We start from the raw sequence: 64,824 nt of genomic DNA, 5'->3' as shown, positions 1-64,824 counted from the left end.
TTTTCAGTTTCTGAAAGCTCTAAATGTCCTCCTTATATGTAAAATTCATTTTCAACCTGAGTCGACATGACTGACGAGTGACTCATTGCCCTTGATCATGCCACATGTACAGCTAACAGATACGTTCAAACTAGATTGCATATTTTACAAACTTCCTCTGAACACCCCAGGTATACAATTATATACAACTGCTCCATGATTACATAATGATTGGATGCTGATATACATCTCATATTAGAACTGCAAAAACTGATATATAATATCAAACTGCAAAGTTTATATGATAAATAATGGGTTAAAGACATACCAATGATGAAGAAACCAGAGGACAGATTTACCTATACAGAGTCGCATACAACAAACCGTATGTACATTTTTTTTTTTGGTCAATGGTGTGACATGGAACACAATGGCCTACATAGCTTCTGCAGGTCTGTGTCCCAGGGTCTGTGTATACCCATGGATGGTGATATTTGTACAGTTTTATCATCAGTGGCATCATTAATACAAGTTTTCATTTGTAATGTACACTAAGTTGATACTAATGCAGTGCCATGACTTACCAATACATAACAATTATTATACATTTCATTGCACGCCATCTTATATTGGAGTAAGTCATGATACTATAAAGATATCAAGTACATTGGATTTTAAGTACAAATATGAAAACATGTCAGCATATACAACTTGAGATATATCATTTATACACATAACTGATGAAACAAAGTCTACTTTGACTACATTATTCACATATAGTTACATAGCATTTCCTAATTCGATGGTTAAAAGATATTGGTAGTGATGTGATTTCCTTATTGGCCAAATAAACTGTTTTTGGTAATTGCCAAAAGCCATTTGCAAATTTAACTGTGAATACATCATCGGTGGTGCATAAATCATCATGCCAAACTCTTGACCAGTGACAATATGTGTATCGACAATGACAATTTTTTCAATTAAATATGCATTTTGGGGTATACCAAAAAGGGTGAATTAAATGACATTGAAACAGATTAGCTTTAAAGAGTAAGGCATGAACAATTTTTATTGAACATACTCAGCTTCCAATATACCTTACAGTGTTACTCTGTCTAACTACATATTGGGTTATTCCAGTTAAAATCCATACACCTCAAGGAAGACATGACCTTAATCTTGCACACAGGGAGTGTGAATTTCAAATGGGGTTCCCTGAATGGGTGATTCCATTTGAAATTCACACCCCCTGCAAGGGAGATTATGATCATGTCTCCCATAGGGGGTGTATGGATTTCAACTGGAATAGTCCGTTTTGCCTCAAGTTTACCCCTTGCTCAAAGTTTCATTATGATGGCAGGCTGCTGCTATATAGTACACCCTGCATAAAGTCTAGTCAACATAATGATACTGCACCATAGAGTAAATACATAATAGCAATTATTACACCGATGGCTTTTATTTTTGATCAATTATTTTGCTTCAGCTACAATATATGCATGATTAATAGTTGTGTATAATGGACACTTGACTATTGATTGATGGATGTGATGACAAAATAATTAACAGTAAGATCTCATAAAATAGCGCTGCAATTAAACCCGTAGTTTCATAGCAGGTTGCACATAACCCAACAGATAAAGCTCTATAAAAAACAACACAGGTTATATTTCCAGCCTGGTAACTTTGTACCCTGTTCAGTTTACTTTTAAAGCTTATTGTTTATTACATTTTACATTTATTTGTTTATATTACATTTGGATAAAAGCAAAGTTGAAACTTAATATTTAGGTACAATAAGTTGAAGGGATACCTTTCGTAAGTATTGCATCTCCTTCATATAATTTATAATGCAACAATACAACAGAGATATCTCAACAATATTCCCATTTTGGCTTGAAAAAGAATAAATAAAAAGGTTCAGCTAAAATGGTAGAAACAAATGTTTCTAGAGAGCAATAAGTTATTGTTACTCCATATTTTGATGGAGAATATCCCAGTGATGGAGTATAATATCCATATCATATTTACCTGTTTATAATTAGTTGTATGTTTCTACCAGATGTTTACTATTTACCATTTTCATTTAGGTCAAAGTCTCTTTGTAATGCTGTTTGATTCATGGAATTGGACTGGGAGACATCGACTCTTTTATATATATCCCCCGATGTGGAGGTACCTTATATAACAGATTCCATGTTCTCCCAGCTAATTTGGCAAGTTCTCCCAGTTTGATTTCAATGGATGTAAGGGGTATAAACCCAGAATTGCTGGTGTAGCAATAGAGGCCGTCAGCCTTTCGCCATCTTGTGGGTACAAATGATACATGTGTTCATGCGCCAGACACTACGCGCAGGGCGCAGCTTGCCACGCAGCTGTTTTCACGCATCGACGCAGTGATTTTGCTGTTTACGCATGGAGATCGAACGACCATCGCAGCGTGTACCCATAAGATGGCGGCATATGACGTCACGCTGACGGCCTCTATATGGTGGTTTTCATATTATAGTCCAGTCAATCTAAACAAATTAGTGGTGTGACTCCCTACTAACTGCAACACAATTTTTACACTGTTATGCATATCTAAGATATCCCCTGAACATCATACAAAAAATATACCTAAATATACTTGGTGGAAAGGTAGTGTTTGGTGGGAGAAAGTCATGCAGGCATCAAATTGCTACCATCTTTTTAAAAACAATACCAAAGTATGTGAAATACATAGAAGTGAAAACAATTTCTGTTGCAATTATTGGTGAGTTGAAACCCATTTTGACTTGACTAACAGTAAGCATTGGTCTTGCCTTTGAATGCGAAATGAATATTTGTTAAATGAAGTTAATGCTACAAAATTGATGTCTATTGTCATTATGTCGTCACTGTATATCAACAATACAAACTTGATAATGATACCTTCACAAACTACAACTTATGTGCTTAAAACCCCATTAAATGATACATATATAATTTTATCTTGTTGAAATTTGCGCATATCGTTGTTTTGTAAACCAAGAGTGGCTATTAAATTTAAAATTAGAAATTTCATTATCTATACATTTCTGTCCCGCAGCAATAATCACAGCAAAACAATTCTTATATATATATATATATATATATATATATCTTACACAAACACATCATATAGTTGACTAAAGGTATTCTCAAAAGACGATTAAAGTTTAAGAAAATATTAAATTTAAACTTAGTTGCATTTACAATAAAAGTAGCTATAACAACACCAGAACTTTGCACCAATGGTGATACAGTTTCATCTCAGATGCACATTTAGTTTCGTAAACACCACTATACACCATTTGAGAATACCACTAATCAAGTTTAGTATCTTCTTTACAGGTCAAGGTCATTTAAAACATTCGCACACAAAAAAAGGACAGAAGAGTTTTACAAAATTACTGCAATTTTGTCACAAAAAAAAAAAAAAAAAAGATGTCAATTTACTAGGACTATCACTGGTCACTGGTATAGTATCAAAATTCAACCTTTTGTTAAATCTCTTTCAATGTTGCTCAAAATATTTTACTATCTAGAAAAAAAAATCTATATACTTAGTATATGAAAATTAAATACCTCACAATGTTCAGTTAGTTTGAAAATCGATGATTTCATTAATTTTTTCGATAAAATGTTCAGTTTGAAAACCTATGGTTTCATTAATGTTTTTGATAAAATATCTTACAATTTTTTGATTTTGCACACATAATCTTTTATGGCATTGGATGAATTCAATTATCATTATCATACTTGCCCTAATTAGCACCGTTCCCCTAATAGGTCCCCCCAACCACTATGGAATTTTTGAAGCGAACACTGTCCAAGCGTCCCACTTTCAAGACACCTGAAAGTCTACAATTAAATTCCATCTACTGTCTACCTGTAATTATGATGATTCTGACATTGGATAGTTTTAATGATTGCATGTGTAAATTCCCAATTTTAACTTATTTAAATAAGTGCCCACCAAAGTGACTGACTTAAGTACCCAGGCACTAAATAGATTGAAATATGGTATTAAAAAGCCAATGAATTTAAAAACTTGTATTGCACAAATGACGTCACTTCTCCCCCACAAAATATAATACTAATTATTCTTGTCACTTTGATTTTTAATCCCCCTCAAACAAAAATTGAATACAAAAAAGTGAATACAAAACATTCAACAACATCTTTTTTTGCATACAGACAAAAATCAAAAAGCAACTTCTTTCAGCTGACCAGTACTATAGAAGGAACCAAATACAGAGTGTGACCTAAGGGATCAAATTATATCTTGTATAAAACTTATAGGAATACTGCCAAGGTAACTCACTCATCTTCTGTTTTTAATCACTTAATTCAATACATCATACTAGTGATCCAATCTGGTCTAATAGGGCAAACTTCTTCAGCCGAATTTGAACTTGTCACTAACTACAAGCTTTAGATTTTTCTTACCAATGATCATATTTTTGTGCTTTGAAAAGAGCAATGTACTATTCCAGTTGAAATCCATACACTCTCCATGGACGACTTGACCTTAATCTTCCACACAGGGAGTGTGAATTTCAAATGGGGTTACCTAAATGGGTGACTCCATTTGAAATCTACATGCCATGTGTGAGAGATAAGGTTTCAAATGGAATAGCCAAATTGAGCCGTAATCCCCCCCCCCCAAAAAAAAACCAAAACAACTAGGAACCGGGAAACCAGGAACATAAGAAAATTGTATTTCTGATACAGCTGTAAATAGCAAAAAAGCTTCAAAATTTTAAAAATTATGCTACTTGATTTGGATCTTCTGAAGGCCTTGATCTCAAAATTAGCTCTAGGTTTTGTAGGAGCTGGTCATACATTGGTTATAAAGTAATTGCTTGTTGTTAGTGACTGGAGAACAATTCAGTTTGAAACTTTCACGTTGAATACAAAATTCTTCACTGATGTACATATAGTGCTAACCAATTCTTATATCTAAGTATGAAGTGAAATGCTCCACTCCAATTGACACCTTGCATGGTCATCTCAAGACCAGGTTCTACTTTCATACCTATCTTGGTAAACATGGAGCATATTCTGTATTCAAAGATTAGCAAAGTTTAGCTTCATTAGGCCAGATTGGTCACATTGGATGCATTTAATATAGAAAGCTGTGGGACGAAGATTTAAGGTTTGGTCTTTAAGCTGTATTAAGCCATTCCTTACCCATACACACACATACACATATTATCAATTCAAATCTAGATTATATATATGAAGCTTATTAAATACAATGCTTCTATAGTTTCAATACTTCTCTAGTATCCTGTTTACACTGGTTTGGTATAAACGTCATCAAACAATTCCCGGAGTCTGCCAGCTTCTTTTGACATATCCGTTTCAGTCCTCCAATTTGCTTTTTCGTCACCATCAAAGTTCACTTGGTTGTGCTCATCCAGCTGTAGTCAGTATAAGAAATATAGAAAATGTGTGTAAACAAAGTATCAATATGTTGAAAGCCACCACTGACCACAATTCAAATGCATTCCAAGTTGAACACCTCCCTGAATGTTCAACACCAATGGAAGCATGTTTCATGAGACAGAGATCCAGTCATATAAAATCCTATTAATCAGTATACCTTTTCTTTGAAGACTTGTTCAAAAAAAAAATTTCATTAATGTTATACTACAGTCCTGATGAACTTCATCAAGAAAGAGAGTTTGGTAAAATTATTGCCATTATTTATAAATGTCCAGCAAAGAACATGTGGTAGCAATTTGGTTCACCCCAATGAGTTGCTTAATATATTACTTTTGTTAGTGGACACATTAGCAGTTCCATTTGAAATCACACTACCCTTGTGGAAGATTTAGCTAATGTATTCCACAGACGGAACATATGTTTCAAATAGAGTAGAGAATCGGGTAAGTGCCGTTTGAAATACTTTGGACCTTAAGATTGCTTGTGAAACATACCTTCAATCAGACACCGAGAGTATATTTAACATGCAAATTTTGGGAATAGGTGTTGAAAGAATGTTCCTCATATCAATCAATATGGATGAAATACTTTACTAGTTTAATGAACCGTTTTGCTACTTTTGTATGCTTAACAACTATATGGAAGGAAAGTGAACAGAATGTTTTCTTTCAATTTCTGTGTGCTCTAGTTCTAGCGACACTCAATCTAGTGATGAACTCCTTGGTCCCAGAGTTTGATTTCCCAGAGTTAGTATGTTAATATTGTTGAAATCATCAACTACAGTTGTGAAACACAGCATTCATTCAGTGATCATAGGTAGGTAAAGCCATGCCACAGCAATGCTCACAAGCTGAAATACCCATCTGTTTTTTCTTATAGCATTTAGGCCAGACTAGTACCCTGAATTAACTTTATGCGAGGGTTTGTCACTCCTCCTGCACATGGAGTTTATTTTCCATGTCCTACATTATATCAGTACCAATACTAATAGAGATTAAGAGCCTTGTCTAAGAGCACAACATGATAGCACCACCAGGGCTTGAACCGGTAACCTTCGATTTATGAGCCTGAGGCGGTACTGCTAGTCCAACATGCCCTCTATAGGATCATATAAGTTCAATTTACCCCACATCATCCAGCAAGTGTACTGTGGGTAATATAGATTTTGACATCGGTTACTAGCCCTTCATGCTTCGTTTTAATGCAAGCCCCATGACAATTATTAAACTGGTTACCAAGCTATTCATGGCCAATTTATCAGGTGCTGAAAGGGATCACTTTTTTTGCGAAAACCTCAAAATTAATGTTAGCGACACTAGACTAAAGCCAAGAATTTTCTGCTTTACAAATGCTAAATTCCGCTTTTCTCCGCTTTGTAAATTTTAGCACATTTCTGACATAATAAAATTTCACAAGAATCTTACCTTCGTAAAGGATTGTGGGATACTCGAGCTGTGTGTACGGTAAATCTATGACGGATTTTACTTTATTTTGATGAATTTTGAAGACCCATTTCATTTAGTATTTTATTTATTTGTTTTCAATTGTATTTATTTTTATTTTTCTGGGTCATTTTGCTTATTTTTTCCTTTTTTCTCAGAAATCCTTTTCGCTTTACCTCCAAATTCCATGATTTTCATGAATTTCCGCAACACTGGAGAATTCTTGGGTTTACACTAGACCCATTCCCCTTTATACAATATCACAGCACACTCAATTTTCTTCACAAACTACATTGGGCTTTTCCAGTTGAAATCCATACACCCCCTATGTGGGAGATTACAGTTATGTCTTCCATAGGGGGTGTATGGATTTCAACTGGAATAGCCCAATTGGCACAGCATATTGAAGAAACAGGCCAATTATTCATTTGAACATACCGTATGAATTAATCTAGAATCATGTTTACAACATCTCATTACATTAGCAGGATCATATATATAGCTAATTTACCTATTTTAAAACAAAAGTAAACCTCTCGCTTCATCCAAATCATTATTAAAACACATACGTTTGATGAAAAGAAATCATTATTCCCTTAGCACTTTTACACAACCACCGACCCAGCCCTAGTTTTCCCCTAGAGTGAAATACGAAACTCCCATGAAATGTACCATACAACACTTTAGCACTGCTATATCAACAACAGGAAAAAAATGTGCAGCAAGAAAACTGTGTACACAAGTAAACTAATAATATGGAGGTAAGACAAAAACCAGGTAACCGATCACATTAGCATCATCTGTACTGCTTTCGGAAAATGAATCTATCAGCCCATAAGCTGCATGCCATGGTATCTACATCAACTTGAAATACAACTGTGTGTGCTAAAGCATATCAAGTGTTTAACTAACCAGCTTTGTTACTTGCTTCTTCTCTTTCCGATGTCAGTTATGCCGTGTATGAGAAAACACTTTGACAAATTTTATGCCAATGTTTTTCACATATAATGCAGTCCATTTTTTTTCTAGCAATTCAGCTGAATGATTATATATTGTATATGCATATTGAAAAACTTCAATGACATCTACCAATTAAATTTTTACATTGAAATGAATTCATGATATTAATAAATCTATAAAGGAATATATTACACACATTAAAGATAATGAAAAAAGTACCGATAAATTCGCTATAAAATGCTATAAAGTAAAACACTTATATTATACATCATATCAGTTTCATTTCACTAAAAGGAGCCTGTGGGCACAGATAATTGAAATATTACTGATGAAAAAAAACCCATACTGTTTCAAACATCATCTTCTAATTAATTAAAACCATGACGAAATAGCTGAATTGAAAATCTCATGAAATTTATCACTCATTTTGCATGAGTATGATAAAGGGGTGTTTTATGTATTGATTGAAGTATGACGGTAGATAGGTCATGTAATCAGATAGATGGATGAGAGGGTATACTATGGGGAACATCAAGTGACAATTCATCAATTGGGAAATAACACATCACATAGCTGCTTCAAGTCTAATACACTTGTACAGAGATAAGTGTTGTCAAACATTTTGAAATGGCTGCAAAATTTCCTGAAATATACCTTTGCCTTATTTCAATACAGGATAATATGAGCTAAATTTCCTGGAAATATACATTTCCTTTACTTTAATACAAGATAATAATCAGCAAAATTTCCTGGAAATGTGCACTTCTCTTACTTTTGTACAGGATTATCCCAGCAATAGCCTGAATTTGGGTAATTTCCTGGAAACTGGCCATCACTGAAAGAGTAGTGATCAGCAGTGTTCACTTTCAACAGAATTTTGGTGTAAAAAAATAGTATTTTCCCTCTCAAAAATGACACAAATTTGGGAATAATTAAGCATTTTCATTATGAATGGCAATTTGGTAATTCTCTTGTGCAAATTCTTGCTTTGATTATACTAAAATTGCACGATACACCCTCATATGTGTGTGGATGCTGGTGATCAGGGTATAGTACATCATCATCTTTGTCATTATCACCATACTCATCATCATCATTAATTTGTAAACAACAACAAATTAAAAAGTACCAACTGACCAGCAAGGGGAACTTTGGATGTATCTAAAATGTAAACAACAAAAATTAAAATGTACCAACTGACCAGCAAGGGGAACTTTGGATGTATCTAAAATGATACAAAATGTGTACCCTACCAAGGAAAATAAATGTTACAAACTGCTAGGGGGTTGGTCACCCACCTTTGCACAGATTTTGTATGAGACCTGAGAGCTCATCAGAAACATCAAATTGCAAAAAATTTAGGTCTTTTGGGAAAAAAATGTATATCTTCCATACAAAAGGTCATAATTTTCAATTGATGGTCAGCTTTTCATCCCAGCCACATACACTGTAAGTACATATCATTGGATTTATACAATTAACTACAAGGACTGTTAAATGTCAAAAATGTAAAATTTTTATGATTTGCCATCAAATTTGTATTATAATCAAGAATTTCAAAAAAGCAAAATGATTTGATATCAGAAGGTTATTTCTTGTATTTCAAAATCCAAGTTGGTGTGTCTGATGTGCTCTCAGGTACCACAAAAAATATGTGAAAATGTCGCTATACAAGCCCTTAAGAGTACCAACTGACCAAAATCATATTCTAACAATAAGAGTACCAACTGACCAAAATCATATTCTAACAATCTTTGCATTAAAAAATTGTTCATCTTTTCAATTCTCATTAACCCAATTCCATTTTGAGATTGATTTATACCTGGCAGCTATACTCCAGCTTCATGTTATTCCCAATTGACATTTTGCAGTTTTCTGATTGAGATTCTTAAAGTTGCACACTGTAAATTTATTTAGGCAATGATGCATCAGAAACCACCCTACTTCTGTGAAACTCTCACGATTGCCTATCATATTTAGATAGCCTCTCAGCTATTGATCATTTGATTATCAAATAGTAATAAGCAAATCGTCTTTGCTTGAATGTGCATGTTTTCATTGATTTGCTGTGTATAGCAAAATATGAACTCTTAATTTTTGCATTTCAAACCCTAAAATGATAACAAAAGCACATTGATACGCAAAAAAGGAGGGGTCTCAGGTGTAAGATCATCGTAGTTGTAGATTGGGAGTGGATGAATCCCCCCAATATTTTGATAAGCGTGAGGGGGATGGTCCATACAATCACCCCTCCCCCAATGTTGAAGTATGTGGCTATTTCACATTTTAGCTTCAATATGGCTACATTTTTTCCATGAACTTAATCCGTCACCTAATGGTGCTGGATTCACTATATTACAAGAATTTTTTCCAAACCCATCCCTCCAATGTCAAAAAGAAATTTACGTCACCGAAGATCATCTAATTGTCAAATAATTGTCTACACTCAAAAGAAAAATGTAAAAGTTACACCATTTTACAGGTAATCTGGAGCATATCACTGCACTCAGTTGGAAACCATGGCAGACAGGCATGGTATTCTTGCAACATAATATTCCTTCATTATTGAAACTTTCTTTGAGGTCTTTATAATAATATGTGTACGTGGTATATTAAAAGTAGACACCTTTGGGGAGGATCGTAAATGGAGAAATAGCCAAAAATCTGCCCGGGGGTGATTTTTTCACAATTTGGATTTGTTGCGAATTTGTGATGTTATTAATGTTTAAAATATTATCTGATAGTTTCAGACCGGAATGTAACTGGCATCTTGTATTTTCAAGGTAATTCCTACTCTCAACATTGTCAATAATATTTTTAAAGGGCGATATTTCAATTTCCAAGTTTATGGAACCATAACTTACGAACTTAATATCTTCACTTAGAAATGTCCAAAATTGATAACCTGCCCAAAAGTGCCTGTTTTTGACATGACACATCACATTTATGATCTTCCTGAAAAATAATGATTACATTTCTCAGAGGATCCCAGTTTAGGTATGCCTTCTCCCTTGAATGTCTGACCAGTTTATGTACCCACAAACCACATTCAAGTTCATCAGTAATTATGTCAAATTATGATTCCAGTATTTTGTATTAAGAGCTAAAAATATCCACCAATCCCCCACTTCTATACATTCATGTCCAACAAGTACATTATTGAATAATTGCACATATAAAAAGCTCTTCACACAGTTTGGAATGCCCATTTCCATATCGATCTTCTTTACTACACAAGAAAAGTACCTGTTGTTTAAAGGAAGGCCAGAATTGATTTCCAATTATGATAATAACAACCAATTTTGACTATCTCAACTACAGGTTCATAACATACAATACCAAGAAAAAGGCAATAATAAAGTAGCAATGTGAAGGCTACGCAAGTGAAGGTTACGCAAACAACAGGTAAATGCAATGAACGGTTTTTCCGCTGTTCATTTCAATCAATACTTGGGTCAATAAAACATGATTAAATTTTTCATTTTTTTTTTTCGTCATAGCAGCATTTCTCACTTCTCTGTGGACATTAACACAGACTCATCTTGTAAGTTCAATGACTGGATAGAATATCAAGGTCAAATGACTGTGGTTAGATCTCTTGTCATATGCCATTTCCTAAATAGCCTTTTTTCATCCACAAGTCAAGTCCTGTCCCTAAATTAACTCTAATCCTAACACTTAATGCTTACCTGCCCCAAGGCCATATACAGGATTTGAAAAATTATGAGGCAGCAAGGAATTTCATCTTATTTTATTTCTCTATCTTCCTTTCTTTACCTTGCATTCTTTTCCTTTGTACTTCTTTATTTATTTCTGAAAAAATGATGAGGCAAGTGCCTCTAACATTAGCAGGCACTCAACTTGGACAAGCTACAACCCTGATAAGGCCTGCTCACAAAATTATTCCCACTGCGCCGACACATTCACCAAAATTACTAATATCGTTTGCGACTGGGTTTTGAAACTAGGGAGTATATGATTTATGAGACGTCTCTGAAATATGATACTGTTATGTGACATGACGTTTCAAAAGTATTTGATATAGACGTCCGTGAATTATGAGTGCCCTCGAACTGATATTCTTTGAATGACAGGGGCGGATCCAGGAATTTTCAATAGAGGGGGCGCCGAGGCAACTCTGCTGCCGAGAGGGGGCGCGTGCCGGGTGCGCCCCCTCTAAATCCGCCCCTGAATTATATTTGAATGCATTGGGTACAACGTGGGGGGAGGGTGGGGTGAGGGGGAGCACTCATATACCATCACGTGTTGTCATCCTTGAGAAGGCCCTCAAAAAATTTGGCACCTTAAATGCTGACCTAGAGCTGAGACAAAAATAACTAATGAGATAGGAACCAATGCACTTTTACCGTTGTCCACTGTGAACCATGTCTTGCATGAAATCATTATACAAATACCTCTATCAATTTCTTATTAAATTGCCGCACTTTCACTAAAAGAACATGCTTGGTACATGCACAAACATTCAATTCTTAATATGAAAAAAAAATCAAAACTCATAGGTTGCATCATAGGCCTTCAAATGGTTGCATTAATTTGGCAAGAATTATTGCGGTACTTTGCTGTAACATATGTTTGAAAGCCTATGGCTGTAGGTTCAGGGTTTCTCCAAATCTGCAAAAAAAAATCACGAAAAAGAAAAAATCTAAATTTTTGTTGGAATTTATAAAAATCAGGAATTCCATATAAATTTGGAAAGTGGCATAAATAATTTTAGAGACTGTGCACCAAAAAGAAGACCATGCCACAAGATAGAGTAAACATCTCCCTAGCTTGCTGGTCTCTTGCGCCAGCCAGCATTAGACTAATGACAATTACAGGTGTTGTTTCACCATTTGATTTCATGTCTAATAACCGATGGGCTTAATCAAATACATCCTTTGCAATATCAATATGTGAGAAACGTGATATGATTTATGAATGGAAAAGTGACACGCATGTTTGCACTCAAATTGCTTGATATTGCGTGAGTTATGCTAATCTTTGTTATGTTATTAAAAATGCCAAACTGTTGACCTTTTAGATTTCACAATACAATTATTCAACAGTAATCCCTCAAAAATATTATAAATAATAATATTAATAGTACTAAATTCTAATACATTTGCTATACAATTAATGTCCTGGAAAATAATACAGGTTCAACTCATCCTTTTTACCTATTTGTTTTAATTATAAAGCAATTTTGTTCCAAATTGTTTCTTCAAACCATTCATAAAACAAACATTCATTATTAAAAATTACAAACTTCTGACCTATTAGATGTTATAAAACAATTATTATAATAATATATTAATAATAATACTAATAAATTGATCAAAAAATAAAATTAAAAACAAAAAATTAAAAACAAAACATACTAACCACGCTAACAAAACAAAATTGGCACCAAAATAAACCAACACAGACCAGGGTCTTAGCTAGAAATTGAGGGTTGCCCGTCATTTGAATAAAATTGCCTGTCCTAATTTCACCTTTAAAACATTTACCAGACATCTATAGCCCATGGGGGGGTCATAGCCGGGTTCAAAGAGTTCAAATATGTGCTGATATGGCCTTGTTCTACAAATTGGGTCTACTAAAAAGGTCAATTAGCTTCTCAACACATACAATTTATAATATAGCATCTGTCAAAGACATTAATTTTGCCCGTCCCAGGAGCAAACTGGCCATCTAAAATGATGGCCAGAGGGGTGGCTAGCTAAGACCCTGACACAGACCCACTACAATTTGAATACCACATTTCTTCCTAAAATAACATGTATTACATTTTGTTACATCCGGGATTTGTTTCATATCCCTGGACCCTGGTTATACCAGTACACTACTTTTGTTTAAACAAATATCAAATTTAACATTTCAAGTATTTGCTTTAATTATAGGGCAATTCTGTTCCAAATTTGTCCATTAATTACAATAGATCAATATATAGACTTCACAATGAAACCAACACTGACCTGTTAAATTTAAATACAACTTCTTCCTGCATGAGTACAAATTAAAAACCAGTAAATCTCATTAAGAGTACATGTAATTATGTAATGTACCATGCATAACGAGTAATGCATTAAAAATGTTGATGACCTCTCTCAACTATAGATGGCAGCACACACAGATATATTGTGAAGCACAGGGTGATCTTCCCTAATTCACAAATTCAAATTGATTAGTAACTACCATAATTATAATGACTTCATTATATAATATAAACCATTCATGAGCAGAAAGCATTCAAATCGGACATTATTGTGTTCATTTTCGGTGTGGGAAAAATAGATTTTCAAAAATTTGCCTGGTGGGTTTTTACTTATTTTTTTTATTTATTTATATAATTATTTATTCATTATTTAACCTGGGGTGACCAATCAATGCATTGTTCAAGTCTCCTTTGGTTCAAGATTTTCATTGACTTCCTCGCTAGTACTAACAGGTATATCACGGAAGACATGTATGAATGCATCTTCTAAGGAAAGAGTAGCATACAACACACAAGTACATGGGAGAATGTGTGAATATAAGTGACTCGGTGCACTTTATGCTGGATTATCTTCTGGCACTGGATGCACAGCAAATAACTCTAAAATAACTCTACTTTTGAATATTTAGAAGTACTTTCTACTAACAAGACACAGGTAACAGTCACAATCACATTACTAAAGGTTCTTCGAACATCCATGTTAAAATTAAGTATCTCAACCACGATGGATCTTCATTTTGCAGTTTGGAGCAAGATTTTATGGTACTGCAAACTTTTTGCTTTGATTTGAATGACATAGTACGACCCTATGCTAAAAGGCTAACATAGCGTAATGTGTTGAGTCGCACGGATCATTATATTGTACCGCTGAAATGTGTGATGATAATAATTAAAATTAACTTGAATTATGCAGTTTATACTAAAGGATGTCCCCACAAAGATTTGTAAATAATAAAGGTGCATATTAAAATACAAGGAATATGCAAATAAGGTTATTAATATTCATAAATACGCAAATTACATAACACATACTATACAGCATAAAACGTGATCATACTCTATCATCCCACCAAGTTAGAAGTTCAGTGGTTAATACATGTAAGCTGCACAGTGGATTAATGGCATTTCAGGCAAAATATGCAAATAAGCATCAATTATCTGGCAAAATAGAATAAAAAGTTAACTTTCAAATAGCACTTTTTGGCAATCCAAATACAATGAAAAAAACTTCATATTTTTTAATAACAGTAATAATATTGATGTCATTTTTGTGTGATACAAGAAGATACTGCACTCGTCATGAAAATATGAACTTGTCTTCGGTTTGATCAGTGTTTTCATGGCTTATATATTCTTGTATCACACCCAAAGCCCTCCAATATGAAGTAAATATTTGCTGCTTTGCAAGCTAGCAGTATGCTTTGTTTCTCTGTACATATAAGCTAATAAATAATAACTGTGCTATATAGACTAATAAATAATAAGTTTTTGTTGTTGATATGCAGTTTACAACAGCTCACTTTCTAGCTAAATAAAAAGATATGGATATTATTATGTTTTGGGCAAAGTTGTCACTTGTGTTCAAGAACTATGCCAGTAATATGATGCACTAATAATAGCCAAATGAAAGATGAGGTTTTTGAGTAGATCATTAATGAGTCCAAAATAATGCTGATGGTTAGATTTTTGTGACATATTTTGATACAGAGATCTATTTGCACCAACTGAAAATTTCCACTAATAATTACTGCACAATCAGACTTGGTTCATCTTCAGAGGGAGAATTATAACATGAACATTCACCTAAATGTGTGCAACCCGACTGACAGCCTCATCCCCATGTATTGTTCTTATGGCCCACTGTGGTACAATTATGTTAGAACTTGGAATAAGATTGTTTGGGTGATGGGTCTGCCAGTGTGTGAGGTAGAAAACACAGTTAGAATTGATCCACCCACCTTAATTAATTCACATTCCTAAATTGGGTGCTGCATGCATGCATGCAAGCAAGGTAAAACCAGGGATTCTGCTGATTACAAAAAGTTATGGGTTCAGTAGACCTCCTATCTACCATTTCGGCTGAAATTTAAGAGTCATTTGAGAATTTGTTTTGGAGGTTCATATTCCAATCATTGCCATGACGCTGATACAAGTAAATACAGTACATTTAATTATTACAATTGAGAAAATAAAGCAAACTTTAAAAATCCGGATAGGCAAACTACAAAACACTATAATTTTAAAGTGCCAAATGTATTTAATTTGACGAAAATATTATAGTTTTGTTTTAAATTCCAAAAATAGATAGATACAATCCCAGGGATACAATTGCATGCGGGGCACAAAATACAAGGAAACCGAATTCCTGATTTCAGCATAGAATAAATATACACAATCATGCACAGGATCATTTAGGGTTCTTACCGGCTGAGTAACAACCTTGAGACCATACACAGGAGAGTATCCAGCAATTTCACGTTCTTGAAAATTGACAGAAGAATTCACCTAAAATGTATTGAATAATTTAAAACATTTTCATTCTCAATATTTCCATATAATGTATACTGGTATATTACAGCTTTGGAAAAAAAAAAAGAGGTTTGTCGCTCACCCACACACATTATGTGAAACTATCATAATGTGTAGCCCTATGCGCTTTGCCTTTTTAAAGGTTTTTTAACACTTGGTGGCTCTATAATATTAATAGCCCATCACCGGAAAATTGATACACCATGTTCCAAAATGGTGTGTGTTGCGTACATGAATTCTGTTTGCTATAAAAAGTTTTCTATTATATTTTGATTTGGTTCCCCTGTGTGAATATGATTATTCGTGCAATAATCATCGCTCAGAAGGTATTGTATTAATATCTGCACTGCATGTGCATACATCCCACGTGATGTGATGACGCAATCACCCAAAGTGATATAAATGTACACTTTTGTTGGCCAGGCCAGTGAAAAACCGATGGCTACCAGTCGCTGACCTAGTACTCAGCATGTGAGGGGTGCCGACGGGAGCAAACAACATATTTGTTTGTTTTCTCTCTTTATTCCTGAATTCTTTCTGTTCCAGGTGCCATAAAGCCCTTGGGGCGTTAGGGTTAAGGAATAAAGATGTGGGTGCTGCATTAATGCTCCAACATTGTTACACTAAAGGAACTACAATATTGGAGGTAAAATGACAATGACTTTTATACAATCAGGTTTATGACATTATCGGTACGTGAGTTCTCTTGTAAATTTATAATATCATCCAATGATACTTTTTTCTTGTGCCTCCTACATGATATCAGTGAAGAAGACAAGAGTATTAAAAAGATTATTTTGAAACGTACACTGTGCATTTGATTTTTAATACCTGTAGGCCTAACCTGTGAAGTATGAATTTTGAATGGAGAAAATAATTTTTCGCTTTTTTTTTTCCATCTACAAACATGTGTTATTATTTTCTTGACACTTGCAAAAAATTGCATGGGGCATAGCTATTTTTTAACAAAAAGGCAAAAAAAGCAAAAGCCAAGCACATAGCTTTTTTGTAAACTGTTTGAGAGACAAACCTCCTTTTCGCCTTATGGGAACTTTTTTTGCTAATATCAGCTTTTGGTACAAGTTTGTTAAGCTTTGTTAGTAGCAACATTCCAACATATGGAAACAAGTTTGTTAGTAGCCGCTTATGGAAACCCATTTGTTAATAAGAATTTATGGAAACAAGCTTTTGATACAAGTTTGTTAAGCTCTGTTAGTAACAGCTTATGGAAACAAGTTTGTTAGTAGCCGCTTATGGAAACCCATTTGTTAATAATATACAAATATATACTGCCATGAGAGGTTCTGGTTAAAACTATGGGCCCGAGGTGAGATCAATAGTACTATTTTCCTGAGGGGCGCAGCCCCGAAGGAAAATAGTACTATTGATCTCAGCGAGGGACCATAGTTTTAACCAGTACTCGAATAAAGGCAGTATATATTTAATTCAAACTTTTTAGCTTGACAAATCCATTAAATGATTACTCACGACTTTAGCTTTCGCCATCAGGGCTGATGGCTTGATCACAAGTGAATAGGTCCACTGCTTTGCCCGCGAAACGGCTTGTTGACATGTCCCGGAAGTGAAGATGTTTTTGGTTTGAGCAGTGGATCGTACACGTGATCGAGAGATACGAGACCTTCGTCGCGGTTGATAGCTTTGGCCCCCTTTTTGCGAATGTAGATGTGGTTACCCCAAATGGTCGCTGGACAGAGTGAAGCAGCAAATGAATGACAAACAGCCGAAAGTTAAACAGAAAAAGAAGGATGCCACACCATCTAAAGGCATGGTAGTCATACCCTACGTAGAAGGCTTGGCGGAGAAACTACAAAGAATCTTCAGGAAACATAATATTTCCACAGCCATGAGACCCACCAACACTCTGAAAAGTCTGCTGGTCCATCCAAAGGACAAAAAGGACATTGAGCAGACTAGTGATGTGGTATACAACATTCGTGCAAAGGGTGCGACAAGTCTTATGTAGGGGAGACTGGGCGACAATTTGGTACAAGGTTAAAAGAACACAAAAAGGACTCTGAATCTGTTGCAGAAAGAAAGTTCACGAGAGCAAATAGAAAAGAATCCACCACAGAACAGCACAAATCAGCCATTACAGACCACATAGCGCAAGAAAATCATATCATAGAATGGGAGGGGGCGTCTATACTCGACAAGGACTCAAACGCCTTCAGCAGGAGAATGGGCGCATCCAGATATTTTTGGCCCACCCCCTAAAGAAGACATGGGAAAATCTTAATCTTTTTTAAGATCTGACCTCGTAAACAATGAGGTCAGATCATAGCCAGCAGTAGTGCATAGAGTATCATGCCTACGGATTTCATCACAGTCTTACCTTAGCACGCTGGTAAGCAGCGTTTGAGATGGTGTTAATCGATAGTCGATAACCGATAATCAATGATCAATCAGCTATGAATATTTAATTGGATTCTAAAAATAATGATCACGGACTCTCATGTTCAAATGTGTGTGTGGGTTTGGGGTGTATACCCCCCTCGCATGTTGATGCTCGCAATTGCTGAGGATTTGACTTTTACCCTAAAGAAGACATGGGAAAACGCAAACTTATTGGGAATCCCATGTCTTCTTTAGGGTAGGTGCCGTTAATTTCTGGAATAGCCCAATTAGGGAAGCAATCTACATTCGCAAAAAGGGGCCAAAGCTATCAACCGCGACGAAGGTCTCGTATCTCTCGATCACGTGTACGATCCACTGCTCAAAACAAAAACATCTTCACTTCCGGAAATGTCAACAAGCCGTTTCAAGGGAAAAGCAGTGGACCTATTCACTTGTGATCAAGCCATCAGCCCTGATGGCGAAAGCTAAAGTCGTGAGTAATCATTTAATGGATTTGTCAAGCTAAAAAGTTTGAATTATTTATCTACAATCCTACAAATGCATCTATTTGCAGTATATATTTGTTTTATATCCTTCATTCATAGATTTTTTGTTCATTGATTGGTTAAAAGATTACATGAAAACTCCACCATGTTGCGAGAAAGGCCTAGGTAGGACCTATACACGGTAGGTCGGTTTAGGCGGTCCAAGGACTCCCACTGTAATGTCATGCATGTAAATGTGCTCATGGTTTTTTAAGCTTACTCATTGTCAGTGTATATTTGTTCAAGTTGTATCTTCATTCCACTTTGCCTTCATTCATGTCATTCATAGATTATTTGTACAAAGATTAGTGAAAAGATGTACATGTAAAAAGATTTATATGTAGGCCTAAACTTGAAGGCCATCATGCATCGGGATAGGCCTACGTAAGCACAGCACTAGGCCGGCTAGGCGGCCGGCGGTCCAAGACTAGTCTCGCACTGTCAGTGTTTGTTTTTAAGCTTACCATGTCAGTAATTGCTCTGAATCTGTGTTGGTCTAAAACACATTCCTGCGCTAGAACGGGTAACAATTCAAATTAAACAGCTGAAATCGTGATCTTCATCAGCAGTAGCAGCCCACTCCAGCTTGATTTATATTTCGCCATTTTTGTGTTGTCGTTTCTCGGCAGTGACAAAATACTCTCATAGTCAATGTTGACGTTCAATGTTATTGTTATGCTTTATGGACTGCGACGTGGGTATGCTGCTATCCGTAAATAGTAAATATCCAGAAGTACTATTTACGGCTTGAAGGTACTATTTACGGACGTAAATAGTACTTTTTGCACTTCCTCACAGAATAGTGTGTTTATTTTTGATCACGTGACACACTTTTAACCAATCAATGAACAAGAATCTATGAATGAAGGATATAAGAACTTATGGAAACTTGTTTGTTAGTAGCAGCTTTAAGAATAACACATTTTTAAAAACCAATTTGTTAATAACAGCTTATGGAAACCTATTTATTAATTAATCATGTTTGTTAAAATTTATACAGCTCCATGTCACTTGGATCAGTCGCGTGAAAATAAATCACAACATGACCCAACTATAAATTGATGCAAGATTAGTAGAAACTGAAATACATGCAGATGTGTTAATCAGGAGGGTAAAAAGAGTAGCTGCAAAGTAGTGCCAGGAGAGAGAACTTGAACAAGAACAAGAAGTGTGTCACTGTGGCATGGTAAAGAGAAGTAAGCATATTTGCATTTAGCAGAGAAAAGCAAGGAGAACAGTAAGGTGCTTGACTGACTAATTACAGATATGTGGCTTAAATGGTATAACCAGGAGGTGACAGGGGCAAAACTGCACCACCCAAATTACTGTGCTACTAAACTCATATGTGACCTGCTACCATGAAATGTGAGTCAAGTCGCAAGTTTGTAGATTCAAGACATCCTGGCTGCTGAGTTGGTATTTTTCTGTTTGCTGTGTACCTGTATGTACAAGCAATTAGTATTACTGGCTTGAACAGGTGCGTGTGAAACAAAGAACACCAATCCAGAAGCCAGGATGTCTCGAAACTACCAACTTGCGACTTTACGTTCATTTTGTAGTAGCAGGTCACATATGCTTTTAGACGGAAAAACAAGCAAAAACAAGCAAACTTATATAAGCACAGGTACCTGATTGCAAAGCCCTAGTTAATTTTTTACTTATTTATATCATGTTTATACATTTCCCACTGAATTGTGTTTGTAAATTAATAATTTTTGCTAGACTGATGCAATTTAATTAGTTTTTCAGATTTATCTTCTTTGTCAAGGATATCATCTAAACTGAAATGCCAATTAAAAAAACCCAATTCCTCATGTAGAACATGCACAATGTCAAGTGTATACCAACTGATTTTGTAAAAGGGATTTAGCTTCCCATTTTATTTGGGCTATTTGTATCAATTCACTCCTTCACAAGCAAATTACCTGTTAAAATATCTGTACATACATGGGAATACAAGTAGCACAAAAGTACTATTTCAAATTGATATTATTTAAACAAAAGAAAAATATAAGTGACAGCTGGGACTTGTACTTGACATTGTTAAATGATAATGCAAAGCTCTGTGATCTATGTATACCGTTCAATGTGTTAATGCTATTTTTTACCAACTTTTATAAACCAAAGCAATGTGGTATATCAAACCAAAAGATGGCTTATATAAAATATATTTCCACTTCCGTGTATAAATATTGTTTTTACCAATATGCCATTAAACTTGATACTAGTTGAAATATGTACAAGGTTTCAGAATATCACCAGTTTATATCAAAATCTCAATACAATTAGCAAAAAACCATTTAATTCAGGGAATTGTAAATTCACAATCATGTCCATCTTCAATCAAGCATTATCTTAAGTTCAAGTTCTAAACCATGGGCAGAGATGGTACTAATATCCAACACTTGGAAGGAAGGGTTGTTATCTAATGATGGTAATAAGATTAAGATGTCACACTATAGGAGAAAGGCGCTATAACTGATAATAGCGATATTAGCGCTCTTTTTTATACTAGACGCAATTGCGCTATTTTGTCATTCGTTTCTACACATAATTGCGATAATAGCACTGCTATTATCAAAAAGTGCTAATTTCGCTATTATCAGTGTATTTTTTAGACTTAGAAGAAAATCAGTTTGGTGAAAATGGCTCTTAGACAAAATTGCGCAATTATGCAATTTTCACTTTACCCCACCACTCAAGTGATAATAGCGCTATTTCGCTATTTTCAAAATGGCCTTTAGACAAAATTGCGCAATTTTGCAATTTTCACTTTACCCCACCACTCAAGTGATAATAGCGCTATTTCGCTATTTTCAAAAATGGCCTTTAGACAAAATTGCGCTATTATGCAATTTTCACTTTACCCCACCACTAAAGTGATAATAGCGCTATTTCGCTATTTTCAAAAATGGCCTTTAGACAACATTGCGCAATTTTGCAATTTTCACTTTACATCACCACTCAAGTGATAATAGCGCTATTTCGCTATTTTCAAAATGGCCTTTAAACAAAATTGCTAATTTTGCAATTTTCACTTTACCCCACCACTCAAGTGATAATAGCTTATTTCGCTATTTTCAAAATGGCCTTTAGACAAAATTTGTTAATTTTGCAATTTTCACTTTACCCCACCACTCAAGTGATAATAGCGCTATTTCGCTATTTTCAAAAATGGCCTTTAGACAACATTGCTAATTTTGCAATTTTCACTTTACATCACCACTCAAGTGATAATAGCTATTTCGCTATTTTCAAAAATGGCCTTTAGACAAAATTGCGCAATTTTGCAATTTTCACTTTACCCCACCACTCAAGTGATAATAGCGCTATTTCGCTATTTTCAAAAATGGCCTTTAGACAAAATTGCCCAATTTTGCAATTTTCACTTTACCCCACCACTAAAGTGATAATAGCGCTATTTCGCTATTTTCAAAAATGGCCTTTAGACAACATTGCTAATTTTGCAATTTTCACTTTACATCACCACTCAAGTGATAATAGCGCTATTTCGCTATTTTCAAAAATGGCCTTTAGACAAAATTGCGCAATTTTGCAATTTTCACTTTACCCCACCACTCAAGTGATAATAGCGCTATTTCGCTATTTTCAAAATGGCCTTTAGACAAAATTGCGCAATTTTGCAATTTTCACTTTACCCCACCACTCAAGTGATAATAGCGCTATTTCGCTATTTTCAAAAATGGCCTTTAGACAAAATTAGCTAATTATGCAATTTTCACTTTACCCCCACCACGCTAAGTGATAATAGCGCTATTTCGCTATTTTCAAAAATGGCCTTTAGACAACATTGCGCTAATTTTGCAATTTTCACTTTACATCACCACTCAAGTGATAATAGCGCTATTTCGCTATTTTCAAAATGGCCTTTAGACAAAATTGCGCAATTTTGCAATTTTCACTTTACCCCACCACTCAAGTGATAATAGCTATTTCGCTATTTTCAAAATGGCCTTTAGACAAAATTAGCAATTTTGCAATTTTCACTTTACCCCACCACTAAAGTGATAATAGCGCTATTTCGCTATTTTCAAAAATGGCCTTTAGACAACATTGCAATTTTGCAATTTTCACTTTACATCACCACTCAAGTGATAATAGCGCTATTTCGCTATTTTCAAAAATGGCCTTTAGACAAAATTGCGCAATTTTGCAATTTTCACTTTACCCCACCACTCAAGTGATAATAGCGCTATTTCGCTATTTTCAAAAATGGCCTTTAGACAAAATTGCGCAATTTTGCAATTTTCACTTTACCCCACCACTCAAGTGATAATAGCGCTATTTCGCTATTTTCAAAATGGCCTTTAGACAAAATTGCGCAATTATGCAATTTTCACTTTACCCCACCACTCAAGTGATAATAGCGCTATTTCGCTATTTTCAAAATGGCCTTTAGACAAAATTGCGTAATTTTGAATTTTTCACATTACCGCACCACTCAAGTGATAATAGCGCTATTCCGCTATTTTCAAAAGTCGAAAATGCGTATCTGTCTGACCTAACACGAAGCGGAATCGAAATGCGTAAACATTAGCGTAACAGTTCTGCACCCTTGCGATGGTCCAGAATTTGAATCGGCAATAAAAATATCCGATCTTTCCGATCAAAAACACAAAGTTACAAGTTTAAACATACTATTGTATTGACAAAATACAATATTGCCAAACAATATAGAATAGAACTTTCCACGTTAAGTTGTCACATTATTGCAGGAAATACGGTTACCAAACATTGGGAAAGTTCGCAATGCAATTCCCATTCGAACGTGTGGGAAACTGAAAGTGCATTATAATAAGACAGGCTATCTTTTGATTCGCGTGATAGACACTTGTAAGGGTAACAGTAAGGAATGTGTGTTATTAACTGCAATGTCAATGAAAACAAACGAAGTTACCTGCTTTGAATACATTAGGCTTCCGTTACATTCTTGTATGTTTTTGTTTGTTTACTCATCGTGGAGCTGCATGTGAAAGGTTCCGATTATCATGATTGTTTGTTTACGATCATGTGATGAATCATGTGATTAAACGGGACTGTCACCATTTTGTAGAGTGGGGGCGGTATGTTTATTTAATAATAACAGACGATGCTGGACATGACATGTGTGTTTTGTCGTGTTTTATAGTTTATGTTGTAGTCTTTTTTTTCGGATAAGCCGTCGTCGTGGTCTGCAATAATGATGAGGCCGTCGGCGTGGTGGGAGGGCTAAAATTGGTAAATGGCGTTTCAAAAATTCACACTTTCTTACTTGCCCTGCGGGGCTCTTCCGTTCTGGTCCCACTGGGAGTATGTTCTCGAAACGTTTGGGCTGCTGCGTGTATGCGTAAACGTTGAACAGTAGAATGAAGAGGTAAAGTTAAATTCTCAAAATTTCTCAATAACAGTTCGCACTTAAACTGCATAAACATCAATTTCTTAAGAAAGACCTAACACATCAGACCTAACAGTTCACACTTCCTTACTTGCCCTGCGGGGCTCTTCCGTTGTGGTCCCACTTGGAGCATGTTCTCAAACGTTTGGGCTGCTGCGTGCATGTTATTAAAAAAATTAGCAGTTCACAGTTTCTTTCTTGCCCTGCTGGGTTCTTCCGTTCTGGTCCCACTTGGAGCATGTTCTCGAAACGTTTGGGCTGCTGCGTGTATGTTATGAAAAAAATTAGCAGTTCACAGTTTATTTCTTGTTTCTATGGGCCCTTCCGTTCTGGTCCCACTTGGAGCATGTTTCAAACGTTTGGGCTGCTGGGTGTATGTTATTAAGGAAATTAGAATCTGGAAATTGCAAAATGTAGGGCAAAATTGCGCCATTTTGTGAAAATAGGGGAACAGCGCAATTATCACTTGAATGAGGAGGTAAAGTGAAAATCTGAAAATTGTGTCATTTAGCGCAAAATTGCGCAATTTTTTTGAAAATAGCGGAATAGCGCAATTATCACTTCAATAAAGAGGTAAAGTGAAAATTTGAAATTTGCGCAATTTAGCTAAAATTTAATTTTTTGAAAATAGCGGAATAGCGCAATTATCACTTGAATGAAGAGGTAAAGTGAAAATCTGGAAATTTGAAAATGGCAATTTAGCGCAAAATTGCGCAATTTTGTTGAAAAAAGCGGAATAGCGCAATTATCACTTCAATGAAGAGGTAAAGTGAAAATCTGAAAATTATGCGCAATTTAATTGCGCTAATTTAGCATAAAATTGCATAATTTTTTGAAAATAGCGGAATAGCGCAATTATCACTTGAATGAAGAGGTAAAGTGAAAATCTGGAAATTTGAAAATTGCCCAAATTAGCGCAAAATTGCGCAATTTTGTTGAAAATAGCGGAATAGCGCAATTATCACTTCAATGAAGAGGTAAAGTGAAAATCTGAAAATTGCGCAATTTAGCTTAAAATTGCATAATTTTTTTGAAAATAGCGGAATAGCGCAATTATCACTTGAATGAAGAGGTAAAGTGAAAATGTTGAAATTTGAAAATTATGCAATTTAGCTTAAAATTGCATAATGTTTTTGAAAATAGCGGAATAGCGCAATTATCACTTCAATGAAGAGGTAAAGTGAAAATCTGAAAATTGCGCAATTTAGCGCAAAATTGCATAATTTTTTGAAAATAGCGGAATAGCGCAATTATCACTTGAATGAAGAGGTAAAGTGAAAATCTGGAAATGTGAAAATTGCGCTAATTTAGCTTAAAATTGCTAATAATTTTTTGAAAATAGCGGAATAGCGCAATTATCACTTGAATGAAGAGGTAAAGTGAAAATCTGGAAATGTGAAAATTGCGCAATTTAGCGCAAAAGTGCGCAATTTTTTTGAAAATAGCGGAATAGCGCAATTATCACTTCAATGAAGAGGTAAAGTGAAAATCTGAAAATTGCGCAATTTAGCGCAAAATTGCGCAATTTTTTGAAAATAGCGGAATAGCGCAATTATCACTTGAATGAAGAGGTAAAGTGAAAATCTGGAAATGTGAAAATTGCGCAATTTAGCGCTAAAATTGCATAATTTTTTGAAAATAGCGGAATAGCGCAATTATCACATCAATGAAGAGGTAAAGTGAACATCTGAAAATTGCGCAATTTAGCGCAAAATTGCGTAATTTGGTTGAAAATAGCGGAATAGCGCAATTATCACTTCAATGAAGAGGTAAAGTGAAAATCTGACAATTGCGCAATTTAGCGCAAAATTGCGCAATTTTGATGAAAATAGCGGAATAGCGCAATTATCACTTGCATTTTGTGAAAGTTTCATAATTGCAATGTTGACTTCATAATTGCGCTAATTTCAAAATGGGGTTGATAATTGCGCTAATTTGAACAAGTTATTATCATAATTGCACTATTTTCATCATAATTGCAACGTTGAGTTCATAATTGCGCTAATTTCAAAATGCAGTTGATAATTGCGCTAATTTCAACAAGTTATTGTCATAATTGCGCTATTTTCATTGAGCATTGTGAAAGATTCATAATTGCAATGTTTAGTTCAAAATTGCGAGTGAACATCTGAAAATTGCGCAATTTAGCGCAAAATTGCGTAATTTGTTGAAAATAGCGAATAGCGCAATTATCACTTCAATGAAGAGGTAAAGTGAAAATCTGAAAATTGCGCAATTTTGATGAAAATAGCGGAATAGCGCAATTATCACTTGCATTTTGTGAAAGTTTCATAATTGCAATGTTGACTTCATAATTGCGCTAATTTCAAAATGGGGTTGATAATTGCGCTAATTTGAACAAGTTATTATCATAATTGCACTATTTTCATCATAATTGCAACGTTGAGTTCATAATTGCGCTAATTTCAAAATGCAGTTGATAATTGCGCTAATTTCAACAACACTATAGAAGTACATGTAGGTATAGGAATATGAAACATCATAATAAGTCATACTAAATATGTGACACAATCTAGTCCATGGGGGCCAAAGGAGGCAGGCTATCATATACTGAAAACACCAAAGGTTTAGCATACTTGTTTCTAAAGTTATGAAGTTTTGTGATGTCTATTTTCTTATGTATTTTATTGTTTTTTTACTCCATATTTTTGCCTTAATCTGAATTTCAAATTTGCCGCCTTTGGCCCCCATGGACCAGATCGTGTCACATATGATAATTTTCCTTCAAAATGGTAGCAACTTTGCAGAAAGGGTCATGTTCACCGATCGTAAGAAAAAAGAAAATGATTCCTCTGGTATATATTTGTACCTGTACATATAACTGTTTTCTTAAATATCTAACTGCTGATGATTTTGAGCAAAAATGTGGCTCTTTGTGATCAATTTCAGGGAACCCAGTCAGAAATATCTAAGGTTAGTCTTAGGGTTAGGATTGAGGACTATTTGAATATATATTAGAGCTAATGGACATAATAAATGTTGGGTATTTAAGGTATTGGGTGTCAGAGATAAACTAACAGAGTTATTCCCAAAATGGGTCCCCTCTCAATTTGTCACCATTTTGAATGAATTTAACATCAACAATCTCCAAAGGTTGAAAGAAGATAGTATTAGTTACCCCCTGTTTGTTCATGAAATACGGGAAAATATCTACGGTCAGTGCCGTATTCCATCAAGCCGAAGGCTGAATGGAATACGGCACCAGACTGTAGATATTTTCCCGTATTTTGTGGGAACAAACAGGGGGTAACGATTTTATCCTTTAGTGAACATGAATTTTATTATCTTCCGATTTGTTCGTAAACTTTGTTGCAAGAATTTAGTTTGATAATCTTACTGAAAAGTAGACCAGTTCCTTTCATGACCTTTGCTTGAACAATGCAGCCATGCCACGCGTGAAGCATGTGCGCGAGGCTTAAAAATATCGCGCGAGTCATGTTACGCAGACGCGTGTGTGTTAGGACTATGCAGGTAATATTACATGCATGTATATTAATTAGGAGTGCGCAGGTAATACAGATTTTTATCCAAGTGGTGATTGACCAATGAAATTGCAGAATTCTTATCAACTAAAGGATAATACATTGTACTTACAAAGCAAGTTTAGAATATGGAACGTCACACCAATTCTAAGCCAATCCCTAAAATTCTCCAACATCATAATTTAAATTTCTGTCCTTAAGGGGGTACTACACCCCTGCCAAATTTTGTGCCTATTTTTGCATTTTTCTAAAAAATTATAGCGCATTGGTGACAAGTAAGATATGTATATTATAGGGGCAAGGACTACAACTATTGCACTGGAAATTTTATTTCAGCACAGACCACAGTTGTGGAGTTACAGTCAAAAATGAGGGAAAACCAATATTTGATCAATAAATCAATAACTACTTGCCTTGAGTTGCTGAATTTTCAGTGCAGTAGTTGTAGTCTTTGCCACTATAATATACATATCTTACCTGTCACCAATGCGCTATAATATTTGAAAAAAATGCAAAAATAGGCACAAAATTGGCCAGGGGTGTAGTACCTCCTTAATTAATCTAAAAATTCCAGAACCTGATCCCAAAGAATTGGGGTGGCATCTTCTAAAGTCTTGCCTCCATACATTCTGCACAAGTGATATAAACTGGAAGACCAATAGGATTGCACAGTAAACATGGTATTGGTTCCTTTATTATCAGCACTTCAAAACTACTTCCCACCTAGTCCAACTTGAATGACCTTCCCTTTCTTCAACTAAACAACCCAACAAAAGAAACTGGAACCATTATATCACTGCAAACTAGACTTTGGTTGTCACTGTTGTGCATTCATCCATGTTCTTCCATGTTTAAGGCGGGTAGGTACGTAAGTGGACTAGAGAAATAATCACATCCTATTTAATCTTTATGGCCATGTGTTCTGAACTCGCCACGCTTAGCGTTACATCACAAATATTATGAATTTTTACCACAACCGAGTTTTAAATTAGAATATCTCCACAATTATCAACCCTAAACTAGAGTATACATTTTTGGAAAGCTCAAGACATAAGCACTTCAAATATACTCAATTACTAAAATTGTTTAGCAGTAATGTAAGACCCAAACCAAGTTTATAGCCCCTGTAGTAGTTAATTTATTCAAGTTACACATGTGAAACACCCTGTTTCCATAGAGTTTATGTGCTTCCCTCCTCCCTTCACCACCCTGACTGCTTGCAATTCAATCAACCACAGCTTTATTAGTTGTGAAGCTTTTTTGTTCATATTTTTCAGTTTGTTAGTGGCATTATTTAGCTTTCAAATGAGACCAAAACCATGACATTATCTTTTTGTTCAGCTGAGTTATGATGAAATACGTAACACCGCCCCCATTTTTGGGTGGCGAGTTCAACACACATGGCCATATATCACTCTTCCAATACACCACTCCCTATATGGTACTTACTTTTGATATTCCCGACTGATTCACCATGAAACCTTGCAGCTACATGGGTTTGAGAATGAATGAAAAACAGCAAACAAATACATATTATTGCCTACATGATCATTAAATAATGTACCCACTAATTGCAGCATATATTCTGAATCCTTGGGTGTTGATTGTACAATGGAAAATATCCCAAAGTTGAAAAAGTGGTACAATATTCTCAATTTAGGTGTATAGAATAAAAAAAAATTTGAAAAGATAACCAAAGCAATGGGGTCATCTTCTCTGTAAGTTATTAAACCCAGATCACTGAATATGAGTACACAAATTGCAAATCTGCACTGAAATACCTAACCTACAGATGAAGAACTTTCATGAACCCAAAGGTAAATGTTTTCCCTATTGTAATCCTGGAATTTATCAGCATAGATCCGTAACTCCATACATTTATATCACATCATAAGCTAGACTGTGGATAGAGTTGATAATTTCAAACTAACAATTCCAATATCTTGTTGCATCATTTCCATAAACTATTGTTTTTCAAGTTTCCCCATCGATCATTTGGATTTAAAATGCTCTAAACTGGTTACAGGAGTCGGCATATAGTCAACTTAAATTATATTTATTTTAATTCATATCAAGTTGCATGGAATGGGTATAGTCTATTGATTTTCACAGATTTGTATACATCATGAAATAATACTATACCCTCTAGATGTATTCACTAACCACTGAAAAAGGCCTTTCAACAAATAAATCAAACAATAGGTTATTAATAAGCTATTTTGAGAAAAAGGGAAGGAAAGCAAAGCATATCAGCATTTCTTGTGAACAAATATGTTGACATGCAAGTACAGCCAAATATTGAAATTGTTGCATGCTGCAATTGGATGATTATTGCATTTTAAAATGATATATATTCCATATATAACTTGTGTGTATCAAATTACACTACTCTATATTTGAAAAATAAGATTGTATTTACACTTGGTGTAAGATGAACAAATGGACAAGAACTCAGAAAATTAATATTTAATGAAAATATGATACTATAATATGCAATTTACATCCAATTGTGAGGATACACCAACTGCTATACACCAACTGTGAGGAATTTGTTTCAATGCAGGAAATCATAACCAGTTTTCACACTATCATTTTTGGTCACAAAATCACAAAGACCACATATATGCTAACTATCTGGTGTGTAAATGGATCCCTATAATCAAAAACCAAGATCGTAAGACTCATTTACTTTCAACTCCAAATCTGTCAGTAATTGCTCACTCATTTCCCATATCTTTAACCCCATGAGAACTACCTGCTGATTGGCCAAAAAGAAGTTTTCATTATCAATTGGCCCAATCAGCAACATTGTTAGAATAATTTCACCAATTATTTGCAAAGCTCCATTCTGATTGGTGATTTAAGTGAAGATATCATGTAATTGACCAATCAGAGGCAATGTTAGATCGACAGGTAGTGCTCAGAGGGTTATGGAATAATAATTGCACTTGGCATCTCAAATGAATTAAACCATGACCAGGCATCATAACATGTTTTTCATAAGCATGTTTCATGCACAAATTTCTAAAGTAGCATGTACTGAAAGATTTGGACACCTACTGCATCTTAAATTGCGCAAAGAAACCATCAGCTATACCTAGAAACCCACTTGTGGTATAGTGAACCAGATGATTGACTACATATGTGACATGATCAAGGGAAATGAGTCGGATGTCCCTAATAATGATTTTGAGATAATGGCAAAGAAAGTGTTAAAATTCTTTTGTTTTATAATGTTTTCAGCGATTGATAAATTGATGTAACTTCGCAAAGAAAAGTTGTATCTACATGGGGTTTTCTGTTTCTGAAAGCTCTAAATGTCCTTTTTAGAAACATGTGCAAAACTCATTTTCGACCAAGGTCGACTTGTGACTCATTCCCCTTGATCATGTCACATATTATATAAATGCCTCTCATCTTTTCAACTACCAAGCACATTTTGTTGCTATCCACATCAACAACCCTTGGATATTTCATAAAAAGGTTTCTATATTGTAATATTTTCACAACACTAACCTTGTCATATATTTCATCGTTCGCCTTGAAATCTTCAGGTTTTCTTGGTAAAACATGCACATGGACATGCTGCAATAAAACAAGAGAGAAAACAAATATGCACAAACCCACTCTGATCAGAACAAACCATCTTCCTCCATGCAGTGACCACTGTACTTCATGTACCTTTACCTTCATCATTCAAAAATGGTAGACACAATAGGAGAGCGCTGTTCAGCTTGGGTAATGCCTTTAGAATTTACTGGGAAATTCAAAATGCTTTATCCAAACTGAACAGCGACATCCCATTGTATCTGCCGTTCTTATGAAAGGCTTATGCAAATGCACAAAGTAGACAGCATTTATTCATATCAACATGATTTTAGCACAGTGCTAAAAGACCAGTCCCGGCATCCCTATCTCACACGTAAAGTGTTTTAACGTGATTCACACTGAGCTCAAATTCTAACCAAGGCAAAAATGGCAACTATATCATGTGCATGATTAAGATTTAATTGTGCATGTACATTGACATATTACCTCTGTTGTATTTGCATAAATGGCTTTGCACTTTTAAAAAAATTGGCCAAATAATACAAAGGATGCGGACTTGGATGGTTCATAGTTGCTGCTATTCAGTGAATTGATCTTCATCAATCAATAGAAATCACTGCAAGGAAGAAATATGGTTGATAAATGCAACATTCTACATAGTACTTTCCTTTGTAACGTCTCAATTCCGAGAAACCAATATGTATCTTCAGCATTTTCTGCAGTCAACTTTTCTTCACATTACCTGCATGCGGCACTGAAACCTAATAGTAGGGCCATATATAAAGTTTTCATGACTGCAAGAGAAAAGAATTGAGAATTTGATATATGTTCTTTGAGATGATCAGAAGCATTCAATCATTTTTCCTATTTGACCTCTGTATAATGGATCCCCCCCCCCCCAGTTAGCCCCTACTACTTTGGGAGGGACATAGGAGCTCATTTTACTAAATTATCTCAAAGAACCGATATCAATAATGAACATATTATCCTTCCTGCTCTTGTGGTCACAAAAGCCTAAATATGACCCTACTATAAGGTAAGTCAGCCAGCTGGATCCACAACTTTGGTACAAGGATTGGGTCTGATGAATGGGTCGGTTGTGCTGGGGCTGGAAGCAGGTATGGGCCCTGAGGCTTGCAAACCTGGGCTTTGCAATGGGCCTGGCCTGTGGACCATCCTGACTGTGCAATATTAGTCAGACTGTGACTCCTGGACTTCTTGCTGGTTCTCCAGTATCTGAGAGATGATGGGAGTGTGTATGGTATGAAGAAGCAGACAGGGAATTGCCAAGACTTGATCGCGATAGACCGGGTCCATAGATAACAGCAGCAACATGTTCAAACACTGTAAGCTAGGGCATTTAATTTATTTTAAGTGAACCTATATCCTGAAATGATTTAGATTTGGATAATTTAGATTTTATTTTAAAATTCTTGTTAACATAGATGTTTGGCATCACAAATTGTACCTCTCATAAGAAGAGATTTATTTAGTTTTGATGAAAGATGTCAGTAATTCATTTTATACTTGCCAGACAATTGGCATTCTGATTGATCCGTGTCTCGGTAAAGTGAGACCACACATAAAACAATATGTTATGTCCTTGAAGATGTGTTCAAGAATCAAATGTTCAAGCAACACACATCTTGCATGTCTTGTCTATTACATGTTTACAACTTCTTGCATGTATATATCATGTGACATCATATATCAATTCATTTGACTTGCTGGTTTATAAGCACCAAATATTTACAAGAGAAGACAGTTTTATTGATTTAATGTATAAAATAGTTATCAATTATTCTTCTAGTTCTATTGTCACATCAATCCTACAGACTTTGAGCAGTGACACCAATGCAGCACCTTAGATGCACAATTGGGCTATTAGTAGCTTGATAATTGGGCTATTTGGCGATCACTTGCCGCTGCTAAAACTTGCCTAAAATTGGGCTACTTTTGCAAGTGTCAGGCTACGGCAACAAACTGATGTATTCAGCTGAATTATAAAGGTTTCAAATCTCTGAAGCTCCAAACTTTAACAATGGGTCTTGTGACCATATATTGAGTCATCAAGTAAGTTTTTTAGTCAAGTGGTTTTTCGCCCAATTGGGTGACTTACGTTCTACATTTTTGGAAGCTTAAAAATTGGGCTACTTGAGAGTTGTTCCCCATGGCATGACAAGCCAATATGCCACACCTTGGTACTGAAAAGTTTTGGCAACTATGGCTTTGAGGCTTTTTCATAAGGTACTCTACAAATTTGTTTATATTATTATTATCCAGGGTTGCCAAACACTTGATTTAGTAGCCCAATTAGGCATTTTTTGAACATTTTCCCTATAACTTCTGACAATTACCTGTCCCATAGAAACCAATGGTTAAGAAAAAATTGGGTGACTTTTTAACATTAGCTCCCGCAATTTCCGTTTTCGTTTCCTGTCCCATAGAAACCAATGTTAAGAGAAAAATTGGGCAACTTTTCAATTATTTGACGCACGATATGGGCTGAAATTGTTTGGAAACCCTGTATCTATCTTCAGGCAGTGAACAAAGTGTGTGGTTGATACGATCATTCTAAAGCAAAACATGATACAATTTTGGAACTCTAAATATGTTCAATGTTTTAATTTAGTATTTGGTTTGAAATTGCTGTATTTCAGATAATGGCTTAAATCATACGCTATGCATGCTTGGCACCCCTGTGTCTGCCTTCACCCATCTAGTACATTGTAAATCTTCCATGTCACCATATATATCAGTAGTTATAGTGACGCTGTTGTTGTTGACGTAACCAAATACATCTACTTACTTCTACTGTTTGGCCTGCATCGGGTCCATCCTGAGAAAGAACAAAATAACAGCAAGTTTTTGAGAATCTTGCTTTGTTTTATCATGTTTTTTTAATGTTATAGTTGATCCTATTGAACACACAATAGGACTAAACCACCACAACACTTACTTGAGAGGTACACTATTGCCCCACACTCCTCCCTCCATCACTAGGGTTGCCCAGTATTGGTAGGAGGCCCATGGGACTGACTGCTGGTTACCATGGTTACCCTTATATTAAAAGATTACATAAGAATAGATAAAAGAAAAGAGAAAAATTCAATTGTAAAATGTTAAAAAGATATTCTTGTTTGATGTTGTTTTAGTTGTGCGGTGGAGACTCCAAACCCCCTATACTGCTTTTACACCTCTAGATTGGTAGTGACGTCAAAATGCATCTCTGTATGTGAGAGAATGTTATGATTGTGCTGCCATTACATATCCTGGGGGTATTCTGAAGTTTGGTATTGGTAGGGGTGTGCCACTGAAAATTTGAATGTGGACCCATCGATATACCAATTTTTCAAGAAATTTGGACCCATCGATATACTAAAAGTCAAAATTTTCGGCCAAATTTAACCCTAATTGTCTTAGTTTTTACCATTTTTCCTCTAAATTTTGGTGAAATTTCAAAAAAAAAAATTGAGAAAATTTTGAAAAAAGGACCCACCCATATACCAAAATTGGCCTAGAAAAAAGGGTCATTGATATACCAAAAGGCTGAAAATGCTACCCATGTTTATGCACGTCCCATATGGTCATTTGTACTGAGTACCCCCGCATACATATGCAAGCGTATTATGTTGTGATTCTGAAACATGCTGTGACATCACACTACCAATCTAGAGTTGAGAAGCAGTATAGGCCTAATTGATTATCACATATCACAACATCACACTTGACAGTAGGAACTATGTAGGTAATCAATTCATGCAAGGGAGTTGAACAACAACTTAACTTCACAATTTTGTCAATTTTACACCTATAATTTGCTACATGTGTAACAGACACTTCCTTAACCTCCCAGATCTGTAAAACCATTATGTTCAAACTGTATCTATGTCCTCAAATATCAAGTTTGATTCACCAAGATAGTGAAACCAAACATATTACAGGGTTCCCGCACCATGCGGCACATATTAAATAATTAACGAAAGTGACAGCTCCTCTCGACTCCCCAAATTTTGTCAAAATTATACTTTAGGTAAAATTTCGATTTTCAAGGACTTTCAAGGACCTTGTGCAAATTTCCACGACTTTCAAGGCCTTAAAAAGGTGTTTTCAAATTCAAGGACTTTCAATGACAGTGGAAACCCTGATATTAATATCAACCCTGTCTTCTGACGGTAGAGCATCATTTTGACCTCTAAGCTTGTTTTACAGTGTGCAAATTATTTTGTTAGTGTTCTGCTAATATATGAGCCGATTCCTCATCTCATGAAAGAGAGAAGGGTGCATGAAAGCAGTTATGTTGCCAGTTATAAAACAGCATTGGAGTTCAGTTTGAGTATACTTTTAGCATTATGTGCAGCCATGCATTGAACATTCTTGCTGAGAAGTATACTTAATAATAAGATTATGACCCAGTCCACATTACAATTTTTTGTCATTGTGTTGTAATTTCCTGATTATGACACGATTATAATAAATGAACGATGAGAGCGTTCACATGGTCAGCACCTTGCCATCGTGTCTTTACTGTCTTAATTACTTCTGGTAAATACACAACACATGCCACGTAATTATGAAGTCCATTGAGTAAATATTTTGTAATTTTCATCGGCAATTGCAACACAATCATGGTACGAATTGACCCAATGAAGTATATTTTCATAATTCGCAAATGATGACAGAATTGTAGTATGCTGACAACACTGAGCAGACACTCTTCTTATTTTGTAACACAATTAGGACACAACCCGTCGAAGGGAAAAAAAACACACTCATGTGGACTGAGTCTAAACAGATTCTACAACTACTTGGTGCTATTAAAAATCTATTCGTTAGTATTAAAGATAATATCATATAGGTAGGAAGATAAGTCCATTCAGTCATAAAGGTATTCATGCACAGGATATTTACCAATAAAATAAACACATAATTGGTACATTTATATTTAATCAGGTACATTTATATTTAAGGGGGTACTACACCCCTGCCCAATTTTGTGCCTATTTTTGCATTTTTCTCAAAAATTATAGCACATTGGTGACAAGTAAGATGTATATTATAGGGGCAAGGACTACAACTACTGCACTGGAAATTTTATTTCAGCACAGACAACAGTTGTGGAGTTACAGTCAAAAATGAGGGAAAACCAATATTTGATCAATAAATCAATAACTACTTGTCTTGAGTTGCTGAATTTTAAGTGCAGTAGTTGTAATCCTTGCCCCTATAATATACATATCTTACTTGTCACCAATGCGCTATAATTTTTGAGAAAAATGCAAAAATAGGCACAAGATTTGCCAGGGGTGTAGTACCCCCTTAAATGTTACTTATCCTTCACTTTTAAACAATTTTCACTGGGATCACTGAATGGGCCATTGATAGAAATTATTTTGAACAACCTTTTTATTATATATAAAATCCCCAAAGACACAAAAGATTAGTTTGTTTACAAATTTAACTAGTCATCAAATTTTCGATTCAGGATTTGTTCAGCACCGTGATGATTACTGCCTGTACGCATTCATTCTTTTTTACCAAATAAAATGATATCCACATTTCAATTTTCATCTGTTTGCAATGTTCATTTCAGGACAACACCCTTTTAGGTATATTGTAAATTTATTATCATTTGATTATATTACCTGTAAGGCAATGGAGAGCGATGTTGCATTATACTCCTGTTCTATCACTTTGGATATTATCTGTGTGCTCTGAAACAAATCGGCCAACTCGTCATTTGTCAGGTCACGAAAACGCTCAACCACCCTTAGTGGAGATACCAGGATATCTGTGAAGAAATTCATTGGTCAAGGAATCAATCAAACTTTGGGTATTACCATCATTATACCACACTTCTCTCTCTCTCTCTCTCCCTTTCTCTCTAATCCTTCTCTTTCTGTCTGCATCTTCAATAAATTCAACAACTCCTCCTATACCTTTATACAGGAGCCAACCATTGTAAATCTGTGATGAATCCACACTTTTACTGTAGAATATGATATACACTATGCGTTACGTGAGAGCGCGTAAAATTCGTCTGGAACCTGTGTGCGTATGCAAGCCGCATCGTTGTTAAACGGTGATGAACAACGGTGAAACATGATTGAATCCCTAAATGTTCAACTTAATGTCCTCTCTGAATGGCACAACAAGTGTTCAATTAGGTGTACTTCTGCTCCCTCTCTCTTTCTCACTCATTCATCACTACCTCTCTCATTAATCTATTCACAATCTCTTTATAAATATCTCCCCTTCTCTCCTGAGTCTCTGCATTAAAGGATACGTCCTGGTAGAACTGGTTTACGATTGACAAATCCAAATGACAAACCAGATCTGAAGAAGACTTGTGAACCTTTCACCAGGTGTTTACCGAAGGAGTAGCATGCTGACATATCTGGAGAGGCCTAGGAATAGTGTCACTCCCAGGCTGGTAAAATCAACCAAATAGATGAAATCTGTTGGAGAGAAAAAAAATGCTATAATTCTCAGTAATTTTATAATTTCTACAGATTTGTAAGCTCTGTAGTGCTTAGTAAATACATATTGTACATCATACTTCATAAAATTTATCAACACCACATTTTACATTTTGCCATATTTCCTATGAAAAAAATACTCATGACAATGTGATCAATATCAGTGGCATCAGAACTTGACGCAAGCCTCAAATTTGCCAGTTCCAAACCACCATCGTTTGTTTGTTGGCTTCAGCCAGGGTTTGATTTAGAGGGGTTTAATATGCACAGATGCATGTAACCTTGGTTTTGTGCATGTAAAATTTTGCCTGTGCATGCAAAATTTTGTGATATTAAGCCCATATTCAGGGTCAGGGAAAAACTGCAGTGGTGCATGTAACTTTTATTTTCTAGATCGACCCCTGGCTTCAGCAAGCATATTTTCTTGCCTGACACCAATTCCTGCTTGTCTTGTTTCATATGGAGCGGTGTGCAGTAGCCTACTGCAGTATATGTTATCCACACAGATACAAAATAGCATTCTAAATACGAGGAATGTCCTTCTGATATCAAATACTTTTGATCTTTTTTAAATATGCAATATTTAATGCAAACTTGAATGGCAAATTAAAAAATTTCAATTTAAAGGAGTATTTCTTGATCCTGGCATCCTCTTTTAATTTTTTAGCCCGAGGTACTCACACCTCCGTCACTACGATTTCCACTGTCCTTCTCCGTACGAAGGTCTGAGACCCCTGAGCAAGAGCATCCCTTTTGCCAATTTTTCAAGCCTTCTAAGGTCAAAGAGCTTAGATATCTCCACTGTAGTTCTCATACCAATGCCTTTTTCAATTCTGTTTTTGTTTCCTTTCCACGATTGTGGAATGAACTTCCCACTGATGTCCGCTCTGCGCCCTCCCTTAACTTGTTTAAGGCAATGTGTAAAGAACATTTTATGATGTAATTATGTTTTTCATATGCATGTATATCTAAAAATGTTTTGGAAACTTACATAGTTCCAATAGTTGTATAATTTGAGTTACATGTAGGCCCACTCTAAGGTAGTAACATTGTTCACATGTGTATTAATGTATTTTGCTGCCGCGGCCTATCTTGTGCTCTGTTGATACATCCTATGTGCATATGTTATGTCTTAGAGTGTTTTTTTTTTTTTTTTTTAATGTGTACATGTATCTTAAATTTATTATTATTTTTATATGTACTTATAATCAGGAAAGAAGAACACATTGTGTTTGGACTGTTTAGTCTATTTCTTCTTTCCTGGATTGTCATTTAAATTGCTTTTAGTGGGTTTTTTTCATGTTTGTAATTTATGACAATTGAAATAAATATTATTATTATTACATAAAATACCACTTTTTCTCATAAATACCACTTCCTACCATTCCTCATGTGAAGATGAGACTTAAACAAAACATATTTGGTGCATGTTGGTAAATTTTGAGCACATTTGAGGATGTAAAAGACCAGACTTGTGACTGTTATCGTCGCTGTGTTTTGAATTCTTCCTATAAATATATGCCGTCAGTGTGACGTCATCACCACGACGTGAGTTCACGGTGCCCCGTTTTTACGTACGTATCGCATTCATGGCCCTAGTCTTTTTATGACATTTTTCAGTAGATACAAATGAAAAATTTCAGTTGATTCCAATTTTGCGTTTGCGAGCGTGCATTATGCCTGGGGCGTTATGCATGATTTTATGTGTAATATTGCATATGATCGTAGACAGTCAATGTGTTGTAATTTCGTTCTGGTGTACCAGAACATAGTGCCGTACTATTACGCTGCCTTTCGTATTCGCAGAGGAGGACAATTTCGACCCTTGTTTGTTTACAAACAGAGAGGTAGACAAAGGGCCTGTCAAAACTGTTCCGCTTGTCCAAATACTCAAGTATCAAAAGGATGGTCCACAGAGTGATTCACATAACATGAATAGGGGATTAAAAACTGTGAAGTAGGACCATGTGCTTCTTTTGTCCAATTTGGCATCAAGATTTCGAATAGAAACAGTTCAGACCCAGAACACGATCATGTCAGAAATTACTATTTTGTTCTGCTTCTGGGTCTGATTATTCGGACTAACCAGAACATAATTACATTTACAATTTCATGATATTTTTGTTTAATAAGGGGGTACTACACCCCTGCCCAAATCTGTGCCTATTTTTGCATTTTTCTCAAAAATTATAGCGCATTGGTGACAAGTAAGATGTATTCTGTCGGTCGGACATCCGGGCTATCTCTAGTCTCGGGCCCAAACTGCATGTGGCTCACGATTTGTTATGAACAACAGAAACCGGCTGTGAAGGAGGCTACATAGCGCTGTTGCTGGAGTGATATTCAATTTCGGAAAAACGACACTCGACCATGGAATTTAATTTTAAGTTTGTCAGTATATAAGCGGTAAATCAAGTAAGTTTTTTCCACTCTGAAGACTTAGAAGCGGTTGTTTGATTCCACTGACTATTTGCGATCGAAATTTACATAACACCAATGACAGAAATTGTCAACAAAAATCGAATCAGGGACTTGTTTTCACTCGACCGTGATCAACCGGAAGTGACGTGGCACGGACCGACAGAATATTATAGGGCAAGGACTACAACTACTGCACTGGAAATTTTATTTCAACACAGACAACAGTTGTGGAGTTACAGTCAAAAATGAGGGAAAACCAATATATTTGATCAATAAATCAATAACTACTTGCCTTGAGTTGGGGAATTTTCAGTGCAGTAGTTGTAGTCCTTGCCCCTATAACATACCTTACTTCATACTTGTCACCAATGCACTATATAGGTATCCTAGGTGAATTCAAATTTGCCATCAAATTGCATCGTTTTATATATCAAATTAAAGCCCTTGAGTAAACTAAGCCAAAACTGAAAACCTTTTTTTCATAGCACTTTCCGTAGCAAAGTTACATCTTGTCAAAGATTGACTTTCATCAAAAAGATTCAGCTAGCAAAATTCCCCAAAACGGCATTTCGGGGTGTTTCTAGATCTTAGTCTCATGGCGATGGCAGCTTTTTTTAATGGAACTGCTATCAAAATCCCTCTAAAATTCCATGTGCGACTTGATTCACCATAAAAAATCATATATTTGGGTCAAGTGAAGTATAGAAAACATATTTATGTAGGTTTCCTTCACCCACCTATTCTCGAAAAAAAATTCAAATTTCTATGTAAATATGCATTGTGTTGGGGCCCCGGTCTCGGCGAATTCGCTGACTAGTAAATGTGTTAACTAAGGTTTGCCTAGGTTACCTACACTATAATTTTTGAGAACAATGCAAAAATAGGCACAAAATTGACCAGGGGTGTAGTACCCCCTTAAAGGAATTAATCTGCAAGATATTTTTTGTACATAAACATTATGTAGCCGGAGGTTTTCAGTGGTATACTGACAAATCATTTGAGGTGGCATGCTGACCTTTCGATTCACCTCGGCATCCTCCTGTCATACGCACCTCCTGAAATGCCAAGGTCACATCGTCGAAGCTTGAAACATTGCATGATTTGCACCCCAAATTAGCATCTATCTCCATAAAATTAACTTACCAAATCTTGCCTTAACGGACGTCTTGATATTATTAGTCACTTTACCGCTTGACGCTTCTCTGCTTTTCACTTTTAATTGACAATTTTACCGATTTTCAGCGACACGTTTTCTCCCAAATTCATTCACAAACTGATGTGTGCTGATGTCATGGATGTGCGTAGTAGTTTTGTTGTTTTCTTTCATTATACAAAAGGGAGAGATCCTGTAAAATACATTAGCAAATCCATTGACGTCACCGGATAGACAGGGGCGGGGAGGGGGTGTGTACTTTTTCTACCACTCAGAGAAAAGCTAATAAATTATGAATATTCAAGCTCATTGCATCCCCGGATTTTTAATCACACCGCACCGCGCAGATCATCTGAAGACTTCATCGATAGCAATATCAGCAGTAGATAGCTTGGAGTCATCCGCAATTTCAGTGGCATCAGACCTTGACGCAAGCCTCAAACACCAAAAATATGAAGGTCTTTTTGGGAAAAAATGTATTATTTATCTTTAATGTGATAGAAGGTCAACATTTTTAATTGATGATCGGCTTTTCATCCACTCATACACTTTAAGTAGGCATACATATCATTAGATTTATGAAGTTTACTTCGAGGACTGTTAAATATCAAAAATATCAAATTTTAATAATTTGCCATAAAATTTGTATTATATCGCGAATTAAAAATAAATTGACATCAGAAGGACATTCCTCATATTCAAAATGCAATTCAATATGTCTGGTGTGCTCTTAGGTCCCACAAAAAATACTGTGCAAACGTTGCCTATAACGTATTCACTTTGACGGTGTTTTTGCTAAACGAATTAATCTGCACGAGAATATTTGTACATAAACATTATGTTGCCAGAGGTTTCCAGCGGTAGGCCTATAAAAATCTCACTTTTTTTGAAAAAAGTTGGGGATGAGGCTGCACTGTGGATCACAAAACGCCCCTTAATACGGTCGGTAAGTCAGTATGGAAAGTCGAGAAAGAGATTCCAGTTATTAAATCAGAAGTTCTTCCTCAACTTATTTACCTTTTTCTGCACTTTTGTTTTGTTTTACCCATTTTTTTTTACGTGTGAAGGAGTATTCTTTCTCACAGTATGTGACCTCAACAACATTTGATTTTTATTGAATATGACATTCCTATTGAAGCTTATTGAATGGTGAATGGTATTTATCTTGACTGCTTTCAAAACACTAAGAATATTCAAGAGAATGTGTTTGCACTGGATCGATTTGGGGGAACGTCTGTGTTCTGACTGTACTTATGAGGGTAATGACTCCTTTTACTTATCCCTTAAATTCGATCGGACCGTTTCAAGCCTTTTTCATTTATCGAGGACCAATTCTACTTAAATCATGGATGTGAGATCTAGCCCAGGTACCGGTATATACTCAGCGATCAGCGATCCAAGCGAAAGTGTAAAAAAATGATGGATAACTTGATAAGTCATTAAAATTGTCATTTGGTATTTTTGAAATGAAAAATTTACATACTGTCAGTATATAAATTACAAATTACAGATTCATGTGAAATGCCCTTTTTTGTCTTAATTAGGCCTACATGGCTTTCAGCTGAACCACTAGCAGGATATGTTTGAATTTTGATGATTTTTACGATCGTCCAGATGAGCAAATCACTGAATGGGCCTTTAATATACGATATCCTTTATATTTTAAATTTGTTATTATATACAAACTGCTGAAATAATGCTAGTACTCGGGAAGGGTTTCTGTCCATTTTGAGCTGAAATAACAAGGTAAAGTGAAAGAAATGATTTAACACGCAGTTCATAATTCTTGAATTATGACATTATGTCGAACTTACAAACACAATACATTTGGCTGATTTCATTTAGCTGCAATTTGGGACATGTGTAAACATTCAGTTCAGTTTGAAAAAAATCAACCAATTTATACAAGATCGTATATAGTGGCTTTTATGGGCCTCTAGTGAAAAAGTGTCACAGCGCCCTCAAATGCAAGACTAAGCTGTTTCTATGACACAATGCAGAATAGAAGGCATCACTCAAGGCGCTGTGATAGTCTAGTGGTTAGGACATTGCGTTGTGGCCGCAATAACCCAGGTTCGAATCCTGGTCACGGCAAATTTTGTATTCTTTTTGTCGTTTTTAAAAAGGTATGACATTGTACACTGTACAGGCAGTTTCAGCATTGAGGAAAAAAATAAATTTTGATATTTTGATATCAGACGAAAAACTTCGGATACCGGGTTAGAAAATGATGAATATCTCCCATAAATGAATTTTTCTCAAGAAACCAGATGTGGTCTCATACACTTGAAAATACGTGTTGAACAGATATGATGGTCGCTAGAATGCGCTTTGAAAATTGACCGTGCGCTTTGAACTCAAAATCGGACCAAAACTCTAATTTTATATTGCGTTGGTCCTGTATGGACTACATCGTGTAGTACAGCTAGCTGCACTCACTACTAGGCAGTATAAAAGCAGGCCGTTGCAACTCATATGCTAGCGCAATACAAAAAGGTGGCGACAGCGTCGGCTTTCCCTGTGTATTACCCTGCACTAACATGGCGTCCAATGGCGTCTCCCGGGCGGGGCCATTTTGGAAAAGTAAAGAAAAATGCTGCTGCCACCACGATAGTACTAAAATCTACGAAAAAAAATATGCGTAGTGCTGTGGAGACTTAGTTTTACATGACGTCACGAATATGCTAATTAAAGAAAAATGCTGCTGCCATCTACGGCCACATGTTGCAAGCGTGACGATCGCCTGGCCTCACGTCGACGAACGGAGTTTCAATTCCATCGCACTACGTGCTCTATATACTTATTCCATGATAAAAGTCGATGACCATTGACCTCAATGGGGTATACAAGCTTATTCACGCACAACCAAGATCAATTACCCGGCTATTGTGAGTAGCCTTAGTCATGTCCCTCGACTAATTATTCGTCTCAAAGAGCTTCAAAGGTCTGAACCAAATGGCCAATCGTGGCTGTGGATTCAACCTATATACCATGGCGATTTCTGCCATGAAGATATAGGGTCGATGACACTGTGTAGGGGTGTTGGGATCCGGGGGCATTCAACACAAATGAAGGGTAGGCCTATGTTCCCCCGGAAAGACCCCTTTTTTGGATTTCGCAGCTCCGAAAGAGTATATTTGACCAAAATAGAGCTCCGAAAGACCCTTGATTTTGATAGTTTCAGCTCTAAAAGACCCAAAAATTTCTCAATCCTCATATTTCTGGTTTTCAGGCTATTTTCAACCAAAAAGGCAAGAAAGACCCTTGATTTTGACTGTTCGTAGCTCCAAAAGACCCCGGTACCGGTACTCCGTCAGCTCCCCGGATGAAGACCTACCACCTCAAAATTCCGGGGGAACATAATACCCCGACATTTTTGATGTGCCCCTGGTGTTGGTGGGTGTGTGTGTGTGGGGAGGGGGGTGATTTGTCCGTTTTGTGGATTTTGTTTGGTGGATGTATTTTCTAACGATGCTGATGGTCACAATATATGCTGTTTTACTGTCTTCAATAGTTTTCATTTAATCGCACCATCATCATGTGTTGTAAGTTCCAAGACTTCCACTCTTAAGGAAACTTCTTTAACAGAATTGAAGATCTTGAATTGTTGAAGAGGTTGATATTTTGGTTCATAATGCACTATTGAAACTCGGCTGGGATCATTCATCTATACAGAGCTAAGTGCAAATTACTTTCTTCATGAAATTGACACTGAGCTGAGTCTCCAAATTCTTAAGTCAAATGACTCTCCATGACACAATTCAGAGCTTCGTGAACTCTAGAAAGAATTATAGAAGCACTGTTTGTTCAACCAATGGAAAAAGTCCAAGATTATAAGAAGTATAAAGTGGTTAGAACCCAACTTTTAGCATGCCAAACAAGGTTGTTCCCCGAGGAGGCACTCAACTGAAATTTTGGTAGGGTGTACGTGTGCGGCGCGGAGCGCCGAACTTTGGGAACTAAGAAACTGATTTTGAGCAAAATTTCAACATTTTTGACACTAAGTTTGGGCTAAATTATAGGCTTTGGAGCTAAAAAATTCCAAAATTTTCCAAATGTCCGAGTTTGAGGCTCAAAGAACTGGAGCCTGAAAAAGGGACCCTTGACCGCCGCATATACCGTACCCATCATACCACATTTACACGTGAGTACCCCCTCCGGGGGTTATATTTATTCCAACCTGCCTGATAACAGCTCTCCTGGCAAAGGCTTCTGGTGTAGGCCTACTTGGATTTAATCCAAGTCGTCCAGTCTTCCATTCCGGACAGTCGGCCTATATAGATGTCACTGCCAATACCCCGGCAGTACCCCCATTTCCAATGTCTTCAGTTGTTTCTTCTCAGGAAACTTCTTTAACAGAATTGAAGATAACAGAATTGAAGATCTTGAATTGTTGAAGAGGTTGATATTTTGGTTCATAATGCACTATTGAAACTCGGCTGGGATCATTCATCTATACAGAGCTAAGTGCAAATTACTTTCTTCATGAAAATGAATTTGAAATTGACACTGAGTCCGAATAACTATATTGTTTCTTCCGGCCCCCTTTTTTTCTTTTTTTTTTCTTATCTAATTTTGCTTATGGACAGTAGCTGACAGTGCCTTGGTGCTCTATGCTGATGACACCACTTAACAAACCGCTCACTTGTATTGTTGATTTGTCTGACTTCCAGAGGGACATTAATAATATTAAATAATAATAAAATGACATTGATGCTATCCACAACTGGTTGAGTTCCAATATCTGCCAACGCCAGTAAAACTAAGACCATACGATGATTTGCACAAAAAGGGAACCTTATCTATAGATGCAGCTCTATGAATAACCAGCCAAATGAAAAAGTCAGCTCTGCGAAATTCCTCGGCATTTGGATCATATCAGCAACATCCTTTCCTGGAATGTTCATATTGACAGTTTATGCAAGAACTAATAAATAATTTGTTTCCTCCACAGATCCTTTCACAATGCCCCTCTTCATATCCGTTGTAGCTCGCCCTTCTCCATCTAGGCTGTTGTTCGTCAAACCCTTGAATATGCTTCAATCACGTACCACCCTTTAAACCAGACCTTCACCAACAGGTTAGAATCCACTCCCCAGCTAACATGCATATATTGGCCCAACGTTGGTTTTCGAACGCCAATCTTGGCATCGGCATTATTTTGCTGCCCATATTGGGCCAATCTTGGCTTACCATCAGTAATCTTCATATTGGCATCACAGTGGCAGCCTAAATTGGTCCAATATAGGCCCAATATTTGGCACAAGCCCTATCTTGGACCTATCTTGGGCCCATGACATGATATTAGGCCATTATTGAACATATACCGGTATCGGGCCACCATCGGACCAATATCGCCAAGTTATCTGGGTCAGCGCTTTGCCTTCCGCGTGATCTTGCAGGAATGGAAACTCAGAGGATCTACTAATTCTAGGCCTACTTTCAATCCAAGTGTTGGTAGTGCCTTGTAAAGAAGAATCTTTGGAAGTATGTCAAGTCTTTGAAAAGAGATAGTATGGGAATAGCGTCCTTGGCCTCCATGAATCAGGTCGTCACCTCTGCTAAAGAGAAAGCCGAAGCCCTGTCCAGACAGTACAGCTCAGTCTTCACCACGGAAGATACTTCTTCTATACCATCAAAAGGTCCAAGTCCATTTCCGACAATGCCTGACATCACTATTACTGTAGCTGGAGTTGAGAAGCTGCTTGCTTCTCAAAACCCTCGGAAAGCATCAGGACCAGACCAGGTTCCAACGAGAATCTTGAAGGAACATGCTTCCATCCTTGCACCTGTACTACAAATCATATTCCAGCAATCTCTTGACACCGGGGATATTCCTGAAGATTGGAGGCAAGCCAATGTGACAGCAGTCTTCAAGAAGGGTGATAGGACCCAGCCAGCCAACTATAGACCCGTCTCCCTAACTTGTATTGCATGTAAGGTGCTAGAGCACATCATCTCCAGTAACATCAGAGCTCATCTAGATCAGCACAACATCTTGAATGAATTTCAGCATGGGTTTAGGAAACACCATAGTTGCGAGACTCAGCTGATAGCAACACTGGAGGATCTAAGTAATGGCATTGACCAGAAACAACAGATGGACTGCCTGATACTGGATTTCTCCAAGGCCTTCGATGTTGTAGCTCACAGAAGACTCATGTACAAGTTAGGATGGTATGGTATACAAGGCACTACCAACACTTGGATTGAAAGCTGGCTAACATCTCGCACTCAGGCTGTTGTTGTTGACGGTGAGAGGTCGACGGATGCAACCGTGGATTCAGGAGTACCCCAGGGTACTGTGTTAGGACCACTCCTCTTCTTATTGTACATCAATGATATTGCTGACAACATCTCATCCTCCATCCGATTGTTTGCTGATGACTGTCTCCTCTATCGACAAATCAACACCAAGAAGGATGCTGCACTTCTTCAAAAGGATCTTGACACCTTGACACAGTGGTCCAATGAATGGCAGATGAAATTTAACCCTGCAAAGTGCTCCCTTCTTCGCATCACAAACAAGAGGAAACACATTGTCAAGTCGATCTACAATATGATGGGGACTGACCTACAACAAGTCGAACACCATCCGTACCTGGGTGTGGAACTCTCGTCGAAGCTAGACTGGGGTCCACACATAAACAACATCACAGGGAAAGCCAGGAAATCACTCAACTTCCTTCAACGCAACCTCCACAAATGTCCAGAGAATATCAAGCAGCAGGCATACACTTCTCTAGTAAGACCGATCTTGGAGTATTCGTGTTCAGCATGGGACCCCTATCACAAGAAGCACATTTCAGCCCTTGAATCAGTCCAGAGGAAAGCGGCCCGCTTTGTGAAAGGGAATTACCAACGGAAGGCCAGCGTGTCCGATATGCTTCAGGAGCTGAATTGGCCTTCACTTCAAGACAGAAGAACAGCAACACGTCTGACCATGCTGCACAAGATTAACTCAGGTGATCTTCCACTCTCCATCCCCGAGAAGTTTATATCTGTTGATGATATTCCTGACAGGGCAGAAACTCGTAGCCAAAGACCAAACCAATACATCAACCACGGTGCCAGAACCATGACTCACAAGTATAGCTTCTACCCCGTACCATCACCCAGTGGAACATACTTCCTGCATCCATCATCCATGAGTCAACATCAAGCAAATTGTTCAACACCAAGGTCTGGAGCTACATACAGACACACTCAGCTCAGCTGTACACAGGCGAGCCAGTGGATTCGACCCCAGCCTCATCAAACTAAGCCACTCTGCACCAGTCACTGTTTTTATGCGCACCTTTGGATTATGCACCCTCAGTTGAGTTGTTTTTAGACATTTGTGATGCCACCAGAGTCTGGACGTCGATACCAATTGGTCCTGTCCAGTATTTCTTTAGATGTAGATGTAGAATAGTTGACCTTTCACTCCTCTCCAAACGTTGTATATGACCACCGGCTGTATACAATAATGATTCTTCACAAGTTCGCAACCCGAGTATGTTCAGTTCTCCCAATCAACCCGCGCTGGCCTTTGCAGACTCAACAGCTGCGCTCTTGTCAGTCCGTTTTCCCATTTTCCCCTGCAGTAGCGTAGCGTGGGTCATCACATTTGGGGGGGGGGGGGGTCCCGACCATGATTTGGAGGTGGGGGCACCGGGTCCGATGGGGGGCACAAGCTGTTATTTGGGCAATTTTCCTATGGATTGTTTTTAATTTTCTTTTCAGATGACGCTACGCCACTGTTTCCCTGTCTCAAAAATAATTTTTCTGCTGTTCTAGCCATCTCCTCCTCCGGGCTCCTTTTCCACCTCATTTGTCTGTATAGTTTACTCATTTTGGTTTCTCCTTTTTTTTAAGGTATGTCAAGATTTATTTTGTGTTTGGTGTCTGTGGTGTATTTAGTCACGTATAAACGCCCTCTTCTATTCTTTCATTTTATCTGAACGAGAACTAAATCGAGGGCGCTATTTCACGTATCTAAAAAAACAGGCTACAGGATCTTCGCCCTTTGTAATCTGTTATTCATTAGCCAATTCGTCGAGAACAAGAAAATCACTGAAGAGGGTGCGGAATTTGATGTTTTGAATCTGCTCTACTAGCTGAATTTGGTGAACTATGAACCTAGTAAGCAGTCTTGCGTTTTCCTTATGTGACATAACTCCTGCATTCTGACTCGTGTGGAAAAGGAAAAGCAAGTTAAAGCAGCAACAGCCGTCCGATCTTCAGCCGGCTTCTCCCAATGTCGACAGTGCACACACAGAAGGTTATTATGCTAGGCTTACGGCTCGCTCTGTCACTGCTTGCGTTACCCATCTTAATTATTGTCTTTTTCGTATGACTCATGCTTGTCTCAGCAGCGCAGAGTTTATCACGCAAACGCAACAGAGCTTTGCCCCCATATTATTCTAGTTAAGGTGCTAAAGGTTAACCAATTTTAGTAGATGTTTTATTGAGCAGAGAAACCGTTCAAGCGTGCTTGTGTGTGAGCTGGAGAGTGAAGTACACAATCAACATTTCCGATTTGTTTTGTTTATTACAGCTTTGTGGATTTATAGTTCTCATATGAATGGAGTGGCTTAATCTCATCATTTAACTTTTGTGTGATTTACCAGACCATTAGTGGACATAAGCAAATGCATTATTTGGAAATTATCTAATATCTGGGTGATATGAGAGAGAGAAAGAAGATGACAATTGGAAGATTAACAGGATACATTTTTCTATCCATCAGTGGTAAGTTCAAATATTCCCATGTTTAAATGTATGCGAGTCGGTGGGTTACCGGACCTCTGTAAAGGGTTATCCCTAGTCCGAATAATCAGACCCAGAACAAAATATTAATTTCTGACATCGTGTACTGGGTCTGAACTGTTTCCATGTGAAATCTTGATGGCAAATTGGACAATAGAAGCACATGGTTCTACATGACAGCTTTTTAATCCTTGTTATTCAGGTTACGTGAATCACGCTATTGTGGACCATCCTTCTGATACTTGAGTGTTTGGACAAGCGGAGCGGTTTTTGTCTACCTCTCTGTTTGTAAACAAACCAGGAGGTGAAATCGTCCTCCTCGCCGAATCACGAAAGTCAGCGTAATAATACGGCACTGGGTTATCCCCGGAGGTACTCAGTCTCAGTACAAAGCGACCATACGGGACGTGCCGCAAACATGGGTAGCATTTTCAGCCTTCTGGTATATCAATGACCCCCTTTTCAAAGCCTATTTTGGTATATGAATGGGTCCTTTTTTTTTTTGGGAAAACAGCCCAATTTTTCCTTAATCTAGCCAAAATTTTCAAAATTTTCCCAAAATTGTGGGAAAATTTGTAAAAACTAAGACAATTTTGATATAAAATTGGATCGGTTGAGCCCATATTTATTGGTCGAGCTATGAGTTTTAAAATATTGGACGAGACGTAGTCGAGTCCAATATTTTACAACTCATAGCGAGACCAATAAATATTAAATAAAGCATCAATTTTATCATTATTATGTTTTGGATCCAATATTATCACAACTTGGATCCATCAAAACATAATAATGGTTAAATTCGGCCGAAAATTTCGACTTTTGGTACATCAATGGGTCCAAATTTCTTGAAAAATTGGTATATTTATGGGTCCACTTCCAAAATCTCAGTGGCACGTCCCTACCAAAACCAAACTTGAGTACCCCGGTTATCCCTTCCTTCAGATTTGATACATATTTAGCTTGTAAGTTGTATGTAGTGTAAAATGTTGTGGCGATCTTTTCTTTTAGACCACCCGCGCTATGTAGGGCTGAAATATTACTATTTTATCCAGCTTTAATAATATTCTAACAAATATTAATCTAAAAGTTTCATAGGAGTCAAGCTTTAAACTATTTGAATAAAATATCCAATAAGCTAAAAACAATTTTTTAAGTGATTTTGTAACAAGCTAAAACATTTTCGCCAATTTTTGAAAAGAAGCTTAAACAACCCGTTTAAAAAAAAAATATAGTGACCTACTTAATTTTACCCGGTACTGATCTATATTTCCGACAATATCCAAGAAGGTTAGGGCAGGGCTTTGAGGGCAGGGCTTTGAGTAATGAGGGAAATTACGGGGTAAAGCGAGAAGGTTTTCGATCAAAACCAAGGGTATGTATGCATGTACATGTACACTTACGCTAATTAAATGCCCTACTTGACTTGATAATATTTCAAGTAACAAAGTTCTGTCAAGTAACCCTCTTTTTAATTCACCTAGATTTAACTGAAAATAGTTAAATTTGTTTTTAAAATTAAAATTACCATCAAAACCTTAGTTACCTTCTTATGATTAGATGCCCCATAGTTGGCAGTGGTGATACAAACCCACCCTTTTTATTTCAAACCCACCCTTTTTATTTTATACCCTTTATACCAAAACTATGAAACCCACCTTTCTAAGCATGGTTACTAATCATACATGTAGATAAGTGGTTATGGTGGTCCGGGAGGTGCAGATTTGCATCCAAAGAGAATTACATACCGGTACTGAAGTTTTAGATGACCAAACACTACAGAATGGGATTTCAATATTTTTTTGTGTTTCATTTAGTGTCATTCAATTGGAAATTACAATGAGCTTTGAGATTGCAATTGTTGACTTCTAAACCCACCCTTTTTTTTATTTTTATCAGTGACCACCCTTTATATTTGGACACACATTTTAACCAGAAATTTTTCAAACCCACCCTTTTAAGCATTTTGTGGACCCTTCAAACCCACCCTTTCTAAAGTGTGGGTTACCAACAGTGTGCCCTGACTGCTAGGTCCATAAATATTACTTATTGCATACATGGTAGTTATAGTGAACCTAGGGACCTGTTTTGGGGGTTAAATTATTAAATTTTGGAAAAAAAAAGCCAAAAAACTTCTTGCTTCATCTCCCCTACCAAACAAAAAAATTAAAAAAGGAATGTAGATTACTGGATATTCAAGGTTTGAAACTGGAGATACTGCTACGAAGGGACACACCATTAGATATCAAGAGGGGTTAGGAAGTTGGGGTCAGGGTAGCCCTCAAATTAAGGATCTGAAGGGGCACGGCAACTTTTTTAGGGCAAGTTAAAATTGTTTGTAATATTTCAAGATGGCATCATGGCAACTGTTGAAAATTTGAGAAGGGCACCAAGGCAATTTCTCAAAAGTGAAGAAAACACACACAAACATCTATAGATAGATAGATGATTTTATAATGAAGGGGCAGGGCTGGGGCACCGACGGCAACTTCATTAGAGGGTACGGCAAGTGACTGCCTTGGGTAAGGACATAAACGGCAGTGGGGATGGGCACCCACGGTAAAATGCCATGGGTGCCGTGGGTTAATTCGAGGGCTGGGTCGGGGCATTTTTTGTTTGTTTGGCGGCAAAGTTTTTTTTTTTTTTTAGTATGCATTTATAGTTTTTACACAGTTTGGTGAGAAAGTTTTTTTAGTGTTGGTGGGGACAGTTTTTTTTCCTCATCATATAGTGGGGGAAGTTTTTTTTCCAAAACTTTGTAACATGATCCCCTTGAAGTCTAATGGTGCGTCCCTAAAAAAGTTACAATGTATTTATCAAGTTTTTTTGTCAAAGCTGGATAAAAAAAACTTTGTATTTGTAATTACTGATGCATAAATATTGAACAGCAGGGATACATTGATGCATTAGCTGTTCAAAAGAAGCAGAAGTATGGAACAACCTTGAAAAAACAATAACTTTTTTACTATTTTTTTTAGTAGCAATATTTCACTGGTTCCCAACCTTGAATAACCAGTAATTTAGGGTCTATAACTTGTGTTTTCTTCATTTTTTGCTTCCAAAATTGCTAGAATTTATTCAGTGATTAAGTTGTGGCTTCAACCTTTTTGTAGTTAACTGGAATATTTATATCATTGATCAAGATAGATGCTTTGCTATCAATTGTTGTGGGTCTAATTACATTTGTTTGTAGATGTGTTGATTAAAGTGCTAATTATGAAAAATGAGAAAAATTAAACAAGTAGGATCGTGGTATGACAAACTCTCATGTTCAGTTAAATCCTACAAAGTATCTGTCATGGGTGTCAAGTAGGCTTATTTTGACTCAGCATCAGACTATGAACAGATAACTTGATAATGAATAGAAAATACCTGATCATGAGTTGGATTAGATACTTAATTTAATTGAATCCCGGATAATTTTCTGTTTTTTAAGGCTAACATAAAAATATTCATACAGTAAAGGTTGTCCTGAGATTGCAATAAACTGGATTGTTTGTTCAAATTTGAAGCCAGCCTTATTATTATTGTACAATACAATAGTTTACTAAAATAACAACAACAAAACCAACCAACCAAAAACAAAATAACACAAATTATATCAGGTCAAAGTATAACCTTCTCCCACACAAAATAAACATAGGGTAATATTCCTTGTACATGCAGATCATTGTAATTCTTAGATCACTACAATTCTACATCTGTACGGTACTGAAAAAATCCAATCCAATCAAAATCAACCTCAGTGACTCAGAATGTGTCCTTTAAAAAATATTCATGGCAAATTTCAGTGACATTCATTACAATTATGACAATGTCACAAGAACATTGCAATGCACAGCAGCTAAAAGAGGCGCTTATATATTTTTTATATACATTTTTTATGGAGTAAACAGTTACACAGACACTGCAATGCATGATGGGATACTCTTCAGCTGCTGTGAATGATTGCAATGTATCTGCGGCACAATATACATGTAGGGACAACTTATTGTAAGCAATAGCAATAATCTAGCTTACAATGTGCTATAGGGTTGATGTACTTTTGATGCATCTTTCATGCAGATTTGAAGTGATTCATATGAAATTATTATAATAAGCTTTCAGTCTGGTATACATAGAAAATAATATAGATGGACTTGTGATATTTTCCTGGTGATACATTGTACATTCATTTGTAGTCATATACATTTGTATGATCCATATTCAACATGTAACAATTAGAGAATAAAAGATAGATAAAAAACATCAACAACAAACAAAACCTTTGTTGCATGCAATCCATCTTTCAACAGATGCGTTAATAATGAAATGAAGCTGGGTCGGTTGAATTTGCTGTGGGGCTGCTTTACTAGATACATGTACTATCATGAATCATTGAAGAAGAGTTTCATGTACTTGAACATTGACTTTGACCTTGGTTACTGCTAATAAGTAAAGGTTAATAAATGTATCACTATATCATGATAATATTGGGAGTGAAATTGTACAAAATAATGCACACACACACTGAGATATATGTTGGTGCATGCAATGCGCAAGTCCTTTGCATTAGCTGCTTCAAGCCTTCAACATCTCATTACAAATGCTTTTTTTTGCACAATTTGTCAAGCAACAAGTGATACACATTTATTTTTCATACACAAGAAAAAGTACTATGATTTTTTGCTATTTTTATAACAAAATTGTCACTAAATTGTTTGAAAAAGTTAGCAAATTATAAAATGCATCAACTTGCAAGAAAAATGAATGCGCCTGAAAAATCACTTGTGTAGTAGTACGCACCTGTATACACAAATTACACAATTAAATACACTCCTGGCATTTTTCTAACATTTGTTCTGATTGGTTCTTGTTATCTAAAGAGTGTATGAAAGTTAATATAAATTATTTAATTGCTATGAAAAACAAAACACATGCAACATATATGTTGTTCTTGGGAAGTATGTATGTAAAACCAATTGTAACCTTGTGTTCTTATTTAGCAGGGCGAGGATTCCACATTTGAAATAATTTGATTGAAAGACAGTTAGTTTCCATTTAAGATAATGGTCATTATCATGGATTGGTCAAATGCAGATAAAATATTGGTGCCAGGATTATAATCCTTTTTCCCTGGTTTACCTCATGTTCTCAAAATGGCGTCCTCGCTCCACAAAACTCATTACGATTAGGTCACAGAAACGGTAGCTTTGCCGGTAGTTTTGTTTTAGGTACGGGACTTGTCAGGAAGTAAGAGATTGTGGCTAATTAATAGCAGTATATATTCAGTGGTACAGTTCAAAGCAGAGATTGGCGGAGTTGCTGCTTGCTATCTGTGATGAAACGAGGCAGGAATTAAGACAGGAAATATTACCCATGTCTATGTGGATTTGAAATCATGAGAGTGAAAGGTACAAAACTGACTATCACAACTGTCTCATCGCAGATTATGTTTTCATTTCCATTGTTAGTGATTATTTTGAGGTTGACCTGTTGAGAAAATTGTGAGGCCCAGGATTAGCAGAATTTGCTACATGTTTGTGTATGTGAAGCCAAAAATGGATCGACCAATCATAGACACAGGAAAAATATTCAATATTTATCATTTAATGCTCTTAAGGGGTGGTGTCGCGGGGTGTATTAGGACAACTTCAGAAGAAACTAAAAACAAGAACAAACCAGTCAAAGGAGGTTTGAAACCATGGATGAGATCTTGAGATGCCTAATCAAAACCATCAGGTGTTTAACCCTTCACACTTCCATGGATCATATCATAGAAATTTGTTGATGTTGCCCTAGTAATAAAAATATATGGCAGTTGCTAGAAATTTGTTGATATTGTCCAAATGAAAATTTATGCGAGTTGCTAAGGGTTTAGAGTTGAGAGAGAGAGAAATAGGTTTAAAGGCGAAGTTTTAAGACAAGGCATTTAATAGACCTGTGGCAAATTTAAGTGCTAATGCTAAATTCAAATCAAATTACCATCCAAGGTGTGCCATTTGGTCTTCTATTATTTCCTTCCCCATTCTGATACCATCACTCAGTACGGATAATAGCTACCCTTTTTTAGTTTCATAGCCAAACTATAAGATATAGATTGGATTGTTAAGCTCTTGTGCTTTCTCGGTGGTCTAGATTAATGTGTCAAATCCTGATTTGGTTAGGTATCACACTTGCTATAAAGTGGGTTTCAAATTGATGTAAATTTAAGGAGTGGTGGTGAATTGGTTGTAAAGGTTATGTGACCTACTTTGCTACATAATATGTTTAGTAAAAGCTCAATCAGGTTTGGTCTATGGAATGGAATTACTGTATAAAGGATCACTTAGGTCTGCTTGAAACAATTTACAATTTTAAAACATCAGATTGTATGCTTTTGATTTTACAAATAAACCTGTGCCTTGTACAGTGAAGTAAAGAAGTAAAGTAGTATCAAAATGAGAGCACAAATTGATTCCTTAACTTAGCAGCTTAGCTCTGGATTACCACTTGTGTAAGTGTATCTCAATTTGAGCACTTTTGGAAGTTAAATGGAAGATGAAAAGCCCTTTTAACCAAATGTTGAATAACATGTCAAATTATAGAAACATCTTTTGAAAATATAAGGTATGGAAAAAATAGACCATAATTCTATACCCCTGACCTAAAGCTGAATTTGCAAAAAACAATGAACAAAATGCTTGCAAATGAACTTAATTTTGGTGTACAGTTGAAGATAAGACCATTAGATCATTACCAGTCTAATGGAACCAATACACAGCAGTCATGTTAGCTCAATCGATAAGGCGTTCGACTATGTGCGAGAGGTTGCGGGTTCGAACCCTGGCGGTGCCTAGTATGCTCTCATGGAAAAATTGAGTTAGCTTGAAATTCCCCTGGACAAGGAACTCACTGCTAATTTGTCTCGTTGTAACCCGTACGAAACTCGGGGAGCTGATCCTGGTTGCGAAGGTTATTTGTGGAATGTCTAGGGTGTGCCCTCTTGAAGCAGCAAAGTCCCTGAAATGCTGTTAAATGGTTTATGGAATGATGTGGGGCCGTAGTGGTCAACAACAACCTGTAAAGTGTGCTGAGGCTTGTGGATCAACGTCTAGGCGTTGTGCCTGTGCGTAGCGCACTATAAATCACTGCGCTTTCTTCTTTCTTTCACAAATCTGGCTGGATCTGGGCCCTTATAGGATTCCAGTAACGTTGAAGAGAGATCAAGTTGATCCTGGCTTTATGAAGATGGAATGATATCGCACTGTGATTTCATCATACTAATACTATAGAGCATGTTATAATTCCATGCACAGACAGGTGAAGTGGACCCCATCAAAAATATTTTTTTTAGAATATGTTGGGCCACTTTTTATTAGGACACCCTGTAAGCCATTTACAAGTACCTACCAGGCTTACAGAGTGGGCCATTTCACGGTGAATTAACGTATGCAGCCAGGAAGGTATTGCAGGTCAGAATAATGTAAATGTGCGATTGAATACTTGAAACTAAGTTGGGTTGCTAGGAAATAGAAAATTAGAATGCACAACAAGTAGAAAATACAATCCAATGCATATGGTAGCTTTTATATTTGTGGATTTTATGATTATGCATAGATGGAAAAAAAAAAAAAAAAAAAAAAAAGAAAAGTTGGTTCTGCTCCATTCTCTGCAATGCAGATTGTCTCATGGCAGTATTTTTGAATAATATGTATGCATTTTGTTACATTTTTGAAGGCATCTTGCAAGCTCTTTCTGTTTGGAACACAATATCATGTACCTAGAACCTGATGCATTATAAATCTATTTTACATACATCGTGATACAAAGGTCTTACAGTATAGGCAGCATGGAATTATCATTATGCGCACATGACATACAACTTGTTAGCATACACCCATGCATGTATTGTAGGTGCAGTATGTAGCCAAGCTATTGCGAACTCTCCAAGTCAACTCATCTCTATTTATGTGTAGTATTCATGGTACTAGTAGTAGTATTGGTGAAGTTGCACATAAATGATGCATCTAGTGATATCGGTACTGTACGGTACCAAGATGCAACAGAATGGCTAAATTTTGAGATTATGTTAGCTGAGTGAGAATTGCTGAGTGCGAATTTGGAGAATTCATGCAAATCTTAGGTTACCATACATGTAAGATAACCATGCATCAAATTTTATTTGATGCAGAGTTGTAGACCCATTTCAAAATAATGCAAGATAAAATGGAACATCTAGTAAAAATTTGTTTATTTTAAAGTCTTTGTTTCTAAGAAGCTCAAAAAACAATAAACCTGTCTCATACAATAACTTCTAACTGAATTTATACTCCATCGCTGAGCAATGAGCGATTGGTATTTGACCAATGAAGTAGCACGCTTTCCCCAATGCAACAAAAAAGCGATATAGTATAAATTCAGCTTTACTATCCTTTACTGTGTAATGCAATAAATGAATGCAAGTCTCCAAACTCTCCACAGTTTTGTACCTCTACTCTTTTATGTACCTCAACCCATTATACAAGCTAATTAAATGTTATTCAATTTATTCTAATTGAAGTAATAATATGCTTGGTTGATTAACATGTTAATCAGTTTATTAACTTCAACTGTTTGGCAGATGAGGAGAAAGGGAGGATGGGGACGTTGTACCCTTTGAATGCACTGTGCACAGGTGGTGGATATGCTCCCAAAAAGGGCATATTTTTGAGCTATATTAATTTTCATACCTTTTGTGCTTGCCTAAGCATGCAAGAAATTTAAACTGTTTAATTAAATGCTTGAGTCTTTGTAGAAAACTTGAATTGTGCAAAATTTAAATCAAGCAAAAATTATTAAAATTTTTGCAGCTTGCAGCGCAAAATATTATTGTGCGAAAATTGCCTCTTTCGTAGTTCCAAACAAAGGCCTTATCGGAGTGCAATGGTGTACATTTTGTGAGATGTCTTACTAGCTTTGTGCAAACTTTATTGTGTTAAATATCAAGTAATCTAAGCAATGTTTTTTATATTTAGTTTAATTTGTATGAATGATTGTAGCTTTCCTGAGTTGTATGATCGATCATTGATGTGTTTGCATACAATTTTCACACTAAAGTCTAAATACCATTTGTTTATACCATTGTGCATGTATCAAATTAGCTTTATAAGTTTGCCATTATCTGCCTGTTCAATCTCAAAAGTTGTGTAGAAATCAATACAAAATAATCTGTGTAAATCTAATGAATAGATATGAGAATTGGTGAATGGTATAATGTTATGTACAAAGGCTTTATAAGTGGGATTAATTGTAATTGTGAACTTGGCTTGGCCTTGCTCTGCAGTGTTTCTAGATATAAAATTTTCATACAAATATTATTGATAACATACGATTTTTTTACATATCATAACACATGGAATAAATAAGAAGGGGCCTAACTGTCTACATGTGTCTATCGTGAACATGTTTTTATGCCCGGGATGCTTTGAGCATTGTTGCTTGATAAAAAATGAGGATAAAACAAAGCTGTGAAACCTCAAAGTTTCTTTTGTGTTCCTGTTGCTAGTAAATGTCAGTTAACAATGGACGTGCAATGGGTGCACACATGCCCGGAAGCTAATGTCTTCTGCATAATTTATCATTGTCAATTAGGCAACAGTTCATCACATGTCAGTTGGACAAGAAAATAAGACTGGATGAATTTTGCAACTTTTGTTGGAAAATATTGGAAAGGAAATGAAGATTAATAGGATGATTTCTGTCAAATAGGAAATGGGGAATCTTGGATGGGCGCTGAAATTCTTGGAAAATTGTAACTTTTATGGAATTATGATGAATTTTGTGAATGTGAAATAACTTAAAAATTTAAATTAAGTTGTCAAAAGATGGTATTGCAATTAATATTCATCCAATGCATAAATTACTAAACAAACAATATTTTAATAGCATTATGGTCCAGCTAGACATTCTAGTGTTGAAATATATGTTATGTATACATATGTAAGTAATCCAGATAGTCATCATGGTCATTGAAATAATTTGTCCACAAATTTCTATGACAAATGGAGACACAATATTCTTCTATTTATAGATACCGTAATACCTGAAGACTCCAGTGAAGAGGTCACTCGGTAATCATCTCTGAGACGGCCTAGATTAGGATTATTGTTGGGTATGGTCACTTGTCTGCACTGTACTTGTACACAAATGTACATTATTGTATGTTGATTATTGTTGACTTTAAATACAAATAAACAGCAACTGATCAAATGAGAAATTTTATAATTTGATAGTTCTAGTTTTAATAAATGGATCAATTATTGTTCTACTAACTTGCTGAATTTCCTCTTGAAAGGGGGATTGGAAGTGTGAAAAGTGTTCAGAGGAATAATTTGTAAAATATTATCTAGTGCACATAATGTGTAGGAATGAAAAGTCTTGAAAAGATTGGTGTACAGTACCTGAAATGTATTTGCATGGTGTAGTGGTACTCGAAATTGCAAAGAGCTATTTTTGGAAGTGGTATTAATAATCTCTTCTCAAGTTTTGTGTACAATACATTGGTAAGGAAAGACACCTGTGTAAATGGTTTGGAAAAAAAGGACCATTTATAGAAAAGCTGAAAACTGGCTGTATTCCAGTGTTGGGTGTTCCAAAATTGCAGTAAAAAGAACATTTGTGCACTGCAAGGTTACATACAGTCATCAGGCCTGGTCTCAAGTGGACTGTGGACATGGACTCGCCAGTAAGCAGGGGTTGTACTTTTCCTGTAGCCAGTTGGTAATTTAAAGATAATGCGAGCGGTCAAATTATTTGATACAAATGTTATCTAGTCTTATGAAGAAGCTGTGAATCACTTCCCCTTATTAGATCTGTCCTTCTTTATACTGGATCAACAGGGACTGGGTGTGATAGTGCTGTATCATCTTGCTCAAAACTTGCAATAAAACCACAGTGAATAAAACAAGACTTTTATCATGTTTACAATCTGATAAGTTTTGTTTTTACTTCAAGGATGTTTCCATGTCCTGGCAAGATATGGTTTCCTGATTTATTGTTTTGACTAAATAGCATAAAGGAGCAACTCTTCTAAAGAGATCAGTAGTATGAAATAAAACTCATATACCTATACATAACCTCAGATCCTGGAAATGATGTAACACACTTAACACTCATGTATAAATGATGAGAGATGAGCCATGCCCCAATCTCAGTTGCTTCCTGGTATTAAGAAGGGGTATGGATTGTTGCAGGTCAATTTTCCACTTGTTCTTCAAATCTTTGGTCAAAGAACATTGTTTTTCAGATTTATGAGGAGATCAAATTACCTGCAATGGTACTTCCACAACCACTGACTATTGTGTAGTTTATAATATGATCCTATTGTTGTGCCCTCCCTGCCTGCCATCCAGGATTTGATGAGAAAATTGGTAAATGATTGTGTGACATTTATGTAAAGTTGTCCTGGTCTTGTGGAATGAGAAAGCATCAATAAACATTTTACTGGGTCTCTCTATCCATATCTAGTACCAGGGAAGCATTTGCCATGTTCATTTCCTTTTGCAGACACATTGAGGTGGATATGTACACCAGATGCTTTTAATATACATGGGTTAAAGGGTCAAATTTGATGGAAGAATTATTTAATGTCACTCAGTCTGTCAGTCAGTTTGCTGCATTTGCTCTTGATGGTCTTAGAGAAAGCCATCCTTTTCTATTGAATCTGGTTTGCCATGTAGTTACCTAACTTTATTTGGGTTGCCCTTTCTGTTGAGAGGGTACAATCAGCATTTGAAAGTGAAAACTGATTATGGTAAGCTAGCCTACAAGTGCTCTAATAGTGATATTAGAAATACTGTGATGCAATCAAGATTTAGATGATTAAAAACTACTCTTGAAATGAACTTTTTTCAAGGTTTCATACAAAACACTAATTCTTGGGAATCAGAAGTGACTGACAAGTCAATTAGAAAGTTGCTAAATATATCGTTACGTTACATCTTTGATGTCTTCATTATCTGTCAGTGAGTGCAGACTGATCTGCTTTATATTATAGTTTTTGTAGTGTTCATATTTTTGAGTGTTACCAGTACTTTTCGTCAAGTTTACATACAGGATCAGTACTTTTCATCAAGTTTACAGCCTTTGTTGTTCTTGGACCTTGTCCAGTAGTGATTAGATTCTTCCTGCAGTTTCTAACACAGAAGTGCATATTAATGTTCAAGCAGACTGCTGAATTTGGCAGGGTTGTATTACTTGGCTGCAGCCTGCACATTTGATCTTTAGAGCTAAATAACTACAATATTGTCAGAGTTGAAGCTCAAAAAGCTGGAGCATGATCCAAATGTGGGTCTTTAGGAACTGTCAGAGAGCCTGAAAAAGTGACCATTGGGTGCTGCACATATCCATACCACATCCCTCAACCAATGCCCAATTGCTGCATGAAAACTGTTGTTTGTCTGTTCTGTTGAACTTTGGTTTTAGATGTTGCAGCTTTATAGAATTCTAATGCCCAAACTGATGATCTTAATGTCACATGTATGTTTTTTTGTACAAAATTACAATGTATAGAGGTTTAGGCCTATATGTTTGAGAACTACTTTGGCTTCCATAGGTGTACGAAAACCAAGGCATGAAAACACTCACTATTGCAATTCATCCTACTCATATCCAGCAATCACGTTTATTCCAAGTTTATGCCACAGATATTTTCTATAAATAACCTTTTAAGATAAATGGATGTTTTTGCTATGGGGCATATGATCTTTTTCCTACAGGCCATTGAATGTTGGATTACATTTGTCTTGGACCATTTCAAACATATGGTACTACAATCATGTAAGTGTGGAGATACAACTTTATGTTTCAATCCAAAACTTTGGTGTGGTGCTATCAAGTATCATGTTTATGTTCAAACTGTTTTTATACCTAAATACATGTATGATCAGTTTCAGAATGCCTGAGATTGTGATGCCTTTTAATATTGAATACCGTATGTATTTGATGACACTGAGCCAGGGCTGGGATAAAACTTTGAAAGTAATTGAGTTACTGTACCTTAAAAACTTAAAAACAGGACTATTCAGTTCATCTGATCAAAAATGTGAGAGAAAAGATCATGGTTTCTTACAGTCATATACCAGTATATCATAAACAAGTAACATTAATTGACCAGAGACGTGAGACTGATAATCATGATAATGTAACATACTTGTACATATGCAGTAATGTCAGCCCTGTGTCATTTCCATGGATGAACTAAAACATAAGGAATAACTAAGGATATTACTCCAATTTCCTCAGCATGTCTTTTCTATGATCTACTGCAGAATTGGAGCATATAATATGCCAAACTATAATTTATAATGTTTTCTTTATGGACACCAGAAAGATCGCTACATTACACTCAAATAGTGCATCATTACGGAATGTTGTTGTCAGATTTTTATGTAATGCTAGCTACTGTATTGAAATCAATTTGATAATGAATTATGAAATCTAAACAATTTATTGAGTAGTCAAACTGGTATATTGATCAGTGGAGTACAATGTATGGTATCATGTATAAATAAATGTATTTTAATGCAAATTATGCAAGCACTAGGTAATAACCCAATTATGGTCTGAGTTTTTAATTGATTAGATTTGATTAATTAAAAAAATGTAAGGTTAGGTAACATTGAGATAGAACCTGTCTACAAGTGCCTCAATGAAGTATATCATTCATTATCTTGTTATTTCAGGTTATCTATTGGCCTGTCAAATGTCAGAATTCCACAAGAATCAGTTTTTCTCAACATTCAAATGTATAATTATAGCACTACAATTCCTACAAAACATGTGTATAGAGTGAAAAGTCTATAAACAGATGTAACAAAGCCGGTATTCAATAGGAGATTTTTGTGTCTATGAAGTAGTTCAAAGGCATCAGCGCTGTAGGCATTGTAATAATTTCACTCCGTTTACAATGTACACACATTTCTGTTAGGAGTAGGTGCTTCTTCAGTCACTTTATATTGCAATGCCTAACCTGTGACATTTTCACAGAGAATGTGTTGTTTGGAAATCAATTGATTGTGAGTGTCAATTTAAAATTATATAGCCTCAAACGCGCTCTTATTTTCTTGACTTTGAAAATGTTATTCTTGTGTGAAGTATATTGAAGAGTAACATAATTTTGTGTAGAGATTCTGTATTTTGTTTTCATATATAATGTGATGATGTAGGCTCCCGTATCACTTTTATAAAAAAACAAAAATGTGAAAAATCCTGCCTTATTTTTATGCACACGTTCAAGGGAAAAGTAATCATGTTAATCAGGCCTTCCTTGTTGCTTCATGAACATTTATGAATAATGCTACTCGGCTGTTCTAAATTT

At 36.1% G+C, this 64,824-nt stretch overlaps 1 protein-coding gene and 1 non-coding gene across 5 annotated transcripts; one reads left to right on the top strand and one right to left on the bottom strand.

The window, feature by feature from the left end:
• Positions 1–4,650: 4,650 nt before the first annotated feature.
• On the bottom strand, positions 4,651–41,881 carry LOC140148464 (bis(5'-adenosyl)-triphosphatase-like). 4 transcript variants are annotated; one of them, XM_072170426.1, is made up of 8 exons: positions 41,750–41,881; positions 37,993–38,164; positions 37,352–37,497; positions 34,516–34,545; positions 31,674–31,742; positions 29,607–29,645; positions 16,255–16,335; positions 4,651–5,408 (listed from the first exon to the last, which is right to left on the bottom strand). In XM_072170426.1, the coding sequence occupies exons 2-8, from the start codon at positions 38,099–38,101 to the stop codon at positions 5,280–5,282; spliced, it is 603 nt and encodes a 200-aa protein (XP_072026527.1). In that variant the 5' UTR covers positions 38,102–38,164; positions 41,750–41,881; the 3' UTR covers positions 4,651–5,279. The 4 variants fall into 4 exon arrangements, with proteins under 4 accessions (XP_072026527.1, XP_072026529.1, XP_072026528.1 ...); XM_072170428.1 differs by lacking the exon at positions 16,255–16,335; XM_072170427.1 differs by lacking the exon at positions 29,607–29,645.
• A 1,900-nt stretch (positions 41,882–43,781) lies between these two features.
• Positions 43,782–43,853, top strand: Trnah-gug (transfer RNA histidin (anticodon GUG)). The gene has a single exon. It is a non-coding gene; the product is annotated as a tRNA-His (tRNA).
• The last annotated feature ends 20,971 nt before the right edge of the window (positions 43,854–64,824 follow it).

Source organism: Amphiura filiformis, chromosome 3, assembly GCF_039555335.1.
Source record: "Amphiura filiformis chromosome 3, Afil_fr2py, whole genome shotgun sequence".
NCBI classification, from domain to species: domain Eukaryota; kingdom Metazoa; phylum Echinodermata; class Ophiuroidea; order Amphilepidida; family Amphiuridae; genus Amphiura; species Amphiura filiformis.
This window is presented reverse-complemented; position numbering and strand designations above follow the sequence as displayed.

What these genes read in the sequence shown, in the direction of transcription:
- LOC140148464 (XM_072170426.1), bottom strand. Translation starts at nt 38,101, where the DNA reads ATGTCAGCATGCTACTCCTTCGGTAAACACCTGGTGAAAGGTTCACAA. An exon ending in TAAACCAGTTCTACCAGGAC is followed by an intron (nt 37,498 to 37,992) that starts GTATCCTTTAAT and finishes ATTTCTTCACAG; the next exon opens with ATATCCTGGTATCTCCACTA. An exon ending in ATGCAGGCCAAACAGTAGAA is followed by an intron (nt 31,743 to 34,515) that starts GTAAGTAGATGT and finishes GTTTTATTGCAG; the next exon opens with CATGTCCATGTGCATGTTTT.